This window comes from Apodemus sylvaticus, chromosome 1 (assembly GCF_947179515.1).
Source record: "Apodemus sylvaticus chromosome 1, mApoSyl1.1, whole genome shotgun sequence".
NCBI lineage: Eukaryota > Metazoa > Chordata > Mammalia > Rodentia > Muridae > Apodemus > Apodemus sylvaticus.
The window spans coordinates 41,831,077-41,903,165 of NC_067472.1; the positions used below are offsets into that span (position 1 = coordinate 41,831,077).

Here is a 72,089-nt window from a genome sequence, read left to right on the forward strand (position 1 = left end):
CTGACTGGCTTATTGGTAAGGCTCATATCTCTTTTATTTCTTCAGAAAATTATTCCCAGTTCCCTCAAACTTCATCTCTATCTCTTTCCACATTACCAAACACAGGATTCGAAAAGCCTCATTTTCATTATGCACTTCATTCTTTTGATATAGCAAAGAGTATGTGTAAGGGGATATGTATGTGTAGGTGTTGTTTCCCTAATTGGTTCTTGATTTTGTCAATAAAGAAGCCAGATGATGCAATTGCTGGCAAGGATATCTCTAGCCCCACACTTATCAGCTATTCTATATCAGCCATCTGCTGGTGGCAGAAGCCACTGGTTCTGGTTGCCTTAAGATCTTACATGGTTGCTGTGTCCTACTCATTCCGATGCCTGGCTTGCCCACTTTTTCCCTTTTGCCCAGAAATTGGCTTCCACCTTCTTTATTGGCCAAATAAAGAACCAATTAGGGAAAACCCCCTTGTTCCCTCGTAAAAAAAAATATGTGTTTGTTTTCCAAAAGTGAACCATCTTGAGATAACAATTATTAAGGGTTATAGTGTATAGCACGTCTTCTCAGAACTTTGAAGGCATTCAGTAATGCTTATCAGTTACTCAAATGTACACCAATTATTTCCAGGATCACTATAAAAGTACATTTTTTCCAACCCCATTGAGGAAGAGTAGATAGGATTTTTTTTCTTGAAATGCATGTATTCACTGAATTTAATAGTGCTTTTGACTGACCAGTAGAGTTTATTGCCATAACCCTAAGCTGATTCCCAAATAATTATAGACCAACAAAATCATGCAAGGGTTCTTTATTAAGCTTTGCATTCTAATTACAGCTAGGCATTTCATTTGACAAGCAGGCATGATATTCTAGAAAATATTTCACAACACCCAGAGAAGCGAGCAGTTGACTCTGCAGTTATTATGCATGGTGAATACTTCAAGGAGTCACTGAGGGACAGAGCTTAAGTCACTACTTGTCCTCCTCACCAAATGAGTACTTTAGATAAGTAGCTACAATGGAAAGTACCTGGTCATGACAGAGTTACAGAGAGCTTGCTCCTAAATCTATCCTTTTATTCTTGGATAAGAATTGGGGTCAAATATTAGAAGGTAAATGATACTGTTGGATTAAGCCACATGTTTTTAATGAGGGACAGTAACACTGATGAATTCCTTTTGTTTAAGAAATCAACTGAAGAAGAAATTATAGTAAAACACCACTATGCTGGTTACTATAGGAGATGTGTAGCCACTGCTGAGAGTTTCTCTTTACTCTGCTGGCTTCTTTAGGAGTTCTTCTGAGATATCTTCATTGCAACTGTCTTGAGCTCAGTGTATTCATAAAGACCATGTTCACCCCTAAAGAGGGAGGAAAATTGTTGATAAATAAAATTGTGCACTACAGTGCAAGTCAAATATAATCCCTGATGATTTGGTGCACATTTTTTTAAATTATCTGATCAGGTACACAGTAATGTATTTCCTGAGTACACAGTAGTTCATATAGTTGCTAGCTGACCATAAGCTTTATGGCCAAATATACACTTCCCAGCAGACAACAATATTCTAAAAACATGTATTTTATTTTAAATAATTATGTATCCTATTCATTTTCACAGGAAATCTCTATTGTTTACATCACTCTATTTGACGATATTACTAATAACCCAAATCATAACTCAACCTTATCTGATTTTATCAGACTTATAACTAAGGGAGGTGTAGGTTGTGTTGTACTGTATGGTCACTGAAGAGCAGCAGGATAAGCCACCAGCTGCACTGGAGCCTGTGCTCACCATCTGCCTGTCACAGAAGTGATAGTGGTGAGCAGGAAGAGAATGACCAAGATCCACTTTCAGTCAGGGTATTCAGCTAGGGTTTTAGCAGGATCTTTTGATTCTGGGCAAAACAATCACCTAATCTTTCTTGGCGTATTTTTCTATCTTTTGGATTGATTGTATATAATTTTCAGGAGGAGAGAAACTCATGATTGTCCTGATTAAAGTTTTGGGGCTTTTAGTAGGGATTGACTTTTTCTACTAAACAACTTGCTATAACACACTTAGGAAACCTTCAAGTCAACCGCAAGTGAATGGCAGTTGAGCAAAGTCCATCTGCATATACAATGGTAAATTTTAATCAGGGATTTGTCCCACACCAAATAGGAAAATTATGGTTTCTTTCTAGGTGGTGGATGATTTAATGAGTAGGATCACACTCATTTATACTCTGCATTGTTTTTGTGAGTGCATACAATTACATGCCTATAGGACTGTTCTCAACATCATTATCAACCTATGTAGACACAAGACCCAGGTTTGGAGAGGAGCAGGATTTGGGTCTTCTTTACCAACCCTGCTACTGATGTCCTTCTCCTGTGTATGTAGAAGATGTCAAACAATCTCCTCATATTGATTATTTTGTGGGTAATGAAAGTTGAACATACTTTTTGAACACTTCGATGAAAATGATTCTCACAGTAATTGATAGGTTTCAACTCAGCTCTAGGATCTATTTAAAAATAGTATTTTGAGAAGTGTTTTATCTCAAAGAGGTAGATACATTCAGCTATGGTCTTAACCAAGATGCTTTTCACTGTATTTAGAGCTGCAAGGGCCCTCACTGGAGAACCATGTGTAGCTGTGGTTTCACTGAGGCTGACAGTCTTTGGCATCTTGTCCATTTACAGTTTCCAAGACAGATCATAGGATCGCCTGCTTATACTTCTCACTAACTCAGGACCTCCATGCCTTACTAGTTGCATGCTTTTAAGTTTTCACTGCTCAAAACAACTGGACTTTCCTCCTGCGTTGCTGATTCTCATGAAGCAGCCCTGGTTGAGGTCTGTGACTGTATTTCCATTAAAACATTTGCATGCTGTTCAAACTTCTCATCACAGACCATGTAGTATGTAAGAAGTAGGATCAAGACACGTCTACCTTCCCTTCTCTGGCTAGAAATTAACAAAGTCTCAGGGAAGCTGCTGAACTTAACAATTGTACTCAAGCAAACTAAAAATTCACTATAGTCCTTGTTTTAGACTAGATGTTTAAAACACAATTTTTAGTAATAGCTTATTGTTTCATTTTTGGGAATTTTCTTTGCTGTTGTTGTTTTGTTTGTTTTTATGTTTTTGTTTTTGCTTTTGTTTTTGTTTTTGGCTGAAGAAAAATATACTGTGAAACACAGAGTGTAATTGAAAATTGGAACATTTCCAAATATTATTAAATTATCAACTGAGAACTGAGCAGGATTACAAAATGCTCGATTTTGGCCACTTAATCTGTTTTAGTGTCATTACTGATTGATTCTGAACTCAAGGCTTGGGCACCACTGAACACATTGGAAACTTCATATCCCTAATTTGGGGGTCCCTGTTTCCATCTGATTGAATTCTATTGAGTTTTTAAACAGGGTTTCACTGTTTAATCCTAGAGAGCCTGTATCTTATCTCACTATGTCATTCTGGATTCCCTAAATTCATTACAGAGACCATGCTGGCTTTGAAATCACAGAGATCTATCTCCCTGCTTCTGTCTCCCAAATACTAAGGTTAATTCTAACTTTAGTAAAATCTAATTCTTCTGGTGTGTTACAGATAGTCACTTCAGTAATAATGTGGAGACATGTTATAGCAAGTGCCTTGTTTAATACATGCACCAGTTTTTTGGTAAACTTCACCAGAAACATATTAATTTGGCATAAAGCAACCTGAATTCATTTAAGTGCTATATTAAAATACCTAGAATATTTCCATAATTTTTAAAATAAATCTCTAGACTACAAGTTTATCCCTTTACTTTCTGAAAATGTTTCCTAAGTGGGTTCTAGTTGCTTAAGCCATAGGCAATCCTAAAAACAGACAACAATTAGCTACCAATTATGGGGTACTTAGCATGGTCCTTATTGGACAGTAACAACTTAATAAAGTATATTACTTCTGTTAGGAATACTTTCAAATTTAAAATATTATGTAATAAAATAAGTCCTTGGAAGAACTTTACTTCAGTCATACTTAAGATGTTGAAAATGTAGCATTCTTCTGGTACTGGCAATCTTTTTTATAAAAATATGTTTGTAATATGAAGTTTTACTCACAGTTCTCGTCCATTTCCAGACATCTTGAATCCACCAAATGGGCACTGAGCTGACAACATCATATAGCAGTTTACCCTTAAACAAAGAAGAGAAGGGCATTGTAGATAATACTTTACTTATCTCCAAAACTGGATCTGAAAAGAATCAGATCTCTTTAAAAACTGTAGCGTTCAATATAATACACTCATTGGGATTAAAGAAAAAAGCACTGCTGTAGCTTACAATGTAGAAAGCAAACTCATATGTTACCTAGAAATAAATCAATGGTACCACTGTAAGTGTGAACAGTCATAAAGCAAGATTTGTCTGAATTATAACAGAGGGAGTGTGACATGTAAAGAAGTGTTTAGTTTTCTGGAGGCTGGAGTTTGGCTACTGTTCTTCAGTAGGCAGCTTTGTAATGCTTAAGTATCTACCTGGCTAAAAATCTATATTCTTTAGCAGTTGCAATGAGAACTATAATATACAGTCTATTTGTTTCATTAATTAGTTGATATATTGCTTACATAAAAGTGCTGGCATAAATTATACCCAATTAGCAATTTTAATTAGATTAAAAATGCTAAATGTTTCTATACAGATACATTATTTAAATTGTGCATAGAATCAAAGCGAGGCTCAATGGAAGATCAAGGCAAGAGAGCAATGTTGACCACAGTGCAGTTTTGCAGGCTGCAAACAATTATATATTTTAATATTAGAGAAAATGGGATTTTTTGGGGATGTTGAACTCTGTCAGATGATACAGGACACATGCTATTTGAAGTACATGGTACACAGTAAACCTGCAGTAATTGTAGGCGATGGATATACGTGATATATCATATCTGAATTTGCTAGTATGGTTATTACAGGATATATCTATATTAGTCAATAATCATATTTACTAAATGATAAAATATTTCAATAAGTATCATAAGATAGCTATAATCAAAACAAGGCACAAAAGACTTTTAACTCTGGTGCTTAATGCTAATTGTATAGCATTACATGAAAGTTTAAAAACTATTCTATACAAGATCTACATACAGAGTCAGTCCTAAGTTATCTTATTATTAAGATATTTAAGTAACATTCTCTATGTTCAAAATCATGTTACATGTACTTATTTGTTAACTCATTTATTTACCTATCTTGTGATTCCAGTGAAAGTATAGGTTTTTCTGTGCATGTGTTTATACTTGGATGCCAGAGGGAAATTGGATGTCTTCCACAACTGCAGCCTTATTGTTTTATTAATGAAGTTTTAATTTCACTTGTGAAAAAGTCATGTATAACACAAAACTCATGATTTATTTTCAAATTATTTTTAAGTTGATTTTATTTTTGACAATTTCATGAGTACTGTATTTATATCATTTCCATTCTTCCTTTTAAATAAATATATCCTATCAAGTCTATTTGGCATCGTCATATGTGTATATGTGTCTGTTTGTATTTGGATAACATATCAGGGGCTTTGTCCTGGAAAAGACAGATTATCCCTCAATCTTATTTTCTAAGACACAGTCTCCCAATGAGACTGAAATCTACCAATTCAGTTGGATAGGCTGGCCATCAAATTACTGGGAAACCCTTGCCTCTGTCTTCCCAGTGATGGGGTTGTAGCCATCAACAATGTTTTTACATGGCTGCAGGGAATATGAACACAGGTTTTTTATTATTGGTCACCAAGCACTTCCTAGCTGAAGCTATATGTTACCCAGATTCAGGTAACATATAGTCAAACTATCAGATGATATAAGTTGAGTATCCTTTATCTGAAGTTCTGATGTCTTCAGATTATGGAATATTCACATAGATATTATTGGTTGAATATCTCAATTTTTTATGTGGATGTGAATATTTCTGGGTATATGTACATATACCACTCGTGAGGGAGAAGCCAAAAAACTAAATCAGATCTCCTGGAATCAAGCTATCAGGTTATCAGTTCTAGGTTGTGTGAGCTGCCCAATATGAGTCTTGGGAGCCGAGCTTGGGTCCTCTTCAAGATCAGCAAGTTCTCTTAACTGATAAGACAACTCTCCAGCTCCATTCTCCTATTTTTGTAAAAGGTGTATTTATGTATTTATTTATTTTATTCATTTATTTTGTATTGGGTATGTTTGTGTATCTGAATGTATGTAAGAGGCCTTATTAAGTGTGTAGGAGGCCTGGCTCTCACTCTGCTATTCATTGTATGGTGTGGATAAGTTATGTAGCCTTAGCAAGTTCCTGGTTTCATCATAGATAAGTTTTGGGTTAATAAACAGTAGTTTTCAAGTAAGCTTAAATGATGACTATATGAAATACAATGAAACATTAAGAGTAACTGCATGATGCCTCTCATTTTGCTAGGAGGAAAAGATTTTTCAAGCTATCAGTAGGACCCAGGACAGCCTGCTTGTGTCCCTGAGGATGCTTTTCTGTGCCACATTATCTTTAGCTGGACTATGGAAAGAAGGAAAATAGTTTGTGCTGTAGCTGGGACTGAGGGAAGGGAGGCTTGATAAGACAAGGGGCTGATGAGGAAAGAGTCCAGGAATGGAGCAGGCTCCACCAAGCCTCACTGTGAAAGGCACAACCTGAGACTCTTCTATGTTGAATTATAAAAATCAAAGAATAGACTAGGTCTAAGGTGAAGGAAAATTGCTTTGCAAAATTTGTTATGCTCACCTAAAAGAAATTAGATCTCTAACAGAAAAAATATCCTAGAGGATGTATCTAATATAAAAGCTTTATAGCACTTTGCCTGGGATCCCTCCCACTCTTGAACCTGGTGCAGAAAGATGATAAGTTCAAGGCTAATCTACACCAGCTCAAGTCTAGCATTTTAAATATATAATAAAGTTCAAGATAGGAGTGAGGGATTGAACACTTGCCTAGAATCAGGAGTCACTAGGTATAAATGTTCATTATAGAACACGATAATGACATCAACAATAATAACTCCCAGCATACATGAGGCACTAAAACATTGTCTAATATGATTAAACTTGAAGAAAACAATTATTTTACTGCCATTGTTCAAAATAGTACTAGGTACCTTGAAATTACCCTGTATCTCTTAACAATGCGCAAAGTAAACATCCATAAATTGTTTTAGACGAGTAGTTTGACAAAAATAAAATTAATTTAGTTTTAAAAATCTAGACAATTGCTGCTCTGGTAGGTCAGAGATTTTCAAATGAATATTCGACTCTTGAGGAGGTCAACTCCACCTGCCGAAAGAGGAAAAGCACATCATACTTACCACACTACCCCGGCCTGCAGAGCAGAAGACACAGTGATGGCCTTATCCAGATCTTTAGTGAAGAGTCCTGCTGCTAAACCATATGTTGTATTGTTTGCTCTCTTGATCACATCATCTATAGACTTAAACTTCATGATTTGTTGCACCGGTCCAAATATCTACACAGAATGACACACAACTGGGTTAATTGTATATTTTAAATATATTTTATATGTTTCCTTATAAACCATTGTACATTGGCTAGGGTATTGTCTCTCACGTTAGGCCTACTGGTAAGAATCAAAACAGATGGTCACAGAGAACATGGAATCAGGCTCGAATCATGAGTGACATTATCTGTGGAGCAAATAACAATCATTATGACAGTGTTTTTTTTTTTTTTTTCTATAGATGCTGTGATAGAACTGCCCAAAATGTAAGGACCAAACATCAAATCACTAAGTGCATATACTTAGAAATATTTTAAACTTTAATCCTGGTTTTCTTCATTGTGTAAGATACTACACAGGACAGCAAGACCAAGAAAGTAGTCCTTTGCTCTAAGAGTAACATATAGACAGATTGAGAACAGTGTTTACTCTTTAAATGTATTATTGATTTAAATATAAGCCATTCTTTCATATTTGAATTATTTCATATCTAAATATTGTATAATGTGGCTCAGACTTTTATTTCTTTTCTCACCCAATTCTATACACCATTACTAAACAAATGACTCATTATTAGAAACCTAACTCTAGAACCACTCAACACTAACCAAAGCCTGAGGTCCTTGACAGTGACTATTATTAGAGCTTGATTATTACAATATGAGCCAGTCTTTTACTTCTGTGGGAATCTAGACAGGAAAGTTCCCACATAACTTTGTATCTCACCCCCATAGACTGGGCAGCTCAGTTTTCTCCTGGTCAGCTACGTAAATTGTATCAGAGTCCACTTCCTTCATTATGACAAATGCTCAAATGTCATATTTTATGAGTAAGTAAGCAGCTATTCCTGAAATTTAACAACACTGCTAACAGGGATTGGTCTTTGCTTATCCAGGACTGATATTTGAGCTCTAGCAGCTACCAGCATCAAAGATAAATATGGAAGAATGCATGTTCCCATCAAATCTAACAACACCTCTGATGTCTCTAGAGATGAGGATAACAGAGGCAAAGCAAAAGGAAATCAAGAAAGACCAGAAGAGCAACCTTCAAACGAACGGTAATGATGCAGAGGGATGGGGCAGAAGCAAAAAGAATTAGGTTCAGACATCTCTGTGAGCACTTACAAATTTAATATGCTTGGCCTGATTGATCCCAGATTACTGACATTCTTCACAAGAATAGGAAAGACTGTCACACATGGAATATTCACATTTCGTACTTTCAATTTCATTAAGAAAACACGTACCATTAAATTAAAAGAAAAAAATTAACATTCAGTTATCCTAATGGAGAGGGGTGCAGGAGGGCAGGATACAGGTGTCCCAGAGCATCTTTTAAAGGTTGGTCCTTTCCTTCTACCATGTGGATTGCTGGGAACAAATTCTGGGGTTTGCAAATGCATTTACCTACAGAGTCCAACCTCAGTCTCCTCCTTGGGCATTTTAAAGGTGGGTAATACAAGAAACATATTATAACCTAAAATGTATCGCTCTTTTCAAATAAAATGATTGAACTTGCAAAAAAAAAAAAAAGAAGAATTAACAAATGGGTTCACTTATAGATATTACCCTTCTATGTCTTTGATAACATATGTATCAAAATTAAAAAATAGAGAGGTTTCTTGGGATGTTAGTATACTTTCCTGAGAAATGTGAACCTGCGCTGGCAGAAACCTCAGAGCTGTCATATGGTTTGCTGTATGAGTAGTATGGTACAGTAAGTGGCCAGCCCTATAGGCTGGGGGCAGATCCTGGGGTGCTAAACTCTATCATGACCCTAAAACTAGAAAGCACAACACTATGAACATTCAACATGGGAAGCAGGTAGAGCAGGACCATGGTGGATTTGCTCAGGGTTGCAGCAACTTAGCTGATACTGTGTAGGTTCCAGACTCCTATTCTGAAGCAGCAAATGAGATAGTCTAGTAAGCTCACTATAGGAACACAATAAATTTTTCCTTGAATGCAGATCATTTCCTGCTTTATTGTCCCTCCTATGCATGTTAATCATAGTCTACAAAAACAATAGCTCTAATCAAAGAAGAATCAGCCAACAGGTGCAGAAAAGCACATGCAGTTGAGGAGTGAAATGATGTAGTGGATGATCATGACATATAATATTTAATTCTGTTTTTTATATTTATATCCTCTTCTTGCAAAGCTGAATAATCCTCCTGTCTATTTGTTGACATTTTGGAGGTAAAGAAAACAAACTCTTAGGTCCTCTGCTATATCAAAAGCATGAATGTAAATTCACTGAATGAGGAAATTATGAATCTTTTAGTTGAGTCACCGTGTCTTCTTATGTAGTGTTACACATAACACTTTCATTGTCTAAGGCATGCTCTCATATCTCTGCATATAGTAAAAGTCTTCAAATTCAAGATGAATATTAGTTACCATATTAATTGCAAACTAGTTCCTTTTAGTTATATGTTATTTATATGGGTACCATCTTTATTGGTACTACTTGGATTGTACTACCTAGCACTTATCTTTAATTTCCCTACAAAGCCAGTCTTAGTCTATATGAGTTTGAGTTTTTATGTTCTTTGTATAACTGACATCATTCAGTATACAATATTCTGTGTCTGGCATATGTAACACAATATATGTATATTTATTCCTGTTTTTATAAATGAAAAGTCATTTTCTATTCCTGCAAATAAATCCCCTATTAAATCTGTTGTATACTTCTGTCTTTGTCAGAAACTTGTTACAGGACACTTGGATTCCTTACTGTTTAGCTTGGCTCACCAATAACTTAAGACTTTGTCACCAAGCACTTCCTGGTAATGTTGGTCAAGGATCTGAAGATTTTAGAGTGACACACAGCTCACACACAGAGAGAACACAGCAAGCCCATAAAGAGAACCATGTGGGAACAATACCTCCTCTTTGGCAATGCGCATCTCATCGGTCACATTGGAGAAAACTGTGGGCTGGACAAAGAAGCCTTTGTTCCCCCAGCGTCCTCCACCACACTCCAGTTTGGCTCCTTCTTTCTTCCCACTCTCAATGAGATCAAGTATTTTATCATGTTGTTCCTTGTCAATCTAGTCAGAAGAAACCACAGAGAAAAGGAAAAGAAATGAAAACCTTAAACACAATGAAGACGAGGCTTCTGACCTCCAGAATACTATGTTAAGTCTGACAGTTTGAATCAGTGGACACAGGTTCAGCTCATTCTGATCATTTTGTGTTTGTGTTCTTCCTGTGAATATTTAGGAAGGAAGTTTAAGAATTTGTAAACTAAGCACAGTTACATAAACACAGAAATTGGCAACAAGGAAATATGTGGACTTTTATACAACTGTCATTTATCATTTATTCCCTTTGAAAGAAGTTTGTTAATGATTGAGCACATATGCCAAGAATTGTAGTAATTATTGAAATAAAGGAGTGATGGGAAAGGAGGACTTTGATTCAGTTCCAGTGGATATACGTTAGACGATAGGAGATCTGTATTCTTCAGAGATGGAATCTGCCCATTCTTAGGTCTACTGGCTAGGTTGCCATTTCATACCACATATGATCACAGTTTGGAGTCTTGGCCACATTCAATTCAGTAGGTTTAATTCCAACTTCTAACAAGAAATGAACATCATCTTTCTTCTCTGTAATAGATTCCTCCCCCCAATTCCTCAGTGATAATCTTTCTATTTGTAGTCTAATGTGGAATTGCAGGGGTTGGTTTAAAAGTGAAGACACTGATACTGCTACATATTACATAATAGAGCCAGGCTAAGTTGAAGTGTTTTGTATGTGTATGTCTAACTAAGATATTCTGGAGTTGGCATGTAGTAAAAAAATGTTCATGTTTGTGAAAATCTTCTCTGTCCTATTTTTTAAATAATATAAAATATGTCCTCAAAATCACTATTTTTTAATCTTTTTTTTTCTAAAGATATATTTCCCAATTCAGAGTGCTTCTCTGTCTTTGAACAGAGAATACCTCTGGGGAATCCAGTCTTTGGATATTTGCTTCAGAAAAAGAGAAGGCTGAGAAATACTTTGCTACATCATGGGAGTAATAACAGTACTCAGTTATCAGAATATACAGTCTATGAAACAGCAAATGCACAAAGCTGTTAATTGTTAATAATGATGTTAAAACTTATGTCTTGATTGTTTGAAAGTATTAATTTTCTGATTCCTTTAATTTTATGTATCAAAACATCATATAAACCAAAAAGACACAAGTTCATCTAAAAAAATCATATATCCTTACCTCGAAACTAGTGCTCTACAAGAACACTGAGAATAGACATGTAAATAACTTATTTATAGGAGGACAATGTCTATACTTCATATGAAATTATTGTCATTTATTATTTTATATAATTGTCAACATGTATAGAAGCAGTTAATATTATTTATAACAACACATTGAGGTAAGCATGTGCTGGTTGTGTCACAGAGCTTATCTGACATCACTAAATAGGGAATCCTCAAGAGTGATACTACTATCATTATTTAATTGGCAAGGAAATTGAGCAAAGGGAAGTTCATATGTTTTTTTTTCAAATGAAAATACTGATTGTTTTCAGTTTTTATGTATATATTTGGAACCATGAAGATAAATACAAACATTACTTTATAAATTAAAAAATATGTATATATGAGTATTTCTATATAACACAATATATAAAAATACTATATATTAAATAGTATATATAAATAATACTATATTATATATAAGAATATAAATATTATATACAATATAATATAATGTAGTCTTCTCTAAAACTGAAATGCCTTAAGTTTGTCATCTTTAAAATGAGAAAAATGACCATTGTAAATATTTTTCCTAAAAATATATTTTACTTTAATTTTCCTATAATTATTTTTATTGTGATATTTATGAATCCCATACTCTGATTAACAAATTTCAGTGACTCATCCAGAAGGGGTGAAGCAGTGAGTAAAGGCTGGCCAATGTGTATCTCTTCTCATAATATCTTTTTTTTTATGAGAGAAAAGATCCACATCATAATCGTAGAGAAGAAAAGCTTGGTGTCTCAAGCTTTTGCTTCTAAGGTTTGAACATGCCTGCCTGTTCTTATTCAGAACAACCTTTCTTTAAAATCTATGCACTTACAGAAAGTCAAGCCATGTGACAGTCAATTAAAATATGGGCTTAATCAAGGGCTTCTCTCAGGATAAAGCTGCTAGCAATCTCCCATAAATTTTTCCTGATTGAATTTGATTTATATTTATTAAATAATTCAACAATGAGGTTTGGTTACAACCAAACAGAGAGGTAAAGTGTAGCATATTTAATGTGAAAGAGTGAGGATGCCAAGGTCATTGTCCAGTCCCTAGAGCACCCCACTCAGGAGTGGCTCTATTAGCACTTGGGAACAGTGAGCTCTTTGTTGGGAAGTTTTCCTGTTCACTGAGGAGTATTCAGTAGTGTCTATTCTTCTGCTCGCTAGAGACCCACATGAGCGCACAGCTCCCTTCCTTGTTATAACAACCTAACCTGTCTCCAGATAAAGTCTACATCTCCTGTGGACAAGTCCCTCAGGTTGAGGACCACTGTTATAGAGCAGGGTCCAGAGTCAGGTGTGAACTCAGAATCACAGGACCTAAATCTTGGACAACAGGTAATAACAGACCATGAATAAAAGCTGTGCAAGAGGAAAAGGTGGCTTTCGAGTGAGAAAGACAAAGACATTCATATTTACAGTAGATCTAATGACACAGACCACCCAGAGGCCCTGGGGAATGCCTGGCTCTTGATAACTAAAGGAAGAAGTTTGTCAGGAGTTTAGCAGAACCAGGACTTTCAAGAGCCACGTACAACATCATATGTCAGAGAGCGAGGACTCTGCAGGGTACTCAGGCGTGCTTTCCTGCTTAGACTTGTAGAATGATGGCTGAAGTGAAAGATTGATTACGAGGGAGAAATGAGAGAACTATATATGGATTTCCAAGAAGTCTAAGAATTGTAAGAGGAATCAGAATCATATAGATTTGAGGAAAGCAAACAATTGATAATATTGGCTACTTTTTCTTTTTCTTTTGTGTATATGGTGTGCATGACAGTGCAATGTGTACTGAAGTCAGAGGTTGACTTTAGGTGCATTTTATTATCACTTTCTACTCCTCTTATCTAGATAAACTATCTCTTTGAACCCAGAACTTGGGAGTTTGGCTACTCTAGTCTGTCACTTTGCCTTGGGAAATCCCTGCCTTATCTCCTGAACTTTGGGGTTAAATATGGCTATCACACACATTCAATTTTTTATGAGGGTTCTGGAATTTGAACTCTGAACTTCACACCTGTATGTCCATTGCTTTATCCACTGGGACATCTCCTCAGACATTTCTATGTTTAATTCTCAGTGTGCTTCCTAAACTATATCTAGATGCATAAACAATTTGGTCAACACAAAATAGAATGACTTCTTTATTATTGGGAATTATCTCTTTATATAATGACATAAGAGTAATATCCACTAGCAAAATGCATAACTAAGAGGTAACGTTAAGGATTAGTTTTAAGTAGGGCTATTTATTCTTGTGTTGCAAACTTTTGTCTTTTTGTTGCATACTTGCCTGAGGGCCTTGATTTATTCCTGGGCTCAGAGGATTTCCAAGAACATATTTCTTAGCTCGCTCAACACTCCTCCTCACAAACTCATCGTAAACCGACTCCTCGACGAAAATCCTGGATGCTGCGACGCAACATTGGCCTTGATGATAGAACACTCCATGGTGTGCGAACTCAACTGCAATGTCCACTGTAGGGAAAATATTTACGCTAGAGAGTGTGTGCACACGTGCGTGTGTGTGTGCGCGTACACACACATACACACACACACACACACACACACACACATGTCTAAATCAAAATAAATTTAAAATTCTATTTGCTTTTGGATGAAAAATGGTGATATGGCAAGAAGAAGAACCACAGACTCAATATATCTCAAGATGTAGAAGCCAGGCGACAAAATAACCTTCCCCCTTTTTGTTTTATTAGATATTTTCTTTATTTACATTTCAAATGTTATCCCCTTTCTTTATTTCCCCTCCAAAAATACCCCATCCCATCCCCTCCTCCCACTGCTCACTAACCCACCCACTCCTGCTTCCCTGTAATGATCTTTTTCTTTACAAAGGAACATTAACAATGAAAAGAATCTGGGAAAAGGGGCTCGTGCAACTTTAACACAGTCTTTACTAAGAATGTAGATTTGATTATAAGAACAAATAGCAATACAAATAATTAATAACTCGAAGGATCAAGATGTTTATGACTACTTTTAGATTCAGGTTTTAACTGAATCTAAAAAATGAAACCTGCCTTATCCATTGACTAAATAATTTCAAGATATTCATATATTTTGATCAATGAAAAAAATTATCTTCTTGAAAATACCCAACAAAACCCATTAGTATTCAGAATCATCACAGACCATATGAACCTTTCCCCAGGCAAGACACTTCCAAAATATAGAGAGAGCCTGTGCCATGCATACCTATAAACTCATTGCTTAGTTTATGCAGTATAGTGTGCCTATGGCTTTTATTAGAATATTGTTGATTCTAGTGAAAAGAAAAGTGTGTGTGTGTGTGTGTGTGTGTGTGTGTGTGCGTGCGCATTTCAATTTTATAAATGAGGAATATTCTATTCAATATTGTAGAAATAGAGTGCAATATCTGAGCCAGTTGTAACTGCTTCAGATGTAGTGAGGAGATTTTCCACAGTGATAGACTTGGGACTTTGGCGTGTACTAAATGGTAAACAGAAAGTTAGCTCTAAAATCTCTGTGAGAATAACAACAGTGACAACAGCAAATTCCATGCATCATTTGTTTTTCTAAGTCTCACTGAAGGAAGAGGTACAGGAGTTCTTGAATTTCTGTGAAATTAGCCTGGTTAGGCTGTAACCCGAGATTTTATCTGCTAGTAAACCAGAATGATTTGGGATATTATGGATTGCCAATTCAAATGATAATTTCACATATTTCAATTTACTAGTTGGAAATAAAAAATATTTAAGCAAGATCTAATATTCTTCTGGCTATCCCTATATACTTACTAAGTGAAGACAAAAAGAAAATAAATTACCAATAGCTAGAGTCCTGCTGGCTCCACATGTCTCAGGTATCTCATGTTCTCAACAGAATTAAAGATATAAAATATCAGAAAGAGACCCTAGATCTTAGATGTAGACCATTTATACTACCTCAGATTGACACTGGGAAGTAGCAATCTCTTCCAGCCCAGGGAAAAATCATATCTGTGCTTAATTTATCTACATTATGGAACAACTTAAAAGCTTCCCAGAGTCACCCCAGACTCTAGTTAACTTCTTTCACATTGAAGAAAAGTCATTTGTAAGACTCTCGTTGGCTGTGCGACAGTACCAGGCATCAGGAGGAAGAAGGAGAGATGGTAATAAAGTATTTATACTCACAGTCAGCATCTGCAAACACAATGCAAGGGCTCTTTCCCCCAAGCTCCAGGGTGACCCTCTTTAGATTGCTTTTTCCTGCAGCTTCCTTGATTAATTTGCCAACCTGAAATCAAACGTTGCAAAGGAGTGGTCTTAGCATATTCCTGTGTAGATAGATTCATTTAATACTTTCAATTTATAGAACATGTGCCCCACCATTTCATTTTATTTGGAGGAAACATTAAATGGTGTTATTCAAGATCTGGCATCTTCAGATGTAAAAGTTTCCATCATCAAGTACACAAACATGAGACAAATCAGAAAATGCCCTTGGTCAGACACCGTTACCTAGAGAACTGACTTTCATGAGAGGGAAGATAAGAATTAGTTTTCATTTTCATTTCATTTTTCCTTCTTCTCTGTGTTTGATCAGAAATATCCCTGAGTACCTCATGTATTGACTTCTTGTCACTCTAGTGACATGTGGAGAACTCTGTTCTTCCTTTGTTTGGGTTCATCTTTTAGCACAGATTTTTCTTGAGCTCTTCTCTGATGACTATAGATGAACATGATTCCTTTTCCTTGGTCTCCCAAAGAAGGACATGAACATGCCCTTGGACCTCACCAAATGAAATCCTACATATCTGCAGAAACTTTCCAACACACTGTCTTTTTCTCCTTCCCTGTGTATTCATCATGGTATGCACACTGTTAGTGGCTCTCAGTACCCTTTCCCTGTTATTTCCCAGCGCTATGCTTCTGCTTCTCCTAAAGATGTGTCTGCACAGAAAGAGACTGACTCTAAGCTCTGTGTGGTTCTTCAGGTCATTAGTTGGAACCCTGCCATTTCAGTTTCTTCTTTATTCTTGTCCCTTCATTAAAAAACAACATTGCTCTCATTTTACTTGCTGTGTTTGAATTTCTTTGATTAAAGGTTGTTTTCTAAATAACCACAGCAATGGTTAAATCCAGTTATAAATCCAGCTCTTATAATGACTTGTACACTAAGACCACATTCTATTGAAAAGATCTTTACCTTGGTGACTCGAGGTACCCATAATATTTTGCATCTTTAATCCTCTGGATCTCTTGTGCTATTCTACACACTGGATTTTAATGAAAAATTTCTCTTACATCAGAGTGTTGAGATAATGTCTCTGTTGATACTGTGTAGCTATTATTGCTGCTATTCTTCACGGCATTACAGAAAAAGTAGTCATTTTACTAGTTTCCCTTTTATTAACAATTTCGTGATTCTAACTTTAACCCCTGATAGTAAATGAAGGGAAATAAACAAAAAAGCAGTAATGTCCCCGGGAAACCCTGCCTCAAATTCATCTTCCCTGCCTGTCTTTCAAACTACTGCCTTCCTTCTTTTCTGTTTTGTCTTTTATTTGTGAGAGTGGATCTCCATGTAGCTCAGTCTGGCTTCAACCTTGTGATCCTCCTGCTTCTCTTCCTAAGCTGGTGTAGTGGTGTGTTGCACCATGCCGAGACTCTGTAGGGCAGTCTTTGTGACTATTTTCACTTAAAAAGTTTTGATTTTCTATATAACAAATGTTATCATTTTGAGTTCCCTAGTCAGTTTAGTAGAAAACTTCTAGCATAGCTAACTTTTGTCTTAGTTAATGGAGTGTGACCAGAATGCATTGCTAAAGCTACACATGGCAAAAAAAAAAAAAAATGAATAGAAAAGCTGGTTAGAAATATGAGTGTGGGGGGGCAGGGGAGAGCTAGAGAGATGGCTCAGTGGTTAAGAGCACCAGCTGCTCTTCCAGAGGTCTTAAGTTGAAGTCCCAGCAACCATATGGTGGATCACAACCATCTATAATATGATTTGATACTCTCTTCTAGCATGCAGATATACATATAAATAAAGTATTTGTATATATAAAATGAATAAAAATAGGTATTATTAAAATAAAAAGAAATATGAGTGAGGAATGAAGATTTTATATATATTTCAAATGCAGGCAGACAGTTTGAAGCCTGCTTAATTTTCTCAGAAACCAACCACACAACTTTTATCCCATAATTTCATTCCTTACTTTGAATAGGTAAAACATGAGTTTCTCAAAGAGGATTATGAGAAAAGCAAAAATATGAACTGTTCATCTTCTTGCTGCATTCCATGTAAAGCAGAGGTAACCATTGTCCAGAAAATATTTCTTATATACTGCATTGCTTGTGACTATGAGAGACACATTTACCTATGAATTAAAAATGGCTCAGGACTTCTAATATAAATCAGTTAACAAATATTGAGAAAAAAGTGTAAATCAGTTTCCACAGAGTATTTTTGTTGGATTAATGCTATGTTTTTCCCGACTGGGGCTTCTAAAATCATGTTATTATCATTTTGCTGTTCAGAAGTAGTTACACACCATCCTGTGGCTAACCTTGAACAAAAGAACCTTGAGACTAGCCAGGCAAGAGAATGAGATAACTCCTCAAGGATACACACGCTCATGATTATGAATCTCAGACTGTGGGAACAGAGATGGAAACACTGTTGAGTTCAAGATTTCTGAGAACTTCAGATAAGAGCACCAAAGCAGTCAAAGCAGTGTGGGAACACTGGGGAGGTGCGAGACACTCGTGTCCACATACAACCCCAAGCCCAGGAAAGTGAAAGACAGCAATTAAGGCCATTTACTGACTCTCAGGGATGCTCGATGCCTTATTCTGCCACTTCTCACTTTTACTATGTAAAACTGAGTAAAACAGATATTAGGGTCCCTATGCTCTTCAAATAAAAAAATAAAATTTAGCAAAGATACTTAACTTTTTAGAGGCATAGTACTTAGAGGTTTAGATTGGAATTTCAGCCTGTATGTTGCCTGGTTTTCTAATTTCCGTGTTTTATTGGGAGGCAGGGGAGCATCCAAAGTGACCTCAAAATGGTCCATAGCTCAGGGTCAATCAAGATAGTTAAGCATTTAAGCTGCTGCGGGGTTCAGGACCAGGAGCCTTCAGCAAGGATGGGCTAGAGAAATGAACGTAGATTTTGAACCCAGAAAGGTCAGAAATCCCAGGATTCTATCTGCCTGCCTTTCCCTGCTATGATTAACCCACAGCCCCATCATAACAGAAGTTATCAGTGTGTAATGCACATTCTCCCATCTTCTCTCCCTCCTCATGAGAAATGCTGAATGAAGGGTTTTTTCTTGTTGTTGCTTTTCGTTGGTTTTATTTTTAATCATATCTCAGTCTGATAACTCTACCACGTATTATCTTTCTACTAGCCATGAAAAACAAAGAAAGTGAACCTCAGAAGGCCCAAATAGAATAAAAAGAGAATTTATTGTTTTATCAATTCAATGCTCTGTGGCATTTAATGAAATATTGAAGCAACTAATTGTAAGAAAAATCAAATAAACCTCAACTGGTTACAGAGAATGTTCTTTTTTTCCTTAGTCCTTATGGACTTAAAAGCATTCATCAGCATCTTCCGCAAGTTCTAGAACCCATCTAGCTCCAGGTGAGTTTTCCTTTCCTTGGTCTTCTGGACATACCTGATCACCTTCTTAATCCTATTTATTTCTTGCAGGTATTGGCAGCTTATTTTTACACATGCCAATGAGGCCTGCAGTCAGCATCTTTTGGGGCTGAATAGCTAATAACGTGATAGATAGCCAAGTAGGATGACTCAAACATAGCTTTGCTGGGAATAGAATTAAATTCTAGACTTTCTTTTTGTTTATGATTGAAATTCATGAAACATCCAGAATTCTATCTTTTAAACCTTTTGCTACCCTTCTACCTGCCCCTTCTTATTAATGCTTATGGACTGTTGACTGTTTTTCAACTTTGTGTCTACCCACAGTGAAGCCAGGCACACTGAAACTGAGGATCTCCAACTGAGACATGGAAGGAACCAGAATTTGTTTGCCTTTCAGGATATGCTGGGTAGACAGTCCCAAAAAGATGATAAGTGTGAAAATCTACTATTTAATTTCATAATCTAGAGATGTTCATTCATATACGTTATTATGCTCTAATTTCTACTATTTATATTATATATATCACCAGTCATCTGACAGAGTTTCTAAGAGATACATAGGAATAAAAACATCGAACATTGTAATCTTTCTGAATTAGCAACAGGTATCTTCTTTTATCCTAAATTCTTCCAGCATGTCAGTAACTTTTTTTCTAAAAAGCATTGGCTGAGAAATAGCTGCAGAAAAAATGCTTGTTCTGGTTGGAGATTAGACATTCAGAAATTGGCCCTACCTGTGTCGATCCTGTGAAGGCCACCTTGTCGACGTCCATGTGAGAGGAGATGGCAGCCCCTGCAGTTGGCCCGTAACCAGGGACAATGTTCACCACGCCAGGAGGAAACCCTGCCTACAAGTAGCCAGCAGATCGAAAATTTAATTCACAGTAGAGGTGGGTACATTCCTGAAGCTGTGTTCTGAGTCTAACCTTATGAGTTTTTCCTCCCAAGAAATTTTCACTTACATATTTATTCTTTATTAGTAGTAGTATTTCTTAGTCTACATGAAAATGTATTCAAAGAGGATATTTTATTTCTCCCAAAACCCAAAAACTTCTTCAGTGGATCATAGTTTTAATGATTAGCTGTGCCAAATGTCAGAAGGGGAAATCCTAGGATTCAGAAAAGTGTGCTAAATTACAGACATTTGATATCACCAGCAAGGCTAGAAATTAGAGATCACATTTTCAGTTTTCTACCTTTGCTGACTCTTCAGGAGAGCAGCCAAGTTACAAATCCCAAATAGTATTGTTTGATCAGTAAAACATCACAAAGGCAAAACCTCTCTTTAGAGTATGAAAGTGCCAGACTGATTTCCACAGCATGAATGACAGAGCCTTGATAGACATATTTAAAGTTCATGGTGTTTAGATGAAAAAGTCTCATTTTAACATTTTTTTATTCATTTTAGCTTGAAATAAAAAAATATCTTAAAGATATTGTTTTGTATTTTGAAATCCTAAGTTACTATTTTGAGTTTTTGGTGTAATATTAAGGATGAAAACCGATAATGTTTTAAAGAGGTGAAATCACATATTTTGGTTAATTACATGAAAATGTCATGTTCTCTGCACTTTGAACAGAAATGAAAATGAAGATGAATATGAACAACTGGATATATTCTTTGCACAATAGTGTCCAATATTCCAACAAGTACATTATCACAGTCGCCTCCAACCTTCAGCCACATAAAAACTAAAATAACTGAAGGAATTTACAGAAGCAACCAAGCCAGTAATAAGTGCAGCAATTATTAACAAATACTTGAGCATTTGAAAGAACATTTCATTTCCTCTTGAATTATGCTCATGAGACGTGAAAAGCACAAGTAACGGATTACAGGGTGCCTGGCTCTAAGCCTCTAAGTCTGGCTTCCTGTCATTATTTAGGTGGAGATACATTTGTGCTTAAACGCTGCTGCTTTCATCTGCATGACTGAGCGGGAGCTGTGTGGGAACAGTGAAGCTCACGGTACATATGAATGAGGCCTGTAAGGTAAACTGGGGATCCAGAATCTGCCCACATGTTGAGACTCAGGAAACTCACCTCTTTTATTAAAGATGCCATGTGAAGAGCTGTGAGAGGAGTTTGCTCTGCTGGCTTGACAATCACGGTGTTCCCACAGCTAAGGGCAGGGCCTATCTTCCAAATGAACATGAGCAATGGAAAATTCCACTAGAAAGCAAAATTGAAAACATGGACCCTTTACATTGTATATATCAAACCACAGTTTCTAGAACAACCTGCCTTGATAGAAGTTGAATAAAAACCTGTAAGTTCTGAGTACTCATCTGAAACATCTCACTTTGGGTACCTGCTAAAACAACTAATACATGATCAATATTCTGCACTCACCATATAGAAGGGAACAGGAAAACACTCCCAAATTTAGTCAAGTGCTCATATTTTGAATGCTTATTCTACAAGGAAGAATACTTTATGTTTTTGTATATAAATAAGCATATCAGATGTTAAAAAGATATGACATTCTCTCCCCTATGTTTGCCTAGAGTCCCTTTATTGAATTTACCTAATTATAATACCTTTTAGTATATTTAATGAAATTGTTTCACACAACAGAGAGGTAGGCTCAGACCAGGACAAACAATATGGTTAAAGGCAACAGAAATTCACATTCAGAGGATGAGTGCTTGAGATCAGATCCCTGAAAACCCTCTGGACAGCTGTAAGAAGTGAGACACGTGACCGGGGACTGCTTCTGTTTATGGATTCACTACCCATGAGTCCCTGAAAACCGTCCTTGCTACTTTAGATGGATGCCTTCTGAATTCATGGAAAAACAGTGCTGGAGGACAGCACATGCCTGTATGAAGACCAAGGTTAGAACCCCAAGACAATAGAACAAAACAGTTAATATAATGCTTAGATTTATTCAAGTTACTCTCTGTTAGTGTGATATAGATACCTTGAGTTCTTAAGCCTTTGACGGAATGAGCACTTCTATTAAATACATTGACATGTTCAGTTTTTGTTTTTGTTTTTTTGGTTTTTTTGTTGTTTTTTTTTTTGTTGTTGTTGTTGTTGTTTTGAGACAGGGTTTCTCTGTATAGCCCTGGCAGCCCTGGAACTCACTCTGTAGACCAGGCTAGCCCCAAACTCAGAAATCCGCCTGCCTCTGCTTCCCAAGTTCTGGGATTAAAGGCGTGAGCCACTGCCTGGTGACATGTTCAGTCTTACCAAACAAGTCACTGCCATTACACACACACACACAAAAAAATGTAGGATGCCTCACTATGTTTTAATTTTGCCTTTTAAATTATATCAGCTGTATATGGTCAGTGTTCTATATGTCAAGTTTAATAGTTATCTTGATTTTCTGACAGAAGAATTTTGAGTACCCAATCCAGATTTCTAAAGGTACAATGTAGGCCACACACTTTTCCAATTTTTATGGCGATCATTGCTTCCACTTATGTCAAAAGATATTTTCTAATATTTTAACAACCTTGCTACAGTTACTATTCATGGTGAGAAATTTCAATGGAGACAGAGTCCTGGAGGTTGCAAGTACTGCTGTGTCCCACTGAGGTGGAGTCCTAACACAGATGAGCCATGATAGACCTTTTTCATATACTTACAAAGCACAGTTCATAAAGTTGGAACATAGCACAATTTCCAAAACAACCTATGCAGTCAACACTTAGGGCTCATGTGATAACATTGAAATGCCCTCCAAGGGTACAGCAGCACATCAAGGGGTTTCTGGACCCGTCAGTTCATATTCAAGAAGCTCAGTTATCATGCTTGTTGAATTTACTTCACACATAACCATCACATATGGTTCATTTGTGTGGGAATGGGCTTTGCCACCAGATCAATGGAATTAGCCCTTTCTTTGCCCTACTGGAAGTCATGAAAGAGAACTTACGGGGATGATTTGGCCACACACCCCAATAGGTTCACGTCTTGTATAAGTGAAAATGTCTCCATCTGGAAAACAGAGCAGACACACCACTCATTAGAGGCAAATATTTTGTGCAGAGATGGCAGCATGATATGAGGTTGATGTGAGAGGAGCCACACACTCAGCAGCAAAAGGGAAACAAAGGATCCTATTTACAAGGCTAATAATGTAACCAATGGAGCCCTCAAATGGAGCTTTCATTCTAAAAACTAGGGTATGAGTGGCAAGATGGGGGAAGATCTGATAGTTAACTATTCCTTGTATTCAAAATGGCTGCCTCCTATATCCCTGCCCATAGAGTGGTGCAGAAAGGAGCTGGGAGATGCTATAAGGTGCAAGATCTCAATAAGGTGCAAATATTTCCAGTGTTTCAATTTTCCCAGGGTGATGAAGCTTTAAGATGGTGAATGGTTTAAAATAGTAAAAATGTAAGCAGTTTTTCTACTGTCTTGAAATTGTGTGTGTGTGTGTATTATTGTTGTTTTTATTATTGCCTACTAAACACAAATAGAGTGTCTTTTAATCTAAGGGAAAAAATAAAACAAACTAACACAAGTTTGAAGTGTTGTGGTTCTTTCCCTTCTGAATTTGGCCAAGACCTATGCCCTGGGGAATTTGTTGTTCTGTTTCCATCTAGCTTCCACAGGAGCACGCTGCTACCACAGCAAGTACTTTCCCTGTCAAGATCAAGATCACAGGTGCTTTAAGCAGTTTCTTCTTTGCTTCCCTAAGAGTGGAATAAGAGCCAGGACAGAGTTCCTTTCACGGTACCTCTGTGTCCTCATTCTTATCTTCTGACTTCCTGGTGACCACCTTCCATACTGACTCCTCCAGTTAGATTGGCAGTGCCCATCAGGGACAGCATTGGAAGTGGATTATTTGAGTTCCTAAAGTTTGTACAGTTTTAGACATGAATCTCAGCCTCTACTCCTTTCCCAAATTGATTTTCTTTTCACTTGAAATATTTTTCACGAGTCTGTTCTGTTATAGGCACACTGAATAAAACTTATACAGTCACTTCCATGCACACTGCTTAACTCAGGCAGTAAAAATACTCTCATCTTTGTGGTTTTTAAAGCATGTTAATATAAATTAGTTTGTTCTCAGTACACTGAGTTTAAAAGGATTCAGATTAGCATACCTGCCTCTTTTTGGACCAAATGTTTAAAAAACTAGATTATAGGAAGGATACCAATGCTGTTATGGAAATGAAGCAGAAATCATTCATTTGAGTAGGTAGCTTTGGAAAATTTGAACACTTAGACACATCGCTTGAATTTTTAACTGAATATATGATGATTGTTTTACTTTAATGCAGCCTATATACTTTATAGTTTTTATTTTCTTCATAATTAATGGATACAACTTTAAAAATGACTCTTAGTAAAAGTTGCTTCTTCAGAAAGCTGTTTATTCAAATTCAAGGAGAAAATATTTTTTTGCCTTACTGTTTGACCTCTGTATCAGAATTTTAAAGTTTCATTGTGATAGTGACCTGGCCTCTGTCACAATCCCAATTATTTCTCCAAGTATACTTACCACTTGGTATTGTTTGACCATGGATCTTGTCAGCCCAGCCTGCACAGTACTTCAATGCTTTGATGCAACCTCCCAAATCCGCCAAGTATGAATTGGCAAAGACTTTCCCACCATTGAGTGCCTCCATAGTCTGAAAAACCAACACAAAACACAGTCAGGAATTGCAACTAGAATCTTAGATTATTAAAATTGCTCCCTGGAGTGGGAGAGATGGCGTGGCGGTTACGATCATGGGATCCTGTTCCATAAGAGCCAGTTCATTTCCCAGCATGATAGCTGACAATCATGTGTAACTCTAATTACATGGGACATTATACCTCCTTCTGCCCTTTGGGAGCAGTGATCACACACTTAGTACCCAGACACACGTGCAAGGCAAACAACCATGCTTGTGATGTAATTATACTGGTAAATAAAAAAGAATGACCGTTTGCTCATGGACATATGAGTACCACAATTGGACTCAGAAGTTTATTGAGAAGAGTAAAGAGAAAATGTAAAAGAAGTGATAGGTGGCATGGGGGGAGTAGAGGAAGTTGGTAGGAAGGAGTTGAGGATGGATATGATCAGTTTCTTTTATAAACATATGAAATATTATAAGAATAAAAAGTAAATTAAAAATATATGGTCAATGTTTACAGTAGTCAATATTTGAATATGAAAGAGTTTTGTAATCATAAGGAATCTCAAATCATCTTGATTAAACTCCTGTTTTTAAAACATATCAAGATCCTGGTACGGGAGATAGTAAGATTCTGGTTGCCTGACCCTTGTGTTCTTTCTGTCACATTGAGTCCTTTCCAGGTAAGCAATGTCTAAGCACTAGGCACAATTTCACACACACACAGCTGTGAATATGATGTAATTTCCTTGTCATGTAAGAAGAGTTGTAACGGGATCCCACTCGCCATCCTACTCTAGAGACAATTCAGTGTTGGCAATTTCTCAATGCCTGAGTAACTAATATCAGATTCCTTGCAGATAGAAAAATCTATTTATCCAAACGGAGCTCCTACCACTTTCTCCATGGATTCCCCTCAGCAGTTTCCAATAATAATCCCGATGTGTAGGCAACATGGTAACAACTATTTCAATAGTCAGACTATAAAGTTCCAGACATTCTGTCCTTGTAATGTCTTGTCTTCCTTCTCTTTTTATTCTGACTATACAGGTCTCCTTGGAGTCCTACATTCTATGAGGTGATCACCCAATCGCTAAAGCTCTCCTTTTCCAGTTTACATTGTTCACTCTCTCAGAATTTATACCCAGTTGATTTTCTGTGTATGATTTTTATCCTCTGTGACCATTCAAGGTGACAGAGGCAGTTAACGTTTCTTGCTACAGACTTGTGAGAGAAGCCATGTTATCTGCTTTCTCTCCATATAACACGAGGATGCTAATGTTTTATGGCAACAGCTGCTAATTGTATTTCCCCCTCAATTTTGAAAAATTCAGCAAATTTGAGAAAAGCATGATTCTTTACAAATAATTGATAGTGCTTCCAGTAATATGAAGATAACAAAATGTAGTTTGAAATCTAACTGGAAACCATGCTGCTTTCTGTTGATTTCATTTCTGTTGATTTCTGTTGATAAGCAGGGACTCAAAATTCAAGAAAATATGTTCTCTGTATTCTATACTGGCATATGTATCCACAGGAATGGAAAAAGCACAGCATCTAAAACAGAAGTATAATTTTATTAACATTAAACTTACATTCTCTTTGTAAATTCTCTTACATCCTATAAAAACAAAAATCACTTCTGTTTGCCATGACATTGTGACCAGATATCTAGGAGGAGAAGGAACCTTCTGCAAAAGTATTTTGGCTTGGTATAATAAAATTTATTTTAGAGCAACACTTTTGGCAATTTTAAGAGATCACAAATATTCTCCTGAAAGACTTTATGATCAGTGAGTCTGAGAACTCATGGGCCTTGTTAGAGGAACATTTACCATGTCAAGGACTCTGAGAAGTTCTAGAGAAAACACAGGATAGTTGACCCTCTGTTCTCTTAACCAAACTGACTGACTGGCCAGGTGAAGCAGTGAGTGCCCTCAGGAGTTCTCCCATGTTTCCCATTGACCCAGATGGATTCTCACCGCCAGCAGCAGCCTATCTCTCTCCATTAAGTCAGCCAGCTTGTTCAGCAGGCGGCCTCTCTCTGAAGCATCCATGGTGCGCCATGGGGAGCCAATCTGGAAAGCTTGTCTTGCGGCCTTCACAGCTTTGTCAACATCAGCCTAGAAATCACAGATCATTCCATTCAGGATAATCAAAATACCAGATGAGCAAGCACAACATCACAACGTAGACACAGTTCTTACAAACAGAAGTTCCATTAGCCCAAAACACAGGACATTTACACACGTAATAATGTTGTGTGTTGTAATGGTTTCCTTTGATTAGTATTTAGAACAAGTTTCAGTTGTCTATGAAATAGTTAAATTACTAGAGATGCCATGTTTTAATAGATGTCACTTTGTCCTATAATAGACACTATTTTATTTGGATTTATACACATTAGCTGATTTGATCCCAAAATAAAGGAGACTATCTCCTTTACAAAATTAGGACTAAAGTTCTAAGTAAGTGTCCTTTTACATTGTACCCAATTAAAAATGAGGGCTTATCATATACATAGTGCATACAAACAGACTACGGGCACAAATGTTTTAACAGTTGTCACACAGGTGTCAGCACTGTTTCCAGAGGTTGTGATGCCTTATGGGCATAGGGATGGATGGGCAGATGTAGGCATGACATGTGGGCTATAACCAGGATCCAATAGTGTCTGGAGATCTGTGATTTCTGATCCAGTGAGACAGGAGGAATCCTAGCACCAGGCTCCTCCCACCGTGGTGCTCTTTTTGCTGCCTTCACCATCATGATGAATTTCACCCTTTCCACCTATGAGCCAGCATAAATCCTTCTTCCTTAAAGTTGCTTCAGTCAGCTATTTTGTATAACAGGTAAGAAAAGTAACTAGCATGTCTAATGCTCCTTAATCTGGTCCCCCAAACTGCAGGAAAGTCTACACGTCTGCATGTAAGAAACTGAGGAAACCCTTCTCCCAGTTGGTTTTGATTGGTAAATAAAGTTGTCAGTGGCCAATGACTAGGCATAGAGACACAGATAGGACTTTTAGGATTTCTAGGCAAGGGACTATCTTCCTTAACAAGTATTAGGTGCTGTGTATTGTTTCATGTGTTGAATTCAATATGCTGTGGTGGTTTAGCTATAGGATTGTGTGACTGATAGTGAGCCCCACCAGCATCTCAGATTAACTACACTGTACTGTTAATCTTAAGCCTGGAAACAGCTCAATTTCAAAACAAAATGTCCAGTTTCTATTGAATGTATATTGCTTTCAAGTCTTAGAAAAGTTGTAAAATTATCAGCCCAAACTGTATAAATTGAGGATGATGGTCTATATTTATGAATGGTAGAGAAAGAACCTTTTTGAGATGTACATTCTGGTTTAAACAGGTCAATGTTTAAAACTCCACACTGATATATTTGCTATACATCATCACACACTAGTGTCAATCTTTTTTAAAGAACAATAAATTTGTGGAATTATATATGTAGTTATTGTTTTGTTCCTTTGAGAACAATGTATATTTTGGGCATCATGCTGATCATATTTTTGCCTTAAGACACACTTTCTAAGCTTTTCCTAAGGAAATCAAGAGATCTCTGTTCGGAAAAGAAAGAGCAAAAACCCCTCAAAATATCAGAGCTTTACTCTATGACCTATGGATACCATGGCTTTTAAACACACACACACACACACACACACACACACACACCTGTGTTAGACAGACACATGATGCAACTCCAGCTTGGATCTTTCTGCTCAGTGTTATGTCATTGGCCTTTGCCAAATATTAGCTGTCTTGAGCCTCCTGCCTTCATCTACAGGTGGATAGAAAAGGTGACTTTGAAACAAACCTTGCCATTTGAAAAATTCTCCTAGACAAACCTGTCATAAATAATTATGTTCTTATGTTTATTTCTTTTAGGCTGTGACTCCCCTTCTCTCAGATGTATTTAATCCTTCAATATCAGAAAGAGAGTAAGGATGATGAATTTTCAGTCCAACAACCCCTCTCTTTGAATTCTGATTTCACCCTTTTAACCATGTAAGATTTTAGAGATCCAAACATCCATTTGTCTATATAGAATTCCAACTCTAAGTCAGATAGTACAGGGAAGATTTTGTTCTGAAATATTCACCAAATTGAAGTAACATACAACCAAATATCACCTTATCATATTATAAATAAATGAGCTTTCCTTGGTATCCAGGAAGAACTGATCCTCAACTCCTGGAATGATAACCTAAAATCATAGATGCTAAGTTTACATAAAATTTACATGTAATTCACAGGTCTTTTAAGTTAACTTTAGTTTTCTTCTGGTACACAAAACAATACTAGGCATAGTAGTTATAGAATAATAGCTAAGAAAGCCTGTGAACTCTGTCCTCACAGCTGTGAGAGACCTCATGGCATCCTCCGTGTCAGCAGCTGCCCATTCTCATCCCACAGTACTTTAATTTACAAATATTGAACCCGTGGATGCTGATGGACCACTCTATTCTAAAGTAAAATACAGGGATTGAAGTTCATCCTTCTTGTTTGGGAATAATAGCTTCACATTTTCTAAGTGACAGACATGCTAAATGCTTACTAGATGGAGGCAACTGTGAACCTAAATGACAAACCAATGTCAGCATGACTATAGCATCCTAGCCCATTCTAGCACATCTGCCCAGCTTTTCTGCCCTCTCCTACATTGTGTATTGTTTGAAGACTCCCATTCATTATCTTCCAATCACATAAAAGGTTTTAAATAAGTTTTCATCATTTCAAAGTTGATATGTTGTTGATTTTAATTCAAGGACTGGCATTTCTAATTTTCTTTTTAAATTACTAAGACAACATGATTAACTGGGATTCTCTATGATCAAATTCTGGTGCCTAGGTGTACAGAGCCATAATGGTGTCATGCCACTTGGTAGAAATTCAATATTGATCAAGGTGAACTTCCTCTCCCAGCCTTTGTTGAGCAAGGATTGTTGTGCTATTCAGGATCCTGCTTTACCTAGGGTGGAGCACTCAGAGTGAAGGTGAAGTTCATTGTTCCTCCAGGTCCATGAATTCCTGAATTAAGCTGGTGACCCACCTACCTGCCTGAGCAGTGGAGCCAAACCAGACCACTCCCCACCCCAGTCTGGGGGGAGGGGATCACCCAAATTCTTAAATTGTCAGGCCTTCCATTTAACTTGGGCCTTGATCAGCAATTAGTTTGTCTTGGGCTCCATTCTTTTCACCGGCCCCCATCTATCCCCAGCTTCTCTTCCAGGGATCCAGTTCACAGTAGCTGCTGGCAACTACAGAATGGCGCCCAACATGGGGCTGGATGAAAGAAGATCTCCCGAGGTGACCCTGTCTTTGCGAAACTTCGCAAAAAAACGGAAAAAGATGGTATCCTGCACGGTGAACAAACTATAGGTGCTAAAGGATACGGACTAAGTGAAGCAATGTTGACTCAACATTTAACCTGCTTAGGAGTAAACAGTGGAGAATGGCATGGGAACTTGATAGGCATTTGTCCACAGCCTTTAAGAGCTGATTCAAGCAAAAAGGAAAAGGGTTTTAAAATAGGTGTATGTCTGCAGCCTTCAAGAGCTGCTTCAGGAAGGTTTGAAAAATGAGAAAGAAAGAGAGAAGGAAAATGGATTCTAAAATTCTCCTAGGGAAAAGTAAAAATATAGAGATGCCCTGTTTCCTTTGTGGATCCTACTAGAGATATTCTTAATACTGTACAGTATGCTTCCCTCTCTGATGTTTTGTCCTTGGTGCACCAATTGTCCACGTGTCAATTTGTGTCTGTCTTTGGTTGTTTGAATGACTGTCATTCTGTGTTTCATGTTGAAAAGAAAAAAAAAATGGTAAAATTTTCATCTACTGGCGGTTTATCTCTGAATCTAGCCACAGTTTATACAGCGAAGGCTGATTAAAATGGAGTCAAATGAGTCAAATATGGCTGACGATCGTAGCCAACTTAAGGCTGCTTTTTAAAGAGACAGCAGCCTCAAATCCCAGGACAAGTGGCTTAATGGTTATTTCTCCTAGAAAAAAATCTCTACAATTGTGTTTTGGGGTTCAAAGTGCTTTTTAATCTCTCAAAATTACAGCTAGAAAAAGGAAAAATTTGTTTGGTTTAAGTTTATGAGATTCATGCAATTAATTGCTTTATTCTTGTTTATAATTGGTCCTAAAAGTATAAATATGTTTTACATGTCTTCACTATAGAGTATTGGCTTATAAGTTATTGTGCATGATTTAAAAGATATAATGTTGGTAACAAAAGATTAGTTTAAAACTAATAGCTCAGAGTTGTAGCCATCTTAAACAGCAACACCTAGGGAAAGTAAAATATTCCAAATTTAAGTCAGAGCCTGCAGACTGAATGCACACAGGCAGTTTCAGTGAGATCATGAAAGAGTCTCTAAGGCTAGTTAGTGAAGGCTTAAGTGCCTCCATCTCTCGTGGAATACCCGCATATTAACTTCAATCAGAGCTGGAAACAATAGCAATCAGACCAGTTTTCTTTCACACCCGTCTTCAGCACTTACTTTAATGGGCATTTAGTTTTATCCCTCTAATTATTGATTAGCTCATTCTCCAGAGTTAGTCGATGGTTCCTAAAGGAGGAACTGAAGTGAAAAAAAAAAAAAAAAAGCCCTTCCCACCCACAGGCATGCTTCACTTTCTAACATGCATTTGCTTTGGCCCCTGCCCCATCCTTGTGATAATATGAAAGACAGGATGTGGCCCATTGGCATCCCCATTCTGCTGTTAATGGATTTTCCAAAACCAACCTTTAGCCTGTGATCTGATGAGTCAGTCCAGCATATCAGGTTCCTTGTGACTGTGCACTTTACCAGGTTAGGACCTTTCACTAAGCTATGCTAGCCACTCTTCATTAAATTCCTAACAAATTGTTTCAGAATCAACTGTTCTAAAAATGCAAGTTGTTTAATAATTACAAAATGGAGATCCAGATACAGGAGTGTGATAATGAAACAAGCTCTTGCTTATCACTGACAATTTCCTTAGAGGAACAATTTGTCCAGCCAACCAGACTGGCACTGTGTCCTGACTTACAGCTTGGCTAGCCTTGAATTACTTTCTTTGATCTCTTCTATGGGAGGGGCAGTTGTCCCTAAGCACAGAGCAGATCATTGCTCACTGGAAAGATTGCTGAGATGGTCACCAGCTTTCCCTTCTGCACTTTAGGAAGAAGGTAGACCCCACTGATTGCCACAGCAAAGTCTCAGCCTGGCTCACAAAGATTTTACTGAACCAAGGCAGAGCATTTTGTTTTCCTAATGACACCAATCCCATTGCTAAAAAAAAAAAAAAAAAAAAAAAAAAAAAAAAAAAAAAAAAGATGTCCATAGGAGCTAAGTAGTCAAGGTTTCAATGTTAAAGAATCAAGAGTTTTTTTTTTTTTTTTTTTTTTAAACTGGCATCTACAGATTCATAGCCTTGAGTATAATTTGTATCTACATGGAGAAGGTATGGGCAGTACATGGGCTCTTAGTTTATGTCTTACTGTGTGTGTGTGTGTGTGTGGCTTATTTTTCTGTTTCTTTCAATTCTTTCTGGAGAGAGTAAAATGATATGGTGTGGATCTCTAGAAATCTTATATAAGTAAAAAGCATTCATTCTTCCCTTTTTAAATGGAGTGAACACCTTCTCTCTTCCTTCTAGGATCAGCTTGGAGGCTTCTGGATCACTTGTGACACAGAGCAATGGATGGCAATTGACTGAGTTTGGGTCTCTAGAAATCCATGAAGATGCACCAATGACTAAACCAATAGCTCCAGCCATCTACTTGTATACTCCTCTAATCCCACATTTTCTGTTATGCAATCACAAAGATTACAACAAGGGCATCACAACATACTCTGGAGAAGAGAAGCTGAGAAACTACATGAAGAAGAGTTAGTGTAGAATCTTCTGATTTATGATATATAGGAATAAATTCAAATGGACCAGCAACCCAAGCAAAAATACAAAACTATTATTCTACTGAAGAAAAATTGGCAAAAATAATGTCAATATATTGTGCTAGACAGTGATTCTCCAAAGAAAAATAATCAAAACATAAAATGAAATGCACCCGTGCAGTTTCAAATCATAATTTTGCAGAAAAAGTGGGTAAACAGGTAACCTACAAGGGAAAATGTTATATGGTTAGTCTGATAAATATATTTGATTTCCAGATTTTATAAGGGATTAAAATAAAAAAAAATCTTCTAAATAATCTACTTTTAATGGAAATTATGTGAAAAACTATAGCTTTTGATATGTAAATAGCCATCAAGAATATAAAACTATGTTGATGTTGCTGGCTATTAAATAAATTCCAAACAAAATAATGATTAACAGATAATCTCCTATTATAGTCCTAATGGTTATTAACAACAACAACAACAAAAACGCCTCCAGAATGTTAAAAAGTGCTGTTAGGACTGTGGGAGAAACAAATCTTTACATATTTTAGTGGGAATCTGATATCACATTATGCAAAATAGCATAAAGATCTATCTAATATCTATATCTATATGTCTATATCTATATATAAAACCTATATACCTATATCTGATTCTGAGCATACAACCAAATGAAACAAAATAATTTAAGCAAAGTTGTTACATTCAACTCTTAATTATTTTTGAATTATTCATATTAACCAATATATTAAACTCACTCAAGTACCCATCAGGGAATAAAAGAACAAAGGATATAATGTGATCAAGGTGTAATCATGATATTGAAGGAAATTATGCTTTATGGATGTGGAGAATGGATTCAGAGAGAATCCCACAAAGACTATCCTTGTTCTCTGTTTATCTGGCTCTTTTGTTCTATGTTACATTCTGAGACCTTGTCCTTGAAGACCCTGATGTAATTTTGTGCCTATACTACTGTAATCTGAACCCTTAGTCTCCACAAACCCCACAAAGTTCTAAACCTAAGATCCATGGCTATCTGAAATATGGCTATGTTGTGGTTCCATAAATATTTTAATATTTGTGGCCACAGGGATTGTAGCTGAGCTGATAAGGTGTGGACAGTAACAGGGTCATGTGATTGCCAGTTAGTCCAGTGGAAGGAATGATATAACCCTCAGGTTTGCTCACTCCATCTTTTTTCATCTTATGTTACGGAGATTTAAAGCTTAATGATTTCTCAATGGCTACTGAGCAATAATATTTTTCAAAGTAGACTTGGAAGGCACATATATATTTTACATGTGTGTTCAGATGAAGATTATGAAGGCTTTCTGGTTCTTGTTACTAGTCAGTATTTGCCATTTCACTATTACCTTTATAATAAATAGTGGCACAGTGGAACACTAATCCCCACCACACTAATCCTGCAGCCACAGGCTTTGCAATGCCAATCTTATGAGCTATTAACACTGTCAAGTTGAGTAAATTATTTAACCTTGCTTTTCTTCTACTTTATTATCACCCGTAATCCAGCTAGTAAACAGAACCTTCTTTTGCCCCCTTTATTAGCTACAGTACAACCAACTTGAGATAAATCAGGCTATCACTAAAATTGACCATGATTGATAAATTCTAAGTTTATGACTGATATCTTCAGGGTATCTTTGTGTCTTGGTATTCTTGTGTATATATTTATATGGCACCTAGATGTAGATGTTTGGTATCTCCTTCAATGTTTCTTTGTGATACACTTTGATACACGGTGTCCCACTGAATCTGGTGCTCACTGCTTAGCTAGATCAGCTGGTTAGTAAGCCCAGCAAAGCCTATGTCTCTGCACCCCTCACTCTGGTCTTAGAGACATTTGTCACAAATTCTGTCATTTTTTCTGAATCTTTTAAATTATTTTTATTTAATTTTGTCAAATTAGTCACATAAAATAGTACTGTAATTTATAATAGTTACTATTAAAAACAAAAAATGCCATGAGGCATTCTAACAATTTAAAAGTTTGTGGTTCAATAAGTTGCAGTGTTTGCTAAAGAGCTTTATAATTTCAAATGTTATTTCATTTGTATAATACTTTTGAGTATGTAGGATGTAGACAATTCTCTAAATGAAAGTTATTAATTGAAATAAAAATTGAATTTTCATCTAATCCATTTTTGTTGACTAGTCCATATAAGCTAGTGATATTACAAATAAAATACTTTTGTGTGAGTGGTAATGTACTAACTCAGACCCTCAAACTTGTACAGTAAGTATTTTATACATTGGGCCATGTCCATAACAAAAGAAAAATGGTGGACAACAGAAAATTTGGCCAGCGCCCAAGCAGCCATGTTTTCACGACTTTCAGTTTTTCATTGACCGTGTAGTGGGTGAGCTCATAACATAAAAGTGAGAAACGAAGACTCCTGTGGGTGCTGGGCAGCTTACCTTGTCCCCCTCTTCCACATGGCAGATGACCTCCTCGGTTGCAGGGTTAAGGACAGGAAATTTCTTGCCACTCACTGAATTGTGCCATTCATTGTTTATGAAAATCTGTGGTGATAGAGAGAAGTAAACAAAGGCACTTAAATATGCTACAGATTAGAGGATATTTTTAAACTAGTGTTGAAGTACTATATGACATCTACTGGTTGCATAACTTGCCCTATCTCAAAATGTCCACCATTTGTTGTATTTATCACGTAACAAACATATACACTCTATTGTGCATACTAAAGCAAAAAAAAAAAAAAAAAAAAAGAAAAGAAAAGAAAAGAAAGAAAGAAAAAACTGTATCAGGTGGTTCTTCACCTTGACCTGTGGTCCCACAGTCCCTCCCCTCTCTGGTCTCCCAATTCACTGCCTTAGTCACCAAGTCCCTGCCTGCTTCCCCTTCCTTCATAAGTTTCTCAGCTAGATCCACACCATTTTTTCTTATACTTCAAACTAGTTTGAGCAGCATCTCCTCATGACCTGTTCACTAGTTGCTCCAACTAAATATAATTTCTTTTGTTCCAAAGTAATGCACCAATCTCCAACTACGAAATTAGTAGGCTCTGCTCTGTATTAAAGTTAGAGACACACAACCTGTAAGGTTGAAACCAGCCAGTCATTATAATCAGCCTTAACAATTAGCATAGAATTCACTCACTTTGAACAATTCTACCTTATTTCTGCCATAGGAATTGCATTGTACCTCGGATTTTTGATGGGTAAACTAAGAGGTCAAATATCTCTGAATATGTAGATCGACTCACAATTCCATGCCCTATGTTGACAACTGTAATTTCACTTAAAAATAGCTCAACACTAAGCTAACCGCCCTTTGTTATATTGTTAGCTTAACCAACTAGTTTCTGCTTAAGTTTACATCCTTAGCTCACTGAGTTCTTAGTGTTATGCCTGCCACGGCAGACTTCTGGCCCATGATCTCTTTTGGTTCAAGAGTCATTACAATATATTTCTTGTCATTTTGATATTAGAATCATGCATCTAAACTGAACACTGCTCCTTTAACCTAAATGCAGTAGATGCCTGAGAAATGAGTCAAACTAGAATTATTGAAGTTTATCTGGTATGCTTTAGAAAACTGGAGCGATAAACTGTGAGCAGCCAGGGCTTGGCATGACTCAGACTTTACCTTTAATATTAAAGACAACTGTGAATCCAGTGTCTGTTTAGTTTAGTTATATATAAGCAAATCCTGTATGACCACTTTAAATTGCTTATTGAGTTGTTTTCTTTGGAAATTTTATGAGTACAAAATGTATCCCGATTAGCGCAATGGCTCACTTCTCTAATGCTTCATCATCTCCGTTAATCCTCCCAAGCTCTCTGTGCACCCTTTCTTACATCCATGTCACATTATTTCATTGTTTATTTATTTGAAGTGTGAATTTAGTGAGGATCAACTGTATGACCAAGGGTTTGGAAATATCCATTAGAAGCCTGGTGGGATGACCATTGTGTATACAAGTGAAAATGATGACTACCCCACCTCCTATCCCCAGAATCCATCGGTATTCTGTAGTTCACTAGAGAAGCAAGGGACAAGTAAGCCCCTCCCTGATCTATGATCTGTTCATAGGCACAATTTCATGTTGTCTCATAAAGCTACAGCCACTATTGCATCATGGTTTGCTTTGGCTGTGCCATGCAAAAATGGTCACAGAAAATCAAAAAATCACTCTGTAAAATAATGACCAAATATGCATGAAAAAATGCTGTGAGAAAAATGGAAAGTATATTAAGTGTAGCCCTGATCCTGGAGGTTCATACTCTAAAAAGAGTGGATTTCTAATCAATATCAGCCAGTAAACTTAAAAGTCAAATACCCAAAGTATATTTTGATCAATAAATTTCATTTCAAGACATGTGAAAGAGAGGGGTATGGGATTGGGACAATATAGACAAATTATGAACAAAGCATGGGCCAATTTTAAGATATAGCACAGCAAGGGCTCCACTAGAATCAAATAGAAATGAAGTCGGCATCTCACAGACTCTGATGCCCAGAGAGAAGACCCAAAAGGTTGTTTTAGGAAATAATTCAAACAGCCACTAATGATACCAACTGGAGTTGTCAAATCTAGAACTCTTCCAGAGGCCACTTCAGCAACCAACAATGAGGCACAAGGTCAGAGAATAGCAACAAGCAGCATAGCCCCCAAATATGACTCAGTAGTCCTATAGTAATAAATTACCTGCATTGCCTTGCATAGTCCTATAGTAATAAATTACATACATACACTTCAGGATTAAGACAGAACTCAATATAGACTATATGATATCATTCTCTTCCTCATAGTTATTAGTTATAGTGAATTAATTTCTCCCTTTTTTCTGTTTCCCTCTCTGTTCTCTTTTACTGTCTCTGTCTCTCTCCTATTTAAGTTTCTAAGATTTATGCTTTTATTGCCTTCTAGCTCTTTGTAAGAACAAATATATTTAAATATCCGCCCTTCCCATAATTATATTAAATGGATAATCTAGTGCAACCAATGTTGATTACAGTAATTATTAAACCCATTTGAGGCCTATTGAATATTCTCTCATGGAGAGAACAAAATGTTCCATTTGCTGTTTGTTGTTGTCAATTTAGGGGACAGGAATCATACTATTAAAACAAAATATTTTGTCACAGTAAACCATTAACTATATTCTAATTATAAATACACTTGAGGCGTTTTAGAATACAATGCACAATAGACATTAACACTGAGCTACAGAAACCACTGGAATTTTAAAGGTATCATTTGTAATCTTAGATTACAAATATAAATTCAAGGATTTATATTTTAGTATTGTTTTTATTTCATAAAGAAATAAGAGTTTGGAGGGAGCTTAAACTAGACTTCTCTGTTTTGTACTTTCCATATATCAAATTTAAAATGATGTACATACTTCTGTCCAATTTGCCAGGCATATGATAGTGTACCAGATTATAACTGTTATATAAATCAGTGATCACTGCTCAGTGGTCAGTGTAAGTTATTAAGTCTTCATATATTTGATGAAAAACAATTCTAAATACAGTTTTTCTAACATTCTGGTTTCTCTTTAGATCATATCAAGTATTTTTTCTTCTACTACATGAGAAATGTCTTCAAAATATTTCTGATTTAGATTAAAATAGGTTTATTAATAGACATAGTAAATGACTTCTCTTATCTGTTGATAAAAATTTGGTTGTCTATCAGTTCTCAACTCCCTCCAACAAAGTGTCCTAAATTCAAATTATCTCTGCACAATGACAACCCAGTTATCAGCTCAAGGTCCTTATAATTTGAGTCAGTAGTTTCATAGTTGCCAAAAATGTACACATATTAAAATTTCAAAGCACAAAGTGTTTTAAGATATTCCAACTATGAAAAAAGCTAAATTCATTCCTCACCAGATCACCTGTGTGCATTGCCAACTCTGAAAGCCAGAGTCACAGCTTGGTGATTGATAGGTCGCAATGATAACATTTAACATACATGGGATGACAGATACCATAAAGTGTACCTTTTCTCATTTTTAACTATCTGAAAATGTACCAAGACTGTGGGAAAGATTGAAAATAGGAGATGATAGACAGGGTGGAGTAGACATTAGGAGATAGAACATGTCAAGTGGTGTTTTAAATATTAAAAATAATCAAGGCTAGGCTTCTCAATACTGTTTTGAAGCTAGGTCTTGAGGAAACAAAACAAAATATTGTGAATTAAAATTGGAAAGGGAAAGGAAACAAAACAGGAAATAATATATGGTAGGAAACTATCTGCAACCCAGGTTGTGGAAACAAAATGAGAGTGGCCAAAGGAATAGGAAAGAAGACAGATTTTGTGATATGTCTGCTGTACATTATTCCCCGACTAGTAGTGTGACTGCATAGTCATTTGCCCTGGTATTAAAGCCTCGCCAGACTAGGACAAATAAACGTGCTGCTGCATTTATGTTGAGGTACATCGTCACTAAGTCCAATAGATTACAAAATGACATTGGTACATTTTATATGCCCTGAATCAGAATTAATCTTTACAAGTATTAAAATCTTGTGTGTATATTTTCTTTTTAGTAGTATTAGGTCCTCTTCCTAGTAATATAGAGCAGAGTTATTGGTTCAGATTGGACTGCTCTTCAAATGGGTTCCCCACACTCTCTAAATGCTTCTTACACAGCCCTCTTATTCTGAAAAGGAGCAAGGGAAAAATTCAATAGGTATCATCTATGTTTGAAAAGCCAAGTAAACATACAGTCCTTATGAAATGAAGACAATAACTTTCAAAGGGTCTGTGCTATTTACTTTAGAATTTGTGCTGAGGAGATACTCTTGAAAGAGATTGGAATGCCGCTATCATTAGCAGTCAGGGAGAATAGGATGCCATATAGAAACTTGTCACCTAAAATGGTATAATTCATAATCTCTATATTCTGGTTTTGTATGTTAAGAGAACTGGATAACTTTGAAGAAGTCAACATGTTCTCTGAGCTTAGCTTCCTAGGTTTGTAAATAGGAATATTTACAATACATATAGTAATGACAATAAATATAGTTAATATTTTGTAGTTCCTTTCTACTAGTTACTTATTAATCTCAAATGAGATAAACAGTTGAAATCAGTTTCTCAGTGCTATGTAATAAAGTAAGAATTTCTCCAGGATTGGAAGCTGAACAATTTCAGGGTTCTGGGATTCATGTTGGAGAGGATAGATCAGGAAGGTAACACATAAGAAGTGTTAGACACTGCCTGGTTTTCACAAATTAGGGTTTTAGTTCTTATACCCACTTGCCCAGCTAGCATCTTTATTAATTGCTAATTCATAGACAGAAAACCTTGAATACAAATAGATTGGAAGTCCAGTCAAGGTTAGGTTATGAAATACGTATGAACTCTGGAAATTGAATTCAGGTCCGTGTAGTTAAGCAACTATATCTCATAGAAATTCACCTAATTTTCCAAGCTCTGAGAAAATATAGCTTTAGTTAGAATTTAGAAATGATTTCTCCAAATAAAAGTAGCCATGGCACAGTTAGTTTTATTTCAAAGGTAGCTCTTCCCTCCTTTAAGCATCTTTAAGATTTGCTCCAGACTCCATCAGCCAGTGTGGTCCAAAAAGGCAACCCCAGAGCCCACATTTTTCCCTTTAACATATACCTTCAGCTTTCTTCCTGCAAGTATGTTTCAGAATTTTCTGTTTAATGGATTCTAGCTGCTTATTTGCTACCCTATAATTCCATTAAGAATGTAATTTCTTGAGACAATAGTTATGTTAATATTCTAATAGTACATTCTAATATTGCAGAACTAACTAATAACTAATATTCCAATATTGAGGAACAATCACACAGCAAATTCATTAAATAAAGGGAAAGGGGAAATTGAAGAAATAGAGAGAGAATGGGAAAAATTAAGTGAGGCAGGGAGTATTGCTTGAAATCTTGAGTGGACTGGGTTGGTAAACTGTAAGAATTTTAAGAGACATAGAAAAGGTGGGGGTAGCTAAAAGAATTTCTATATTACAGCCTGTGTCTAGCACAGAAATTTCAATTATTTATAATTTTTGTACAAAAGTATGAACATATACAACATACAAAGAGAGATGAGAGGGAGAGGGAGAGACAGAGACAGAGATTAATGAAACTAGACATCTAAGAACAAAATCACCTGCTGAAACTAAAATTTAACCCACAGGACTTGAAGTAACACAGTTCACATGGAAAGTGTACACCTGTGTCTCAACCCCTTCCTCACAGTCTCTCCTTGCCCAGACCTGTTTTGTTTTTTGTTTTGTTTTGTATTGTTTTCAGTCTAGTGAACAAAACTGTGTCTGCCCTCTCTATTCTCTCCTTTTGCTCAAAACTGGAAGCCAATGTCTTCCTGTGGGCTGAAAGGAGCATCCAGAACAGTTCAGTCACCATCCTCCAGGATTCAGGAATGGGCGAGTCAAAGTGAAAACTGCAGCGTGTGAATTCTACGTTCCTAAGCCATGGTGGGGGCCATGTTAGCACGCGGTGATAGGCAGCAAGCATTCAAGGTCTTGAGTTACCATTTACAAGCTGTGAGAGTTTATGTTCCTCGACCCCTTTTGTCCCCCTGCCTATATAAAACAATGCAGAGCTCCAATAAGCTGTTGTGAGTCAATAAATGAAAATATTGTAAAAATCTCTGGTTGCAATTATTTACTGTGCATATGAAATATCACTAGGGGATGGAAATATTGTCTGTGCATGAAAGAGGTATAAATGAAGGAGTTAAATTTAATAATTATTGTAAGTATCAATGATCTTTGTGGAAACATTTATCTTCTTGAATTTCTTAATTATCTATTTTTAAAGCAAGGTGTGTGGTGAATTGAGAAAGAAAAATTGGAGTGAGGAAAAATCCTACAAGAGAAAAATCTTCAGACTCTGAAAGCTTGGGTAGTAAACCTTGGAACTTTACTCTGGTGATGAGGTAGAGCAATACTACTAAGATAGACTAACAGAAAAAGTATGAGAAAATGAGAGGAGATTGACCCTGTGGGAACAGAACTTTTAAAGGGTTCAAACAAATACACAGGATTAGTATTGGTAATGTTAGAGACTCCCCATAAGCCAGGGCCTGCATCAACTGCTCCTTACCAATTAAATGTGGAGACAGTGTGCACGTCCTCAGGAAATGGGACTCCTCATTAGCCTGTAGTAATTGTAAGAAAGCAGAAGCTGGTGGAGGTGATAGTGTTGGTAAGGGGTCCTCTAACTTTCAGGGGAGCTCTTCTTGCAAAAAGCTCCTTAGCAGGGATGGAGGTGACCTCTGGCATTTACTCAGAACTCCTAAGCGGGTAATGAAGAGAGGGCTATGATGGGGGCGTTTGCATTGCCTTACAAGATAATGCATCTATGGCATCAAAGAGGAATTAAACTAGAGAAGTCCTAAAAAGATACATCAATGAGTGCTTTGGTTGGAGAATAAAAACTCTGAAGAATAAGATTAGGCAGATATTTAGCTATAGTTGATATTCTTTTTATTTTAGTTATTAATTATTTTCTCTGTCCCCCGAAACACCAACTCGATTTCTGCAGTAATGAAATAAAAAAAAATCAGTAGGAAAAATAATAAAGAAATTGAGACAGTAGTAAGAAAAGGTAAGTTGGCATATACTTTTAATCCCTGACTTTTGTGGTTTGCAACCAGGAGCTGAGTTAGCAGCCATTGCTTTCCTGCCATCTAAGAGGACGAATCTAATACTTTTCTTCAGCAGGACACCGTAAAAAGAACGTTCACAGGCAAAGAGAAAGCTCCCCGTTGAGATTTAATTGCATACATAACTGGTGTCCTCCCAAGTGTGAAAATGCTGTAACCAGCACATCAAACGGTATAGTACTTACTGAGTAGAGCAGATGTATACAGAAGATAGGTGGAATATCAACACCCACCAAGTAGCATTGCTTACTGTTAACTAGAGAAGTATGTGAACACCAAACAAATCCAGTTCTTTGCTCTTAAATATTTGGGCCCATCGTCTAATGTCTTTGCATTGAAACTGAAGAGGTTTCAATCTGCAAACATCTGTCTGTGTTAAGGGATTACTGGTCCTGTGTTTGTATATGGGACTTAAAGCAATACCTCCTTTTTTCAAGTACTTTCATTTATATGCTTCCTTAATAAGTATTAAATGACTCAGTGCGGAAATAGTTAACTTTAAAAACTTCTTTGAGATTCATATACATACAAACACAAAAGCTCAGTAAAATTCGTGAAGAATACAAATAATAAATAACAATTAAGTAAAGAACAGAGGGGCATACCAACTACCCAAATCCATTTCCAGTCCAGATCATGTAAATGAAACTCTTCTTTATGGTTAAAATGTAATGATAGAATCAGTGCCAATAACTCCAATCTTTAGGAAACACTGGATGTATATATTTTGACAGGAATCTTTCCCAAATGAGAAGTGAGGCTGGGAGTTTCACATTTGGTTTGCACATACTTTTTTATCTGTAAGCTCTTGGAGGGAGATTGTGCCCTCCCCACAGTTTGCTGCTACCAGTTTGAGGGGGAGGAAGTAAAAGGAAAGAAAGAAGAAAAAGAAAACCTAAATCGAAAGGCATTTTCATTCTCATTATTCTCAAAATTTGGGCAATGAGGCTTCCTGTGTTTCTAGCAGCCCCTCGGTCAGAACTCCTCTCTGCAGACCTTGTCCTAAGGGAAGAGCCCATAAGCCAGGCAGCTCCCTCACTTCAGGTGCTTAGGAAAATGCAAAAGGCTTCAGGGATTCAAAGCCACACAAGAAGAGTGTGTAGAAGAAAATAAATGTACAATTTGGTCCATCAGCATCTAGGTTAGCACTTTTGGTTTTCATTAGCAAACACAGGATTCAATATAACTCGCCCCAGTGTTGAAAAGTTCATCTCTTACTTTACCCATTCCATTATTCCACCCAGCTAATTTTAGGTGGCTTTTCTAATGTGTGTGTGTGGGGGAGGGCGGGGGGGGTTGGCGGAGATTTCTTAAATCTCAAACCTAGGATGTGTGACAAACTAGGCATGAAACTACGAGGGAGGAAAAATTCAGAGAGCATCTCAGGACAACCCTAGCCTGATCATTTTCTGACTCTGCCTGCCTGAAAAATGTGAAGTCTTGGGTCTCTAAATATTTATCAGCTAACAAACACATGTGTTCTCCAACAGCAACAAACTTTCTTGGAGAGATAAATGTAGTTTCTATCTCAAAAATAACTCAAGTGTATTTGGGGGTTTTGGCAATAGCTTCCATGGGGTGATCACAGTCAAGTCTTCCAACCTTAACACTGTGTTATCAAGCATATGGTCTTGTAATACTGTTTCATTGTGCTACTTCTCCTTTAGAAATAACGGAAGAAAGGAAGGAAGGAAGAAAGAGAAAGAAAGAAAGAATAAAGGAATGGAAAAAAATCCCTATATGTCTTTTTCCTTTCCTTTTTCCCGTTTGTCTGCCTTACTATAAGTGCCCACTCCAGAGTTAATAGAACTAACTGCTCACAATGGTTCACTGCACTCTGGCCCAAGAACCTTGAATACAGAAGAAAACCCCGTTCACTTGGACATATGTCAAGAGATAAACGTATGTGATATTGTCTGATATGGTTTGGAACTCGCCCCTGAATCAGGCCACTAACTTTGCAAGCTTTTTGTCTTCCTGTTTGCAAAGAGCTCTTAGAGAGGCTTCAATTGACCTGGGCTTTAACCAGGCCCCCAGGAAAAGCCTAGCTCATAAGTGACTTACCTTGGTGTGTTGAATCTTCAAGTCGGCCAGCGGGGCAGGGACTGCAGGTTGTGCGGGGGAAGACATTGCTGGTTTGGCTCCTGGAACACAGGTGACAGGCTCAGCAAATTGCTTCTGAAAGAGCACTTGCTCCTTTTTATCTGCCTGCACTAAGGGTCATTTGCATATCGGGATATGATTGGATGGTCAGATCAGGGCAGGGCATGAAGGGCACAACTCACTTGTAACACCTAGGGCTGAAAACCTTTGCCTTTAAATGTAAATCCTTAAGGAACCTGCACCTCAGACTTGTAGTTCCCTCTGGAGACTGTTCACTATTTACAGATGAATTAATTTGCCAAGCCAAACCTGTGCTAAGGGTGTGTGTGCAGCTGCTTCAGACATTGGAAGTCAGTTCTTCTTCTTTTTTTTTTTTTTTCTTCTCTTGCTTTTTCTTGCTTTGTTATGCTGCTATGTAACTTTTTCTTCTTTAAGAGATTCGGGAACAAAGACATTGAAATGAACAGAAGTCTAAAGAGACCTCTACTCTCAGGAATAGCAGAGGAGCAGAGGACCACAATCTGCCTGACATGGCTACCAGCAAATCCATCCTTATCCTAGCAGATCAGGATGCTGTTAGGGAGAAAAGCCTTTTTTCTAGACTGTCCTTCCCAGCTCAAAAAAAAAAAATCACCAAACTCATGTTATATCAGAATCTTCAAACTGTCTTTGCACTTTCTGGTGGGAAAAAAAAAAACTGTGCGGGACTTCTAAGAGTTCTTTGTCACTTGCAGACCCTCATAGAGCATTATGCCGAAGTCATCTGTGAAAATTCATTGAAAGCGAAAGTAATGTCTGATTTGGGGAAGTGCCTGCACTTGGGAATCATCACTCTAAGCAGCGGAGAAGCAAAGAATGTAAATATCCCCCCCCTAAGTGTTTAAATTCTGAATGTTTTTAGCTGGGAACTTGGTAAAGGATAAATTTTAGCTGTAGCGTCTTTCCTTTTGAATACAATGCTTCTCTGTATTGAAGCTCCGGCACAAGATATGGAAGGAACACGATAACATTCTTAAGATGCTCTGGTTAATAAGAATTGGTGATTGCTTCTGCACAGTGAAATTGCCACCTCCCCTGTATGGGGACTTCGCTGGGGGAGGAACAGGGAGCTGGGGAACGTGTTTCTCTTTTCACCTTGACTGAGCTTCTCAGTTTATAAATACAGAGAAGAATACAGCGTATGGTCACAGACCTCGCGGGATAAAGCTGGACTTTCACCTCAGGCAAAGCACCCTGAGATGTTATTCCTCGTTTCCAGACTTTCCATGATAGCGATAATATGATCCCCACATGGGGTCAAATTCGGTTTGCGATCTTCCAGTGAGTCGTTACACAACATGGAAATTATGGTTAACCTTTTATTCATCCTAACAGGGAATAGTGAGCTTTTTCAGATGGGAAACATTTTCATCTTCCTGAATGTGTTCTACCCTAAATAAAATGAGCAATAGACAACAGGTACGTGAATGCTCATTTTTAATGGAATTATATGAGTAAAAATTAGGAGGCAAGACAAATCCATGGCACTGACTGTTTTTCTTCATTCTGCCGTCCTGGAATACATTGGTCATCTTGCTCCAGTCCGAATAGGGACATGTGGAACATGTGTTCTTCAAATACTCTCTCTCTCTCTCTCTCTCTCTCTCTCTCTCTCTCTCTCTCTCTCTCCCAACCCTCTTATTTTTTGGAAAAAAAAAAAGAATTGTTTTCTCATAATGCTTTTTGAGTTAAATGTTCAATTTCTCAACAGCAGTTACGTAACACACAGAGTGGTGCTCGGGCCAGTTCCCAAACAGCTGTGTTTTGCAGACTCACAGTTGTTTGTGGATTCAAAACAGGTTCATTTGATGTCTAGAAGGAAAAAAACACAGGCTGCACAGCATACTTGACATACCACCTTACTCTCTGAAAGGGCACACCATTCATTGAATTTTCTTGGATAATTATGCAATAATGTGCTCTTCAAACGAAGCATTATGCATGTAGCTAAAGGAAACTTGGGAGACAGTTACCATGCCTGTTCATTTAATTTCCCAACCAGTCCACCAGTCCTTCAAATTTACATTGTTGGCTGAACTGATCTTTTCTTCCCTGAAACCACACGCCTCAAAGATGAATTTCTGAGTCTTAGTTTTTAGAAACCTTGTTTCTGGGAATGGTTACACAAGTAAAACACTGATTCTTTCACTCTTTCCCCTACAGATGAAAAACTAGCTTTTGGTAAGATGATGGATACCAAATAGGACTACTTCTAGATCAAAGTCAGAGTTGGGTATTTTCATCATGTGCCAGAGCTAGTAATTTAACATGGGGTCCCCTGCAGAGAATATTTCATCATTTTCTTTTCTATGGCAAGCTAAATTTATATATATGTATATATATGTATATATATATATATATATATATATACTCAGAGAGAGAAGATAAAAATATTAAGATAATAGTTACATGATTGCCTACAACTCTTCATATGGCTGTCTTGTTTTTAGGTTTATTTTAGGTTTATTTTTCAATTAAAAACAATATGTGCAAGTGTGAGAGGAAGGTATATGCTCATAAATATAGGTATCTGTAGGAGGCCAGAAGAGTGTCAAATCTCTTGATACTTGAGGTGCAGGTGGTTGTAAGTCATCTGACATGGAACCTAGCCACACAAATCATACTATTTTGCCAGTCGTGTACACTGTTAGAAGATGAACTATCAGTTTAACCTATAAAGTATGCTCTTACATCAGTAAAGGCAGAGACTCCAACATCTGCCATCGCCAAAACCAATCTCATCAAACCGCACTCTGTCCATGGCTCCTCTCAAGATGAAGTGCCTGACAAGATAAAATCTCTTCTCTACAGGAGGAGCTGAGCATCGTACTCATACAAATAATTAAAATTAAAATAATATTAGGTAACAGAAATGAAGGGCAAGTCAAACTGAACTTTTCTGCAGCGGGCCATAGTTTTGCTTGGCTTGAAGCACACATGCTGAACGTTTAAGGGGGTGGTGAGGAGTGAGGACATAGGGTCTTTGGGATGAAGAGGGTGATGAAGGGGAAGCCCATTTCTGGTGCTAGGGATTGGTCCCATAACATCCTGCACGCTAGACAAGCACTGTGCCCATGGCATACAGTTCCAGTGTCTCCTGACTGTTTGTTTTATGATGAAGCCCGGAGTTGGCTACTACCTGACAATGCTAAACTCTGATGGAGGACTTTGGGCCTCCATTATTTTGAGAAAGAATTTTTTTTTCTTGTTTATAAGTTTTAGAATTTTTGTTGCAGTAGCCCAGAAAGACTACGATGACTTATTTTTTTCTTTATCACGATGTCTGATTTTAAGATCTTGGATGGCTAATGGGAGCTCAGAGTCGGAATCTGGATGGTTCATGTGTCTCATGAGCCACCTCTTGAGCCCCTGCTGGCTTCAGCATGGTTAAATTAACCCTGTGGTGTATATACCTCTACATTGCAAGACTATAATTTTGTCTAATGTAATATAACTCTTGCTCATATGGAGGGTTAAGGCTTAAATAAATTGTAAAAAAAAATTAGCCCTTCTTTGTGCTTGATGGAGAAGCTGATGCTAAAAAGCATACATTAAACCAACTTTATGCATTTGTGGGCTAATTTTTACTCTCTTACTATTCTCTATTTATCCATATTTCAGTACCTGTGATTTCTCTGCCTCCTTACATATTTTACCACTGCTTTTCTTTTTATTTCTTGTGACGAAGTTATGACACATATTTCTGGCATCTGATACAACCTGCACACTTACTAGATAGTTAGGTCTCTAAAATTAACTGTGGATTTAAGACTTTATAACATAATTCTTTGAGCTTAAGAAGTTTTTGGCTAGACCTATGGCCCAAGGCCGTCTCCTGGAACTTGGCTGGCAGGGGCTTGAAAATGACTTTGCCAACACAATACTCAGTGTCTTATCTATACTTTCCACTTTGTTTCATTATAGTAGAGAGAAGAAATTAAAAACCCTGGACGCACTGAATAGGCCATCTGCTCTGGGATACTTTATTTGTAGCTGCCCCATGATTCTTATATTTAGGTTATGCATAGATGACCCTAGAGCACGGTCATCATTTTACGAGACATAATTCTTCTTCTCCACTTTTGCACTAATAACTTAAGTCTCATCAGCTGCACCATTTGAATGAAATAGTGAGTATTTCACTGGGCTAGGCATTGAGCTCCAGAAAACAGAGCGTTGAATCAGAATTGAGATTTCAAGAAATGATTAGGATCGGCCTTTCCCCTCCTTTATGATTTGCCGAACTCATTACCAGTTAAATATGCCATTTATAGAACGTTTAAAACCCATGAGAATACAGCTCAACAAGTAGCTATAAAATGGAAAAGAAGAGAAGCACCACTTGCATGTGGAAACCTGTCAGAGCTTCACAGTGTACTAGGCCCTCACTCAAGATCACCAGCCCTTTTCTATTCTTTCAGCTTACCTCTACTCTAACTTCAGATGCACCCAATTATTTAATCCCTGATTATTTGAACTTGTCACTAATGAAATAAATATCCAAATGTTTGCACCAGGAAATTACAGGGTATAGGATACCTTGTTGGTTAAATCTTTTACAGGAAACATTGTTTTTGTTTGTTTGTTTTTGTAGAGAAGCCTATCCTCAAATTCACAAATGGACAATAAGTTATCCTGCAACAAATGGAAGCACAGCACACACAGTTTGTGTTTCTATCAAACAATGTTTCCCAGCTAGAACACAGAGAACACATAAATTCAGAGCACTGATTTCTGACCTGTAGTATTTGCCAGGAGACAACAATATCACTGGAAAAACAAACAAAATGTCAATATGCTCAGATTCTAGGTCCTCATAATATCGTTTTAAAATTTTACTATATGAAAACAATCAAATACATGTGTGTTAGGAACATATATCACAATTCTTATTTATTTATTTATTTGTTATCTATTTATTTATTTATCTTATGAATAGTCTCGTGTTCTCCTGCTTGAAGAGAGAGTCCCAGGTTCAAGTGCTTCCTGCTTCACATAGCTTAGTAGAGTAACTGTTACAAAAACAGTACAGACTAAATGACCATTCAGGAAATTTTTTCTAGTTAATATATTTTTTTCTTTTTTATTGGTTATTTTGCTTATTTACATTTCAAATATCTTCCTTCACAGTCTCCACTCCACAATCTTCCCATCCGATTCCCCCTCCCCTCTGCCTCTAAGAGGGTGCTCCTCCAGCCACCCACCTCTGCCTCACTGCATTAGAATGCCCCTAGGTTGGGACATCAAGCCTGCACAGGACCAAGCACCTCCTGTGTCATTGATGCCAGAACCCATCCATGTATATGCTTTGGTTGGTGATTTAGTCCCTGGGAGCTCCTGGGGTAGGTCTGGAAAGTTGATATTGTTCTTCCTATGGGGTTGCAATCTGCTTCAGCTCCTTCAGTCCTTCCCCTAACTCTTCCATTTGGGTCCCTGGGCTCAGTCCGATGCTTGACTATGAGTATCCATATTTTTATTAGTCAGGGGCTGGCAGAGCCTCTCAGGGGGCAGTTATACAAGTCTCCTGTCAGCAAGTGCTCTTGACATCATCAAGGGTGGGGATCTGGTGTCTGTAGACCAGATGGATCCATAGTTAGGGCAGTCTCTCGTTGGCCTTTTTTTTTCAGTCTCTGCTTCATTTTTGTTCCTGCATTTCTTTTAGACAGGAACAGGTTAAAATTTTGAAGGTAGGTGGCCCCTTGCCTCAACTTGGGGCTATGCCTATCTACTAGAGGTGGTCTCTATCGGTTGTATTTCCCCTTTGTTGTATATTTCAGCTAATGTCATCCCTGTTGGGTCCCGAGAACCTCTAGCTCCCCTGGAATCTATCAAACTCAGGGCTGAAATCAACCAAGTAGAAACAAACAAAACTATATAAAGAATCAACAAAACTAGCAACTAGTTCTTTGAGAAAATCAACAAGAGAAATAAACCCTTAGCCAAACTAACTAGAGGGTATACAAACAGTGTCTAAATTATCAAAAACGGGGATGAAAATGAAGACATAACAATAGAAACTAAGGAAATACAAAAAAAAACCCATCAGATTCAACTACAAAAGCCTATACTCAACAAAACTGGAAAAATTAGATGAAATGGATGATTTTTCTAGATAGATACAAAGTACCAGAGTTAAATCAGGATCAGATAGACCATCTAAACAGTCCCACAACCCCTAAGGAAATAGAAGCAGTCATTAAAAGTCTCCTAACCAAAACATCCCCAAGACCAGATGGGTTTAGTGCAGAATTCTATTAGAGCTTCAAAGACCTAATACCAATACTTCTCGAACTATTCCGCAAAATAGAAACAGAAGGAATACTACCAAATTCATTCAATGAAGCCACAGTTAGGCTGATACCTAAACCATACAATGATCTAACAAAGAAACTTCAGACCAGTTTTCCTTATGAATATTGATTCAAAAATACTCAATACAATATTTGCAAACTGAATCTAAGAACACATCAAAATGATTATTCACCATGATAAAATAGGCTTTATCCCAGAGTTGGAAAGATCAGGAATTCAAGGCATATACCTAAACATAATAAAAGCAATATACAGCAAATTACTTGCCAACATCAACTTAAATGGAGTGAAACTTGGAAACAACCCCACTATAATCATGCACAAGACAAGGCTGACCACTCTCTCCCTATTTGTTCAATGTAGTACTTGATGTTCTAACTAGAACAATTACACAACAAAAGGAGATCAAAGGGATACAAATTGGAAAGGAAGAAGTCAAGGTATCACTATTTGTGGATGACATGATAGTATACATAAGCAACCCCAAAAAATTCTACTAGAGAACTCCTACAGCTGATAAACAACTTCAGCAAAGTGGCTAGATATAAAATTAACTCAAACAACTCAGTAGCCTTCCCATACATAAAGGATAAAGAGGTGGAGAAAGAAATTAGGGAAATAACATCCTTCACACTACTCATAATATAAAATATCTTGGTGTGACTCTAGCCATCCAGGGTATTTAGCATCATTTTAAAATATAAAATTGCTATATGTTTCATTAAGTCATACTTTTGAAAACAGAATCACAACCTTTTTTTAAAGGACATGTTTGTGTGTGTATGGGTGTGTGTGTGTGTGTGTGTCTTGTGTGTACATATGTATGTATTGTGTATATATATATGTATGTGTATATAAACTTTGTTAATAAATTAGAAGAGTAAAAAATGTATGTGTGTATATAGGTAATTGATTTCATCTATGTAGAAACAAAGTGTTTTCCAAGAAAGCCAAGCAGAAGGATTTGTGTACTCAGGTTCAAATCCATCTCCCAAAAGATAGGTGTGTGATGGCTGTTAATTTGATTACACCTAAAATGTGCCTCTCTGTGAGTGTGCCAGGAGGTTCCCTGGAAGAATTCACTGGGGAAGGAGGGAAGACCCTTCCCTAGAGAAGTAAGTAACCTCTGTGGTGGACACACGATACAGTGATGCCTGAGAGCAAAGCCTCTACTGTTGTTAGTCTCTGACCATATTCACTTCCTGTTGGTGATTACATTGTGTCTGTCTCGGAGAGTCCCTGCTTCCCATTCTTGGATGAGACCAGAACCAAGCTTCTCTCAGCTTCCAGTGTGGACTAAAAGCTAGTAACTCTCTAAAAATCTTCTAGGACTCCTGCATGAGATTGGGATGGCTAAGACATCAAACCTCATGGATCGAATGGATAAGCTACTAAAGGCAATCTAATAAATTCTCTTGCAGAACGTATTCATTATTTCTGTTTTGTTCCTCTGGAGAATCACCTCTAGTACAACAGGGTTTCAGAATATTTGAGCAATGAAGGAGTCAGATAATGTGACATATTAAAAGATAACTGGAGGAGAATTAATGCATAATAAAACTGAGAGTTCTTTATTAGCTGGCTGTTCAGACAATGGCTGCATTAATACATCTGAGTACAGGGCTTTCTGACACCAAAAGGCGAGTTCTAAGAGTTAAAAGTTGGACAGAAGCAGCCTTCAAACCCCTGAAAAGTAACTTAAGCAGCTCTTATCATTAAACTTGCATATCAGAAATAACATCTAGAACAAAGTCAGTGGAATATAACTAATATAAAATCCAAACACACAAGTTGAAATGGCAGAGTATTTTAAATTCAATCCAAAGGGATTATTTAAATCAGTTAAGATTGATGATTTATTTAGTTTTCACCTCTGGTTCAAACAGCTGAAATTGCACTTCAATGTCTCTTCTGCTTTGAATATGAGCTGTCTTCCTGTGGTGGTTGAATAGAAATGGCCCTCATAGACTTCAGTGTGTAATTTGAACAGCTGGAAATGGTATGGGCTTTTGAAACCTCAAAGCCTACTCCAAGCTATATGTGTCCCTCAAAAGGCCAAACTTCTTAACCCTTTCCAATCATTTTCATCAACTGGGCATCAAATGTTCCGATATATGAACCTAAGGGCCATTTTCATTTAAATTACCATATCCCCAAATATAACAGCATAGGTTTTGATGTAAAAGAAACAGATATTTAACTATAACAAACAAAGGCAAAGTGACCAAAGAAAGGAAATGGTCTTCGAAGCCAACCTGGCCTACAGAGTTCTAGGACAGCCAGGGCTATACAGAGAAACCCTGTCGAAAGAAAGAAAGAAAGAAAGAAAGAAAGAAAGAAAGAAAGAAAGAAAGAAAGAAAGAAAGAAAGAAAGAAAGAAAGAAAGAAAGAAAGAAAGAGAGAGATAGAGGGAGAGAGAAAGAGAAAGAAAGAAAGAAAGAAAGAAAGAAAGAAAGAAAGAAAGAAAGAAAGAAAGAAAGAGGGAGAGAGGGAGAGAGAAAGAGAAAGAAAGAAAGAAAGAAAGAAAAAAGAAAGAAAGAAAGAAAGAAAGAAAGAAAGAAAGAAAGAAAGAAAGAAAGAAAGAAAGAAAAAGAAAAAAGAAAAGAAAGGAAATGGTGTGTTGCTGTGTTGCTAGGTTGAAGCTGGTTGAAAGGGCCAGGGCAAAAGAGAGAGAGAGTCAGAAGTAAAGCGGTGTAATGAAGAAAAGTAACTCACTCCCTCTAGAAGGAAGGAATGCAGCTCATCACTCTACTATCATCCACTGAATTTTATTTCAGATCTCTCGTTTTGAAAATTTTAAACTCTATGGTCATACCACTTGTATAACCCAAATAAAATCAAAACTGTAAGAGAATACATCTGTGGTTGTTTAGACAAACTTATAATCGTGGGAAAATAATACATTGCTAAATGGAAGTTTGAGTTCAGAGATGCCAAAATTACCTTCAATCCTCAGTTATGATATGAATCACTCTCCATAGCATTTAGGTTATGAACTGAATTTTCCTAACCCAGAACAAAAGCCTTATGTTAAATAGGCTATAGGACAGATTACAACGTCATGGTTTTGGAGAGTTCTAATATTTTCAGAGCCAGAGCCAAATTATCTTGGGCAACTTTTTGTTCCCCAACAACAAACTCATTGCTATTCATTGCCAGTTGTCTTGTGTGACCTGCCACCATTTAGATTTTTCAGGTAAAATTTTTCTAAATGTACAAAATATTCCACCAATCTCACTTTGCTGTAACTGCCTACGTAATATACCAATCAATATATTTGAAACTGCCACAATTTGTGACTTCCTTTATTTTATATTTTTGTTTAGCCGTTTTCTCCATGAATGGAATATTCCATCCTTCAGGAAGGCTCCTTATGACAGAGGTTAAGCCATTCAAAATGAAGTCCCTGAAACTGGCCAGATTCACTGAACTTCCTCCCTCCCAAAAATAATACAGAGTACTAAGAGTCACACTTTGACAAATCAAGCTACCAAAAAGACTCTTATAGATAACCAACTGATTGGAAAAAAAACAAAAATCAGCCAATCTGCCTGGAAAATATTTAGAGCAACTGATTCATTTGGAAAGGAATTATTTAACTGCCTATGGACTGTGCACTGTGCTCCAGGTTCCTAGCTTTTGTGAACTGTCATCCATTGCTTGCTGGTCTTTGATGATAAGTCTGTCTTTGACTCATTTCTGCTCCTGTAAGTAATAGCCATTCCTTGATGACTTCCTGTGTCTAAGATGATATCCTTGAAATGTTTAGGTAATATCTTTCAGAATGTATTAAACTAGTAATCTGCCATCAAATCACATCTTACAGTGTCATCAGTTAGACAATGAGAGAGCTTGTCCAATGTGCTGTATCCACCTACATAATACATCCACCAATGTATTTGAAAAATACTGTAATTTATGACTTTCCTTTGTTTTATAACTATAAAGTTTATGAAACCACTTTCACATTGAAACCTGTTTTTAGGGGAAACTGAGTCCATGTTTCTGGGCCACAGTCACTCAAGTGTAACTCAACAATAGACATATAGTTTTGGAAGTGAGAACTGTTTCATGTTGACTGATTTTGTTTCTTAACATGATCCACTTTGAACCGTCTAGTCAACTGGATTGCAACCAGGTATCATGAGCCCTGTGTGCCTAATCAAGCATGTTGTCTTCTTGTGGGGATTGTTTTCTGAGGCTCAGAGATCCCTTGATTTGACAGAGAGTTCATTAGTTTATTCTGAGGCGATTGAATACCCTTTTATTCATTCATTTAGTTATCTTTGTTTTCAAAGCATTTACATTCAGAGCATTTCTTTGCATCATCTTGCCATTCTACCCTGTCCTCCTCCAATATCCAATTCAGTGTTTTCCTGTGACCATTATTGCAGATTGCAGTTTTGTAATACACATGAGCTCTTCATCATAAAACTGTCAAAGATAAGAGACTCTTGCTCCCATCAACTATACGGGGGTTGGGATGGGGATACCAATAGGAACTCCCCCAGGAAATACAGTAGCCACATGGGAAAACCCAAGACAGCAAGTCCTTCTTATGGGTCAGAGGGAATCAGTTGGCTGAATCAGGAACACACATACAAGGGATACAACTGAGACAGAGTTGGAGGAAGCATTTTGGAGCCAGGTCTAAGGGGAAATTTTTCTTAAGCAGGAAGTAAATCTGCTCCCCACCCAAATTCTGTTAGCTAGCTTAGAGAAGACTCTAGTTTGTAAGAAAATGAAAGACAGGTCAAAGGAATGAGGAAATTTGTGGAGAGGAACTGCCTTTTGATATTCCAGCTTGTTTTAGGCTTGATAATTATGTTCATTCACTGTGAAAATTCTTGGAAATACTGGGCAATATTTTGCATTCTTACACTGGTTTGATAAAGTCAACAGTGTTTGATAAAACAAAATATATGTATCGTACAACTCTTATGCCATAATTAAAGATTAAAAGCTGGCAACATACATTAGCTAGAATTTGAAGCTATCTAGGAGAACAAACTCAATAAAGTTATTTCAAAACCCTGAATAATTTAACTATGATGTGAAAAAAAATCTAAAAAAGAAGGATTTGCTAATTTTCAGAAGAAAAAATGAGTTTTAGAAACCATTGAAATACAGAGATGTGATATAGTTAAAAAAATTAGGAAATTGATAAAGAAAATGCAGAATTTTTGTAAAATTTAAGATGAATTGTGAAGAACAAACCCAATTAACATACACAACAACAACAAAACCACTAAAATAGTAAGGTATTCTGCATGACAGAATCCAGGCAGGCATGGTGAACGTAGAGCTGAGAGTTCTACCTCTCCATCTGTAACCTGACAAGAGAAGATTGGCTTCCACAAAGCTAGGACTAGGCTCTTAAAGCCCACATCCACAGTGATGTACTTCCTCCAATGAGGTTACACCTCCTAATAGTGCCACTTCTTGAGCCAAGCATATCCAAACCACCACAGCGATGAATGTGAGAAAGGGTTGTGTGCGGAGGAATGGGCTTGACAGAAGAAGAAAGGAGATAAAGCAGGCTGAGGGGGAGAGTAACTAAGATGCATTTTGTAAGTATTGATTGAAATGGCCAAAAAGGAGACTTAATAGAAGTTAGAAAAAGAATTTGCATTTTTCAAAGAGTTCTTCTTCTCTGCCTACTAGCTTCTAAGCCAGAGGGTGATGTTGTCCAGACCTCTACAGCTTATTCACCTTCTGAGCCTGTAGAGCTTGTACTGTCTTTTGAAGGATGCTCTGCCCAAGTATGCAATGTTTTATCATGTTTTTACCAGGTACGCTCTCATTTAGTGTAGTAGTGTTGGACATGTTCATTGGAGATAGCTGAATTTATGTCACCAGTTTTAATGTGCCATTTTGTGACTGAAGCAGTATGGGGGCAAAACATTAATCTTAAATCCAGAATTTTTTCAAAATAATTGGCTTGTAAACCTGGGGTAAGTTCATTTTTACTTTTCTTTTTTAACTCAATTTTACTAAGATTATTATCACCATCATCACTATTATTATATTAACATTATTTTCTACTATTATGCCTGATTTAACATGTGTGTATCAATCTGAATATAACTATTTTAGAGAGATTTTTTAATTTGTAATTATGGCATTAATATATAGAGATTAATGTCTATCTACTGGTAGTCACCCTGTATCTGTTTCTTTTGAAAAAAAAATCTGTTTTTCTAGGTTCTTATATAAATAAGCCTGAAACATAGACATTTAAATGTTGATTCTAGAATTTGTGACTGTAGAAAAATGAAAAGGAAGGAAAAAGTTATTTTCAAATTAAGTTTTTGTTGCCTGCTTGGATGGTTACAAAAAGCAGCAGATGAACAACTGACCTTAGCTGGTGTCATTTTATTGTGAGTAAAAATTAGATTCCTAGCTGCTTTTCGGTGTAGGAATTGAGGCAATGACTTGTATGTATGCCATCAGTTTTGAAGGTGAGACAATCTGAACAGACAGTACTTTTTGATTATTGTGTTTACTACAGAAGTATGCAGATGACCCAAAGAATTAAGAGCCACAGCAGATATGGACAGCTACTCCAAATTCCTTCAAGTTTTCACCTGCTTTGTGAAGCTCAAATGAGAAATCAGTTCCTTTCTTAAAGAAGGTACTTTTTGAGTGCCTATTATAGTAAGACTTAAATTATTACTGAGTAGTTAATGAAATATTTTTGGACAAGAGAAAGCAGAATTATCTTCAGCACTATGAACATGTATTGTTTGTATTTCCATGTTCCTGCATGTGCATTCCAATATATTCATTTTTTTTATCAAAGAAGTGTTCTATAAACTTTGTAAAAATAAAATGACACAGAAATGAATCACAAAGTGATTAAAAGAAATATAGATGTCTATAGATATAACATATAATTTTTGGTGAAGAAGCTTAAACGGGAGAAAAGAAGAAAGTTTTCTAGATGACAAAGGACTTTAGGTTGTAATTTAGTTTTGCCCTAAAAGTAAATGATTGTTTCAAAAATGGAAGCAGCAGATGAGGACAAAACTAGAAGGTTAACATATGTCATATGAAGATTTGTAAAAGTTAAACCCAAAAGAAAGATGGTGAGGATAGACTGAGTTGGATGTACTGAAAGGTTATTCAAAATTCCTAAGGCCCAAATTCAACACACTGATGTAGAACGGAAGCCCAACTCTGTTTACAACAAGGCTCTTAAAACACTGATCCGATCTTAGCAATGTTTGCAGAAAAAGAGTTCCTTGAAGAACTAGGATTTAATGTTTCATCTCTTCACCAAATGGACATTTAAGCCACAGCTACTGGCTTTTATCCAGGTGCAAAGGTTGTGTGATTTCCCCCTGGGTAAAGCTGCCCCCTTTACCAGTAAGGAGGTTTCTAATAGAAAGAATTATTTCTTCTTGGGCATTTCTTAAGATTAAATAGTAATCATTAAACTTATTTTAGTTGATAAATATTATATTTTATTGACAATTTTTTAGTATAATATATTCAGATGACAACTTTCTTTCCCCCATTTCCTACTAAACCTTTATACCCACCCAACTCTATACTTTTTCTTTTTAGAAAACAAACAGGCAAATAAAAAATAAAAAAAGATACAAGAACACAAGAAACACACACATACACGTAAAACCCATTAAAAAGACAAAATCAGAAATCAGAATAGTAGGAAAAAAGCCAAACCAAATGATATGAGAGAAAATTGTTTCCAAGTGTACTATTGAGGTAATTTTGTGTTGCCCATCTAGACATGAGGCCTGCCCTGAAGTCTGGTTTGTATACCCCTTGAGACTCCACTGTATAAAACTAATTTTTCTTTTGCAGTCAGTTGTAAATTGGTGATGGCTTCTTAGTAGAGATGAGAGCTCGTGTCCACTCCCCCCTCTAAGCACTGGGACCCCCATCTTGGTTGAACCTCTGTAGGCCCTGGGCATGCTGCCACAGTTTCAATGAGTACACCAGTTCTGATGTGTCTGGAAGATAGTTTCCTTGGCATCAATTTTTCTGGCTTGTACAGTCTTTCTGCCTTCTCTTCTATAAAATTCTTTGACTCCTAAGGGAAAGGGTTTGATGAAGACATTTCATTTCATACTGAATGTTCCAAAAACTCCTCACTGTCTGGATGTTGTGGTCCTATAGAGGACCAACCTACTTCTAGACAGAGCTTCTCTCATGAGGAATGAGTAAGACCTGATCTGTGGGGATAGCAAAATGAGTAAACAAATATTGAACTCTGATTTTAAAATCTGCCTTATAATTCTATTGATTGGTGGTTAAATAAACAAATACCCATACTTTTTAAAAGTCATAAATAAATGTTTGTTTCCTAAGTCAAATACAGTTGGATTGGTTTTTCTAAATCTAACATCTCTGCCACTTTTAGAAAAAATTATTTATGTTCATATAATTACAGAGTATCCTAGGAAAACTGAGAAAGGGACTGTTGAAAACTCTCTGTTAAAAGAAAATATTACTTAAGGATAACACTTATTTTTATTATTGAAAAAGTGATAGTTAAAAATTCAGAATTGTTATAGAATATAGTGAGCTCCTGGGAAGATGGACAAACAAACACCCCACAACCAAAAAAAAAAAGCCAAATTATAAAACAACACTCCCCATAAACAACAAAGCTAAAGGAATAAATACTAAAACTAGGTGATTTTGTAATTAGAAAACAAATTAGGCCAAAGCTTCCTCTCGACCCTTGTGCAAAGAACCCTAGTAAGTGCTTTAAAGAATATTCTGTGCTGTGAATCTTGAGCAGATAAAATCTTACATCGGTATTTGTCACTCTGAGCCCATGCCAACTTCTGAGGATATGACCAAGAAGACTTTGGAAAATCTGGGCCATACTCGTCTTCAGTTACAACTAAGGACCCCAAGTAACAAAACTTAAAGCTCTCTGCTAAACTTTCTACTAATTATCTCTCCTTTATGTTTTTTAAATACTGTCATATTTAGAAATGTAAATATGACAGATGTTTCAGGTGTTGGGAGTCTCATTGGGAAGTTTTCCAAATGATGATGAGCTTGATTTGAGTGAAACTCCAAGAAAGATTGCATGATATCATCTTACTAACCACATTTTTATACTAACTGCTTACTTACTAGGTCTTTTATTTTACCTAGTAAAGTCTTCATGTTTAAGAAGATTCAAATGTCAATATACTTATAAAACAATTCGCTCATTATTTACCATAATCTTGATTAAAATATTGGTTTAAGTTGACAAAGACCTATCTTACTTCTCCGTAAAGGAAGTCTATTTCAGGGAAGGGGGTTACCTCTACTTTAAGTTCAACTTCCCAGGGTACAACAAAACTTCTTCCTACCAAAAAAATATTAACTGAGTTAAATCAATTGAATTTATATATTGCTATTGGTATTCAACCTGCTAACATATAGTATACTGAAATTCCTGGGAAGCCTATGACATACTCAGACCACAGTATATCTTATGGTAGCTTTGATTCTATTGACTCCTTTATTCTTTCAATCTCTTTTTGTTAAAGAAGGAGTTCCCTTCCTGTTTTGCCAAAATATTTATTTATTCATTTGTTTATTTCATCTAATTGCACTGTATCTGTCTTCAAGCACACCAGAAGAGAGTATCAATCTCATTACTGATGCTTGTGAGCCACTATGTGGTTGCTGGGAATTGAACTCTAGACATCTAGTATAGTCAGTGCTCTGAACTGCTGAGCCATCTCTCCAGCCCCTACTCTTTAAATCTCAATCATACAAAACCAATGCACTTCCAATGACAACATCAGTGACATTTATTTTTTAAGAACCAGTGTTTCTTGGTAAGTTATGACTTCAATTATTTGTCAATCATTTCCTTTATGACTGCACTTCTGTCTATTCAACTTTAGACCTTAAGAAATCTTTTGCCTACTGAGCTGCGTACATCATTTGGCCTCCAAACGCACAAATTATGATACTTGGCCAACGGAGAGAACTGCCGACTAGATTCCTGAAAGCCATACATACATTAAAGATTTTACAGGGCCACCCAAATGCTCAGGGCTTCACTAATTATACAGAGTTGGAATGTTGTAGACCCAAAGATGAATTATCTTGCTCTTCCTTTAGTTTTTAAATAACCATTCACTCCCACCCCTGTGTCTGCTCTAACATTCTTATGGATATCAGATACAATCTTTCAGGATGTATTAATTTAGAAGACCAGTAGATTCCACCAGCCCAAAAGCTAAGAATGCCATCAGCAAGAAAAACATTAAAAATACATAGCAAAAATGTCCTTATGTAGTGTCCCCCACCAAGGTATCTAAAAAGTGCCTTAACTTATGACTTCAGTTCTGTGACTATAAGAACAAGAAAGGTTGGTTTTCTCATTGGATTTTGTTTTGGGGGCAACCAGAATCCGTTTTCCTGGGCCAGGAGCATGTGACTTAAGAGAAGTTTTTGTGTTCCACTGCATGTGAGAGTTATGCATCATGTCAACACAGTTATTTGCTAATATCTAAATATTTGTGTTCAAATACAGGTGAGCATTTTACCTCTCCCTTGGAACAAAAGGCTCTTCATCAGCTAGGCTTCTTGAAAATCTTGCATTTCCAGTTGCAGCATAAATGCATATTTATTTTATTGCAAAAGTAAAATACAATAGATATTTGTGAAAGCTATTAGCTAGAAAAACAATCTCTGTATTTACATTTGCTTACTTAAATCTGTTCCCACGTTTGAAATTTTTTAGACATAGCTAGATCTGTGACCACAATTCCAATGGTCTTCCAGATTGTGGTTTGACACATTAGCAGCTTGTTGAGTTCATAAGCACAATGTCACACCTAGCCTTGTAGCTGTACTTGCAAGTTTCCGGGCTATATATTTGTTTTACATGTTTTATACACCTCCTTACACATTACAGACATTTAAATGAACCCAGATTTCAAGTTTGTAAGCATCAGAAAAGCCCGAGGAACTATTTAGTCTAGAACATTCAGATCCCTAAGCAAATGAAGACCAACAGATTCTCATCTGCTAGGTCTGGCTTAAGTTCAGGAAGCAGTCTTCCTCTGAAGTAGTTTTTGGGGCACTGGAACTCCTAGGCTGTTAGACCACTGAAACATCTCTTGGCCTATTTCCTCAAGGCACCGCCAGCCACTGATTGTGATGCGCTGGTAACCACCTTACACCAGCTGGAAATCTTTCAGATATAAAACTAAGTCAGAATCTCTGGGGTGGGTCACAGCCACCTGCAGTGTAGCAAGTGTTCCTTGGGAATCAGGTTGAGGGCTACTGCAAGGCCACACTGCCATGGACCTCTGGTCTTTATTCTAGTTTGCTGTCCCTTAACTCATTTACTTTACACTGTCATACCTCACAATAGTTATATGTGTAACTTATGGTTAGTATGTTTTCAATATACATTTTGATCTATCGTGATTATTAATGTACTTTGTGTTCTCTGTTTGTCTTTGCTCAGTGGGTTAGATTCCATTGCCTGAAATAAACACTTGAGGTGGAAATGGGAGGTGTTTTTTTCCTCTTTCAGACAAGTTAGAGCTTGAATCTGGAGACCAGGTTGTCAGGGTGGACTCATAAAGAGGCTCCTTCTTTCCTCAGGCCTTTCTTTCTTGTTGACTTTTCTCTTTCTGGTGATGACCAAACCAAACCAACTGAACTTGAGCATTGCTGAGTTTCTGTAATTTTTTTTCCCCATAGAACTAGTTATTTATTTAATGAAAAAAGAACTGGTTACTGTCAACCTACAGTGCTCTGTTTTAGATCTGGGTTTAAAGAATACATCAATGGACTGCTTTGAATCTGAGTTGTGTTTCTACATTTACTGAATAGTTCTGTGTAACTTATGGTTAGTATGTATTCAATATACATTTTGATTTATCATGATTATTAATGTACTTTGTGCTGTCTGTCTTTGCTTAGTGGATTAGATTCCACTGCCTGAAATAAACACTTGAGGTGGAAATGGGAGGTGTTTTCCTTCTGCCAGACAAGTTAGAGCTTGAATCTGGCGACCAGGGTGTCATAAAGAGGCTCCTTCCAACTTGCTGTCCCAATATTTCTGAGGTACTTTTGCCTCTTGACCACTTAATAAGCAAAGGCTGCTACAACTCTTCCTATCACATCAAGTATTACTGGATTCACAATCAGGGGGAGGGGAGGAAGAAACATGACAGAAAAGGAATATGTATGCTTGGAGGCTTTCCTGAAGCTTGGAATTAGTTGACAAGAGCCTGCTAATATGTGCACATCTAATGTCAAGGGAAATTCCAAACTACCCACTGTCTGCTTCAGGCTCACACACATGGAATTATCTAGGATAGCTGAAAGAGTGGTTATTGGAGAGGTAGCCATCAAGACCCACATATACTGATCATATTTCATGCCTATATTCTATGCAGTTGCCTTCTTTCTCTCTCCCTGCTCCCTGCCTCTCTGACTTTCTCTATGTCCTTCTGTCCCCCTCTCTCTCTGTCCCCCTCCTCTGTGCATGTGTGCATATACACACACAAGTGTGTTGGTGTTCTATCCAATGGATATGCATGCAGAATCCAGAGAAGGATAGGGACTCCTATTTCCTACATCATTTCCATCTTTTTGGGTCTGTTCTTGCTATTAGAAAATACACTTTATTGATCTAAACATTTAGCAAGCACATTAGAATGTTTGAATCTATCACTATTTCTTTCAAAGAGTTTTGAAACTTTCATTGGGTCCTTTGAAGCCCCCCTTGAATGTTAGGATTGTCATTGTAAATTCTTTTTCACTTTGAATAGTACTTTCCAGAATATTACAAATTATATCATTATTATTTATTTCATTACTATTTACTTTACTTATTAAGAATGTCATACATAAGCACTGTACTTAAATAATGTCCAACACTCTGTTGCCTCTTTAAAACTTTCAATGTCCCTCCATTCTCTCTCAAATTCATGATCTCTTCTTATATATTATATATGTATACTGCTTTACGTACATTCGTTTAGGGTTGACTACTTGGGGTTAGATAATTCTCGGGGCAGCTTGTTGCTGGAGAAAATAAATGTGTTCTTCCTCTCTTGGCAGTCATTAAGAGCTTTAGCTCTTCCTCCATCAGATGGACCTTATGAAAAATTTCCCACTTGCTTTGGCATGTTGACTGATACTATTATTTTGCAGGTCTTGTTTCGAGAATCGTATTGGTGAGATTTTACTTGTGTAGCTTTGCTGTAATGTATAGAAGCAGAAGCTGTCCCAGTCCTTCAGGTTTTTCAATCTTTCTGAAACCTACTCTATAGTGTTGTCTGAGCCTTAGGTGTAGAGAATCCATTGTGAATGAACCAAATGGGGTTGGGCACCCCGTTACTTGTTGTTTTCCTCTTTTTTGACTACTTTTAGATTTCTGTAAATGCACAGTTAAACAGCTCCTGGTTTTTATAAATAGGACTCTATTTGCTCAGGAATTAAGGCCAGCAACTAAAACTGTGGCATCATAAAACTTAAAGACCATGTAAAACAATCAACCAAGTGGAAACAATCAACCAAGTGGAAATGAAATCTGCTAAGTGACAGAGAATGTTTTCCAGCTATAGGTAATAGCTGAATTTACTTTAGGAGTTCCAGAGTGGCTGCGCCAATTTGCATTTTATTTATGCATTATGCTATACATAATATGACAGGATTGATATTTTGATGTCTACAATATATAAAGAATTCGAAAACAGTAAAAACAAGCAAACAAACAAACAAACTACACAAAAACTCAAACGACCCAGTTTTAAAAATGGCTACAGATCTAAACAGAGTTGTCTAAGAAATGACTCAAAGTGATCATTCTTTAAAATTATGAAAATGCAAATGAAACTATTTGGAGATTGCATCTCCTCTAGGTCAACAAAACAGCCATCAACAAATGCTCCGAAGACTGTGGGGAAAGGGAACGCTTATTCACTGTTGGTGAAATGCAAAATGGCGCAGGCACTTTGAAACTCCTTAGAGAACCCTTACAAACTAAAGTAACTTCACAGTATGACCTAGACGGTCTACCTCACTTTGGCATAGGCTGAAGTGGACATCCTACTCCACACATGCTTGTTCAGCTGTGTTCATTGATTTTATTCATACACAGTAGTTAGGAAATAGAAACAACTTAAATGTCCTTCAACTGATAAATAGAAACTATTATTTTTTCCTTCCAATTAGTGTCCTGTCACTTTCCTTCATTTCCTGATCACATTGTCCAGAAAGTTCAGTAAAACGGTAAATAGAATTGATGAAGGCTAAAATAATCGTGTTCTTTCAGATTGTGGAAAAAGCCTTTAGTCTTCCAAGGTTGCAATAATGACTGCTGTTTTTATTTATTTTAATTTTCTCATTCTTTTGTTTTTATTATCTTTAATCTTTTTTACAGTCCAGTCATTATCCACTTTCTGTTCTGCCTTCCAGCAGTTCCTCATCCCCTTCCTCCGCCCCTGTCTCCAAGAGGATGTCCTCACACATCACTAGGCCTCCCTATTTCCTGGAGCCTCAAGCCTCTCAAGGGTTAGGTGCAGCCTCACTTATTGAGGCCATACCAGGCAGTCCCCTGTTGTATATATGTCAGGGCCTCAGAACAGCTACTGTATGCTAACTGGTTGGTGAATCAGTGTGAGAGATCTCTGGGGTCCAGGTTTGTTGAGACAGCTGGTCTTCCTATGAGGTCACCGTCCTCCTCAGCTTCTTCCAGCCTTTCCCATTGGGTTCTTCGACTCTAGACCATTGGTTGGGTGTAAGTGTAAGCTGTCTCCATCAGCTGCTTGTTGGGCCGCTTGGAGGGCAGTCATGCTAGGCTCCTGTTTGTAAGTATATGATAGCATCAGTAATAGGGTCAGGCCGTGGAGCCTCCTCTTGAGATGGGTCCCAATTTGAGCTGGTCACTGGACCTCCTTCCTCTCAGCGTCTTCTCCATTTTTCTCCCTGAAGTTCTTTTAGACTGGAACAATTCTGGATCAGAGGTTTTGACTGTGGCATGGCAACTCTAGCCCTCCACTTGATGCCCTGTTTTTCTACTGGAAATGGATTCTATAAGTTACTTCTCCCCACTGAGGTACCTTTCATCTAAGGTCCCTCTGGGTCTTGAGATTCTCTCGCCTCCCTGGTCTGGTATATTCTACAGTGACCCCTCCCACTCCCACCTCTAGAGGTTATATATTTCTATTCATTCTGCTGGCCCTTGGGGCTTCACTCCTGGTCCCCCCATACCTGATCATGTCCCCCCTTTCCCTTGCTCCTCCCTGTTCTCTTGCCCACCCAGTTTCCTCCCTCCATCCCTCTGCCTTATTTCATTCAAGAATTAATTGAAAATATGCCCAAGTGTCTATCTTTCATATAGTTAAGTTATGGTGAATTATACTAATCCAAAGTCTTAATAATCTTCCCCTTCTAGAAAAATTTACACTTGTGATAAAGTAATAGCCATTATTGTACTTTAATGATTTTTTGATGAAGTTGATTGATTTCTACATATCATTTCAAAATGCCATAATTTTTCTATGCCAATAGCTTTGTCCAAGCATGTTTTGCTTTCTCTTCCTTTCCTTTCAGCTTCCTCTTTCTTCTCTTTCTGTTCCAACCATCTCCCATCTCTCTTGTTTTATGAATGACGAATTCTAGCTTAGCAGCTACTTTGGAACATTGTATGTAACCACCCCAGTGCCACACTTTGTTGCCCTCCTGGCATCAGCTGCCAAAACAATGCTTGATCTTTTAAAGGAATTTTGTCTATTGTGTTTTTTCCTTCCTATGTTTTCTTTCTTTCTTTTTTTTTTAACTTAACTGAGATGTCCCTAAAATTGGATTTTTTTAATTTGGCCTTGCTTCAAGGACATAGTGCCTTTTTAATCTTTAATTTGTCCACTCCTATAGGGAGATATTCTCAGCTACAATTTCTGCACAATGTCTCTGCTCCTTCTGGAATTTCTGTTGTGTCTTAGAATGTCACTGCATTTTATTAGTTGTTCATCCTGTTTTCTGTATCTTTTGATTGTTATTTTTTCTTCCCTCACTTGTTTAGAATTCTACTTCCTAATGTGTTCACATTTTATATAAAAAAATTGTTCACTGAAGTTTTTACGAGCTATCATTTTAAGTTACAAAATGTTGATATGTGTTTTCAACTCTTCAGGAACTCTTCAGAAACAGTCTCAAAATTTGCCACTGTCATTTTAACATCCACTGTCATTTTAACATTAGCATTTTAAGGGTTGTTTCTTTTGTGATTGGGTTACCTCACTTAGGATGATATTTTCCAGTTCTACCCATTTGCCTAAGAATTTCATGAAGTCATTGTTTTTAATAGTATTTTTAATAGTAGTATTCCATTGTGTAAATATACCACATTTTCTGTATCCATTTCTCCATTTAGGGACATCTGGGTTCTTTCCAACTTCTGGCTATTATAAATAGGGTCTGCTATGAACACAGTGGAGCATGTGTCCTTATTACATGCTGGAGAATACTCTGGGTATAAGCCCAGGAGTGGTTTAAGGAGGTCCTCCAGTAGAATCATGCCCAGTTTTCTGAGAAACCGCCAGACTAATTTCTTGAGTGGTTGTACCAGCTTAAACTCCTACCAGCAGTGGAGGAGTGTTCCTCTTTCTCCTCATCCTTGCCAGCTCCTGTTGTCTCCTAAGTTTTGTTCTTAGCCATTCTGACTGGGGTGAGGTGAATTCTCAGGGTTGTTCTGATTTGCATTTCCCTGTTGAACCATAGGAGGCACAACAATATGAGCCACCCAGTACTCCCAGAGTTCCCAGGGACAAAACCACCAACCAGATAGTACACAAGGTGTTACCCAGGGCTCCAGATGCACAGGCAGCAGAGGATGACCTTGTTGGACATCAAAGGAAGGAGAGGCCCTTGGTCCTGGAAAGGCTTGATACAACAGTGTAGGGGAATACTAGGACAGGGAAGGGGGAGAGGGTTGATTGGGGAACAAGGGGAGGGGAGATGGCTTATGGGATTTTCTGGGGAGGGAACCAGGAAGGGGGAAATCATTTGAAATGTAAATAAAGAATTAATCTAATAAAAAAAAAAGAGGTTGTTTCTGATAATCCCGACCAGATGCGTTTGTATTTTCTATAGTTTTCCCAAGGTTATATTGATGGTTTCCTTTCTTCTTACTTTGCCAAAAAAAAAAAAAAAAAAAAAAAAGTATTAGGAATGCACCTTTAAATTGTGTTTGTAGAAATAAGCAGAGACCTAAGATGATGTGGTCTTCTTGTGTTTGATGCTGCCAAAGCTCTTGGTGTCTCCAGTCTTATCAAACATCTTTGAAGCCTTATGTTTTGAAGTCAAAATAAGGGATACACCTTGGTGCTATCCTATACCATCGCATGTTGTGGGCTAAGTACAAGGAGGTTGAAAATGTTAGAGTGTGACCTGACAGACGCTCAGCTAGACTTTTGCTGTCGGCAAATGCCCTGAGAGTTATATCTCCAAACCTGAAACTGTTCTTAACAGACCTATGCAGCTGCAGAATCTGGCCTGATTTTATGTTACTAATTTGCACAGTTTATAGACCTAAGAGATGTATGTATGTGTTCTACTTTTTCTAGTTGATTAGTTGTTCTTCAATGGAGGAAACAGTCCAAACTAGTGGTTCTGCCACTACCAGAATCAGAATTTAAGGTAATTCTTTCTTTTATTCTGGAATTTTATCTAATAAAAGGTTGAGTAAAATGGTAATCTTTCATATTGTTAGCTTGACTTTTTTCCTCAGTGATTTTCAAGTATTCTTTTTGTCTATGCTTTTCAGCTTATTATTATTTCTACTGTGATGTGTCTAGGGTGTCCTACTCTTCTGTATTCATTTGATATTTAAACCTAGGTTTCATGAGCTTTGCTAGTTTTGCAGATTTCTTAGGTTTTCTTTTCATTAGTTGTGGGGCCTTTTCAGTTGAAACTCTTTCAATCTATTGAAAACTCTGTCTGAAAGCCTCTTGTCGTCCTGCCCCTTTCCTGTCTCCAGATGAAGATCCCAAGTCTCTAGTTTACCTCATCTCCATCTAGTCTCATGACCCTGCTGCTTAGATGATCCATTGAATTTTTATTACAATGATTTTTCTACACATTTTATAGACTTTTGGTTATTTATAATGTTATATTTGCTACTGCTTTTAAATAAGATAAATATGGTCATTGTTTAACTAAGAGATTTGGGAGAACTATGGGGTGTACTATATCTTTATGCATACATGGTAAAGAAGAATGTCTAAAGTTCTCCTCTGGGCCGACATTAATGAAAACTCTGAAGTATCTGTTTAGACAGTAGACTTGGCAAAGCCTATGCAGGCTCATATGGAAGAGGATATGTTTCATAAGACACAGCAGTGACAATGTCTAAAGTCTGAATGTCTTTAAAAGGCTCATTTGTTTAAATAACATATCCAGAGATGTTTTAGGGAACTACACAGGACTCTACAGATTCAAATAAACCTCCATGGTGGGAAAGGAGCCTGGAAGTGAGATTTTCCTAAGTGTTCTTAACTTACACTTTATCAGAACAAAATTTAAGATATGGATTACAGCTGCTGTTGGCTGGCTACAAAGGAAGATCATCCTTAACTTCCTGATATCCCTTTCTTGGCATTTGGGATTTACCACAGTGCTGTCTGGAACACCAGAAACACTGACTGAAACAGAAAAGGAAATTCATCTTTGTTTATCAAATGTCAAGAAAGGAAGAGTCTTTTTCCATCCAGTGTTGCCTGAGGCCATGGCCACACCCATACCCAATAGTTCGGAGAATGTGTTTTTCTATTACATTCTTCAGAGGGTAGAGGTCTCTGAAAGCTGTGGGTCTCAGACCTCCCTCCTCCCTAAGACTCACAGGACTGTCTTCCTAGCTACATAAACTTTGGTCCATCAAGGCTGGCAACACTGAAGTGCAGAAACAGCTTGGTTTTCATCAAGATTTCAGATTCCTCAGGTCCTCCTTGGCTTTTGGAGGTTTCTCAACCTTTCTCATTGTTGCCGATTGTATATTTATCACTCTTATGTTTAATTTTTCATTGTAAAATATCTGGTCTGAGTTGAATTTTCATGCAATCTAGCTTGCTATAGTGAAAGAAATAGAAATTATTTCTTTAATTAGAAAAGAAAAGTCACAATCAGCTAAAACCATTCGACTTGTGCATGAAATTGTAATGCTTTAATGATTTTTTTTCATTTTTCAGTGTTAGATGTTTTAAGAAGTGTTTTCTTATGAATAGCAATTAAGTTCTTGGAATCTTTTTACTTTCTTCCATTATGAATTTTTTAAAAGACTCGTTTTTGGAAATGTGTTTTCTGATTACAGCCTGTTTTCTCTCCCTATTCCCTTTCATAGACTTCCTTGATTAACTTGATGTTAAGAGTTATTAGTTAATCCTATTTGCTTCAATATAAAATTTTATGTTACTATTTAGAGTTTCAAATTAACTAAATCAAGATAAAAATCCACTAGTACCCAGACACCTCTTAATATGTCTGAAGAAAATTAGTGTTATTCATCAGGAGCACGTTTGCAAGAAGGCTTAAGATCTTGACAAATAAACTCTGTGAGTGCAGACAGAAGCATAAATTTGTGCCTGGAAAAGCATTAGTTTTCAGATGTGAAGGCTCAGTCTAATCACTAACATTTACTATTGACCTTTGCTTGTGACCCAGCCTCCTCCCCCTTCCCATTGTCTTCAATCATACTGGTAGCAACAGAGTACGTGAAATTAACTAGAGAAAAGTCCCCAATTAACTGTCAGTTTTTCACATGCACAGAGCAATTCAAGGAGTACTTAATTTATCTTTGTTACCAACATGATAAGGCGAATGAAAAGGGGAAGAGATAGACACTAACTCACAGAGGCTTAGGGATGTGAGCACACTCAGAAGGGCAGTGTCACAAGTGTATTTGAAGTGCAAGGCTGTTGTATACCACTTAGAACGGCAGAGACGAAACACAGCCATGACACCTGATAAAGCTTTCCGGTCTATAAAATTGCAGGAAGGCAGAGACAGACACAGGCATTTTAGTGCCTATAAAGGGAAACAGTGTTCCTAGCTCTAGAATACTTACTGGTGTTGGATAAGGCAGCCAACAAACAGTTTCAGAGGAGATCATGGGTAGCAAAGGCACTTGTCAGAACAGTCACATTAAAGGAGTAGATCAAGAAAGGGGGAGAGGGGATTAAGAGAAACTACATAATGATGAGATTTACTTTGAGGTATAAGACATATTTTCCACCTAGGTAAGGGTAGTGGTATACCACTTTGTGAATGTAGGAAACATGTGTGAACAAATTACACCCAAAGGTTTAAGTTTATACATAAAATTTTATCATTTAGAATGTGCAGAGTTCATTGCAATAAGTCGTTTCTAAACTACGATGGGATGCACAGAGAAACCCGTTTGTGACAATGCCTGACAAGCCAGATTTCATACAAACAATGACTGGCTCTTTAACAGGGTAGCAGACTCTACCACATCAGGCAGAGTTAAGGGCTGAGAAACATGCTTCTACTTTACAAGTGAATAATACACTTTGATACTTTCAACCTGAGACAACAACAGATGCCCGTGGAGATCTGAGTTTGAGACTATTTGTGATGTTTTTCTACAGTGACCTCCTATTTCATCTGCTGTTCTTAGATGCTGTGACAGCACAAACAGCCACTGGCATGTGCTGGACAACACATCAAGGAAGGTCCACATGGGCCAACCCATGTGTATTTTTCTTGTTGTTTCTGAGCATTTTCTGAAGCAACAGTTTCCTTCAAGTTTTCTTTTTTCAAAGATCAAACCCAAAGTGGGTGTGAATCCAAAATGTCTGCTATCCTGATTACTTATGAAAAAGGTTTGCACAGTATCCTCACTGTCAAAATTCATTTTTCCCTGAAGTGAGGCAAGGATAGCTCACAGCATAGAAACAGAAATTCAGCACATGGACTTTAAGCATTTTTGAAACAAATCATGTGTGAACATAGAGAACAGTTCCTCTTGGGCTGTCACCCTGTGTTTCTTCCTTGGACCCAGATTTCAAAGGCTGTCTCTCAACCAAGTGCAGTTGGTTTTACTAGGAAATAAATATCCCA

General features: G+C 37.1%; 1 protein-coding gene across 1 annotated transcript; it reads right to left on the reverse strand.

Annotated features, from left to right (window-relative positions):
* Positions 1 to 787: 787 nt before the first annotated feature.
* LOC127689143 (aldehyde dehydrogenase 1A1) lies at positions 788 to 44,730 on the reverse strand. Its single transcript, XM_052188467.1, has 13 exons — positions 44,613 to 44,730; positions 35,329 to 35,433; positions 26,957 to 27,097; positions 24,854 to 24,983; positions 23,279 to 23,340; positions 21,436 to 21,564; positions 20,127 to 20,240; positions 15,912 to 16,014; positions 14,045 to 14,229; positions 10,372 to 10,536; positions 7,330 to 7,487; positions 4,095 to 4,169; positions 788 to 1,355 (listed from the first exon to the last, which is right to left on the reverse strand). Exons 1-13 carry the CDS (start codon positions 44,676 to 44,678, stop codon positions 1,283 to 1,285), a joined length of 1,506 nt encoding a protein of 501 aa, XP_052044427.1. The 5' UTR covers positions 44,679 to 44,730; the 3' UTR covers positions 788 to 1,282.
* Positions 44,731 to 72,089: the final 27,359 nt, after the last annotated feature.

Excerpts from the sequence above, each read along its gene's own strand:
- LOC127689143 (XM_052188467.1), bottom strand. The coding sequence starts at position 44,678 with ATGTCTTCCCCCGCACAACCTGCAGTCCCTGCCCCGCTGGCCGACTTG. Across the intron at positions 24,984-26,956 it reads GAGATAGGCTGCTGCTGGCG|ACTATGGAGGCACTCAATGG; the intron begins GTGAGAATCCAT and ends TTGGTTTTTCAG. Across the intron at positions 1,356-4,094 it reads TCTGGAAATGGACGAGAACT|GGGTGAACATGGTCTTTATG; the intron begins GTGAGTAAAACT and ends CTCCCTCTTTAG.